This window comes from Artemia sp. Qi Xiang Cuo, chromosome 19 (assembly GCF_049724085.1).
Source record: "Artemia sp. Qi Xiang Cuo chromosome 19, ASM4972408v1, whole genome shotgun sequence".
Classification (NCBI taxonomy): domain Eukaryota; kingdom Metazoa; phylum Arthropoda; class Branchiopoda; order Anostraca; family Artemiidae; genus Artemia; species Artemia sp. Qi Xiang Cuo.
In genome coordinates, this window is record NC_142812.1 from 55,537,887 (window position 1) to 55,602,215 (window position 64,329).

At 34.3% G+C, this 64,329-nt stretch overlaps 1 protein-coding gene across 1 annotated transcript; it reads right to left on the reverse strand.

The window, feature by feature from the left end:
• Nucleotides 1-13,109: 13,109 nt before the first annotated feature.
• On the reverse strand, nucleotides 13,110-58,668 carry LOC148941019 (uncharacterized). The gene is made up of 4 exons (XM_089104848.1): nucleotides 58,596-58,668; nucleotides 45,751-46,016; nucleotides 19,181-19,262; nucleotides 13,110-15,182 (listed from the first exon to the last, which is right to left on the reverse strand). Exons 1-4 carry the CDS (start codon nucleotides 58,609-58,611, stop codon nucleotides 15,097-15,099), a joined length of 450 nt encoding a protein of 149 aa, XP_088960974.1. The 5' UTR covers nucleotides 58,612-58,668; the 3' UTR covers nucleotides 13,110-15,096.
• Nucleotides 58,669-64,329: the final 5,661 nt, after the last annotated feature.

A 64,329-nucleotide genomic window follows, 5' to 3' on the forward strand; every position in this document is an offset into this window, starting at 1 on the left:
AAAGGAGCCATAGACGGGAAGGAGCCATAACGTTTAACCTTCAGGAGCGCTAACGTCAGGACATTGACAAAATCTGTCATATCATTGACAAGAAATCCGTCAGACCCACTAACCGTCATAACATCTAAAATTTTAAAACTTTAGTTTTTGGGGTTTAGGAGGGAAAGGTACCTAGGTTAGGTTAGGTTACGTATTTAATATACGCTATGCTTTACTCCCCCCCCCCGGATGTGCAAACATATAACCAAACTTTGTTTCTAAGCTATTATATACTTATTACTATTATATAAACTTATAAAAAAAATTGGATGTTATGACGGTTAGTGGTTCTGACAGAATTTTAATTTGAGATGTTATGACGTTTAGTGCTTGTGACGGTTAGTCAAAATGGTAGCACCCCGCCATAGACAAGTCCCCTCTACCCTTTCTCTACAGGATTGGTGAAAAAGTAACACGGGGAATGGATTAGATTCAGCTAATGTGCGTTTGAAAGTTTGTGGATAATGCTAAACAGGAATTGGCACAAGCAGATTAATCAGTGCCATCTTTTTTTGTCAAAATGAGAACGGGTTTTCTGATGATGGCATATAATTCAATTATAATCAAAGTTTTCATTTTGATCAATTCAATAGTGCCTCATTCATATGAATGGGGAAAACCAATAGTTTTCACAAAAATCGTTGGTTTTCCGTTTGGTTTTCCCTTTATTTACGACGGGCTTGCTAGCTTGACTTTTGTTTTAGAACAACCTAAGGTTTTTGGTTCTCCGATGGCCTGCAAAAGAATACCCTGACTACTTTTAAGGAAGAATGCACATAATTATACGGTTTTGAACTACAGGAAATATGTGGAACTAAAGAGGCACTATGGAGAAATAGATAGTTTTTGAACTAAGGGAAACTTATTCAGGTTATATTTATCAGAGGTGAATGTAAAAATTTTCCGTATGAACAAGTCTTAGGCTTTACCTTTTGGTTTTCCGGTGGGAAATTCCATGCGTGTGAATCTTGCATAAGTATTCCTGTTATTTGTATGATAAATCCCCTACTGCTCAAGTTGCTCATTCATTGACACATTATAGAACCGTTTTTTTGTTAGTTTCTTTCAGCTTAGCGTGGGACAAGGCAAACAGAAGTGACACAATAGATGCAAAATTTATAATTTGGGCTATATATTTGCAAATTTGGATGGGGGGGGGGTAAAGTATTTGGACAGCGTGAAGCTAGAAAACAATTCTTACTACATAATATGCAGAATAATTTTACCTAACACATTCAGCATGGAGACCTGCTATACTTTACCCCAATCCCCCCCCCTAATGTGCAAATATATAGCCCAAATTTGTTTCTAAAGTATCATATTTTTATCCTACTTTGGTATATTTAATTAGGGTTGAGCGCGAGAGAAACATATTAGAAGAATATTAGGTAGGGGGTATATCATAAAAGTACCGTACTACTAAAACTTTTCCTTAACCTGAAAGATTAACGCAGTATTTGTACAAATCGAAATCTAACTGAATCCCAAGCAGAATTGGAGACTTTTTGGTGCACTAAACTTGAATCGAAATAGTGACTTTTGACTAGCTTGCAAGACCTTTCAAGTTCACAGAACACTTGGCTTCAGGATTCAGGTATCTATTACATAATGTCCCAAGATTATCAACAATGCCTAAGATTAGGGAATGAGTGAAAGCTACCGATGTAACCAATTACATAGGCTAGAATTTTGGCTAAAATTTACTGAAAGAAAAAACAAACAAATGACAGTGGATTGTCAGTTTGATTAACATATACTGATATTTGTTCCTTAAAGGTTGGATAATTTTTTATTTATGAAAGTAAGAAAGTTGAAAACATTTCAAACGTGTTTTGTTTTCAGTAAAGCGCAAATTGTGTTCTGGTCTTGAGAAGGCACGGGGGTTATCAGCCCTACTCATGTTAATTTTTGCTCGTTTCGAGTTTGACTCGGCTATTTATTGTAATTTCTGTTCGTTCTGAGTTTCATTTATTTATTTATAGTGATTTGTGGTAGTTTTACGCTCTGAAGATTATTTGACTTTATTTTGCTCATTCGACTTGCATATTTGACTTTATAATGGATCTATTTATTTTCTTTGAAAAACTTGTCTTGTGGAAAAGGTTAGTTAAGTTAATTTCTGTTCGTTTTTTATTGACATTGTTTTTTTCATGGGAAAAATAATATTGTACATCTTTTAAGGTTTTTCTATAAGAATCCATGGTATGGGTTGCTATTTGTAGGTTGGGGAAACTTTTTGAACAATTTTTAATCCTGACACAAACAGTATTTTTTAATTTCATTTTATAGCTTCTGAAGTCGACCTGAAAAATAGAACTTAATATCATTCCCAAATGATTTAATCTATGCTCTTTGACAACCTGGATACTTTTATACTCTTTTTATTTATTTAAATTGTAAGTGTAGAAGAAGTAACAGAAGTATCCCAAAAAGTGTCAACTCAATACCCCCCAGTCGTTCTTGATATATTCCTGAGGTGTATTATTGGCAACCATGAACACAATGCCTTTTGATTTATTTTAAAGCAACATTTAGTTTCAACGTATAATGAAAAAATCATATAATTGTGGGGGGTTGACATATCCAATATCTCTAAGTGCAAAGTTGTTGAAACGTTCTCCTATGCTGAACAAAATGGCTGTCTCAAAAAATGGCTGTCTAAAATTTTTCACGATAAAATAAAAGTTCAAAATAGGAATAAAATCCTTTTTAATAGAAAGTGTATAGAAAATTCACAAAAAATACCAGATATTTCGGTCACATATACAGTGACCGTCATCAGAAGTAAAACTATATGTGACCGAAATATCTGGCATTTTTTGTACTCTGTCTATTAAAAAGGATTTTATCCCTATTTTGAACTTATATTTTATCGTCATGGAAAGACAGTGTGGTCTTTGAAATTATCTACGTAAAATTTTTCACTGTATGCGTTTGGAAAATGAATGGGCTTAATAGAAGGGCTGATTGCCCTCCAATCTCTTGTTACTCTTAAAAAGGGATCCAGACAATCGTGCTATAGTTGGAATGAAAGGGGTAGGACTTACCCTTCATGTATCTAGTGAAAACATTTTAAACAAGTAAAAACAAAGAGAAAACATTCTAATGTATTTTGTTTTCAGTAAGGTACAAATTATGTTTTGCTCCTGAAAAGGCATGGGGGTTGTCAGCCTTACTCATGTTAATTTTTGCTCGTTTTAAGTTTGACTCGGTTTTTTAATGTATGATTTAAATAAACAAAATACTTTTAAAATGTTTTAACACCATAAATAAATAAAAAATTATTAAAATTTTAAGGAATATATATCGGTATGTGTATACTAAACTGACAATCCGCAGCCATTTTTTTTCAGTAAATTGCAAATTATGTTCGGGCCTTGAGAAGGTATGGGGGTAGTCAAAGACACGATTTAAATACTTTCTAAGACTACACTGGCTATACCTGACGTAAGAAGCTAAGAGAGGAAAAATAAATGAAAAATAAAACAAAAAAAGGGTGAGAAAACGAGGATTTTGTCAGCCAGTGGTAAAATATGATAACGAAAAACAAGCCAATATTTCGACAAGGACCCCCGCCAAGTTGTCCTCATTGCTAAACAAAATAGAAAAAGAAAAAAATAACAACAACAAGAATCTAACCTTTTGGAGTTTACTGTACAAGATCGAACAGACACTTGTATCTGTTCCATGTCTTTGGGGTAATGATGGGCGTGAGAGGGGGCTTAGTTGCCCTCCAATCATTTTTGACTATTAAAGAGGGCAGTAGCCCTTTCAATTTCCCATCGAATGAGCTCATTCCGAAGTTTATACGACAACAAATAGCCGTCTAAAAATTTTGGGAAAATACGAGGTGTGTGAGAGGGGGGTATCGACCCTCCTTTTATTCTAAGTCTCATAGAGGGCACTACAACTTCAATTCAATGACCCTCCTGCGTAGTTTATACGATCACACTTTCTATATAAACCTTATATGCTATCAGGGAATAACTTATCCACAAATACACAATTTCAGGACCTTGTAATTACGTTGAACAAAATGGCTATCCCAAAATGTTGATTGGATATGTTTGGGGAAATCGTAGGCATGGAAGGGTGGTTAGTTGCCCTTCAATCACTTTTGACTATTAAAAAAGCCACCACCTTTTCAATTTCCAACTGAATGAGCTCTTTTCGAAGTTTTTACGAAAACAAATGGCCATCTCAAAATTTCTACCAGATACATTTCGGGAAAATATGCAGTGTGGGGGGTATCAACCCCCTGATCACTCTGAATCTTAAATAGGACACTAGAGCAGCTGATTTTCAATCAAATGAGCCCATTCCAGAATTTTTATGATCACCCTTTCTATCTTCGTAAGATAGTGAATCTTCGTAAGAAACGCAACCGTTAACACGCAACCGTGATTTTTCTCTACCTTAAGAGGGCTGGTGCCCTCTCCTGACCCCCCCTTAATGGCGCCCATGCCAGGCGAGTAGCTTTGACACAAAAGGTTAACTGACTTGGAAGAATACATTTTTAGGGGGGGGGGTGCTCACATTCGGTTTAACATGCATAAGAAACGCAACCGGAAACATGCAAACGTGATCCGTCTCTACCTTAATGCGGACAAGATATGCCCGCGAGACATATTTTGCAACCCATACCCAGAGGGCTATGGGGGCGGGCGTCATGCTCAAAGACTTTCTGGACCTTTCAATTATGTTGAACAAAATGGCAATCTTAAAAATTTGATTGGATGTGTTTGGGAAATAGTGGGCGTGCGAGGGGGGTTAGTTGCCCTCCAATCACTTTTGACTACTAAAAAGGGCACTAGCCCTTACATTTATAATCAAATGAGTTCTTTTTAAAGTTTCTACGAAAACAAATGACCATCTCGAAATTTCTATCAGATGCATTTCAGGAAAATACGAGGTGTGGGGGTGGGGGAGATCAATCATATCAATCTGAATCTCAAAAAAGGCGCTAAACTTCTGATTTCCAGTCCAATGATCCCCCTCAGGGGTTTATACGATCACCCATTTTATAAACACCTCATATGCCTCCAGGTCATAACTTACAACCCTTGCCCTGAGGGCTTTAGGGGGCTTGTCATTCTCAAAAACACCTTTCAATTACGTTGAACAAAATAGCTATCTCAAAATTTTGATTTGATCTGTTTGGAGAAATGGTGGGCGTGAGAGGGGGCTTAGTGATAGCTTAGTCGAAACTCATCGCTGATTCACATTTTTTCGTACCAATCATGGGGTAGGAACCAGGGTTCGAATTTCATGATGATATTCATGATATCATGTTATGTTTCAGTCAATTTACTCACGGTTTGCTACCACCAACTCTTTGATAACGATCTTGGTTTACTAAGCAGGGTAGTTGAAGCGTTCATAGCCCAGTTTGATCGATTTTATAATACAAATGTATATAATACAATTATATAATATAATACATATACATGTATATACAATGTATACAATGTATATAATATAATACAATTATATACAAATGTAATTCATTGCTCCTTTTCATTTTAATGCCCCAACCTTTTAAAATCCAATCATTTTCGACAATAAAAAAGAGCACTGGCCCTTTGAATTTCCAATCAAATGAGTATTTTCCGAAGTTTCTACGACAACTTTTATCTGTACGAAATGCCCTGGTCTAAAAAAACAAAACAAAAAAAGTAAAAATAATACATTGGGCCCACATCGCTCTTTACTTTGGCAGCGCCATTGCGCTGCCTCTGATAAATTAAGGGGTTTAATGGTTAAATTGGGAGGGAGTGACATAAGCTAAACAGAGGAATTTTGGAATAAAGAATTTTTTTTTAATTTAAAAATAAATTTGTTGCCACTATGGGAGTGGTGCCCTCCGACGGAAAAACAGCATATGAAAGGGCTAAGCATATGATTCATTTGGACAACTGGTTGTTGCCCAAACAACCGGTTTTCTTCGAGAGTAAAGAGGTTAGTACCACTGAGAGGAAAGGAGATGGTATTACAACACAGAAGAAACTCAATGTTCAAGCACCTCAAAAAATTACTCAAAATACAATATTGCCAAAATACAAGTCTGGCAATATTGCCAAATGTTTTTGTTATTCCGTTTACTTTTCACCGAATAGGATAATTATGGATTTCGGCAGCCAATTTGTGCTCCTTGTTTTCAAATTTTGCCAGAGAAGAAATTCAATGTAGGACTTCAACTATCTTGTGTCTGAACTAGTCATACTAAAATGATGTCAAACTATTTTGCTATGCACTTATTTTGAATATTTCAAGTAGTTTTTACCTATAATAAAAGTATTTGTACTTTTCTAAAAGATTATATCAATTTTCATTCATGGCGTTATTCTTGTTTCGCAAGGCGAATCAAGAATACTTTGAGGTGGTGCATTCGTTCTTAAAATGTCACATAGTCTATCAGAGGCAACGCTATAGCGTTGCCTATGCGATTCCAAGGTTTTATTATTATTATTATCATTATTTTTTCACTTCATATGGAAGGGGTCGTCGCAAAAACTTCAAAGGGGGCTCTTTCGATTGGAAATCGAGAGTTCTAGTACCCTTTTTATGGGTCAAAAATGATTAGAAGGCAACAAACACCCCTTCCATGCCCACCATTTTCCCAAACGCATCCAATGAGAATTTTTAAATAGCCATTTTGTTCTAAGTTGATTTCCAAATAGAAATTATGTTTTTGAGGATGACACTTCTGCCACAGCCCTCAGGGTAAGGGTTGTAAGTTATGCCCTGGGGGTATATAAGCTTTTTATAGGAAGCTTTGTCGTAGAAACTTCAAAAAGGTCCCATTCGATTGGAAAATCAAAGGGCTAGTGCACTTTTTACTAGACGAAAGTGATTGGAGGGCAACTAACCCCTGTCTCACGCCCACCTTTTCCCCGAATACATCCAATCAAAATTTTGAGATAGCCATTTTGTTCAACGTGGTTGATAACTCTGGAAATTAGGTCTTAGAATATGACAACCCCCCCCCCCCCACAACCCTCAGGGCATGGGTTGTAAGTTACGCCCTGGGGGCACATAAGGTCTTTATAGAAAGCCTTGTCGTAGAAACTTCAAAAAGGGCTCATTCGATTGGAAATTTAAATGGCTACTGCCCTTTTTAATAGTCAAAAATGAATGGAAGGCAACTAGCACATCTTCCACACCCACCATTTCCCCAAACCCATCCAATCAAAATTTTTAGATAGCCATCTTTTTAAAGTAGTTGAAAGTTCTGAAAATTATATCTTTGAGCATGACACTCCCCCCCCCCCAAGGTCTTCAGGACAAGGGTTATAAGTTATGCTCATGGGGGCAAATATGGTTCTTATGGAAGGAATGCTCGTATAAACTTCAGAGAGGGCTCATTTGATTGGAAATTGAAAGTTCTAGTTCACTTTTTAAGCTTCAAAAGATATTGGAGGGTAACCATCCCCCCTCGCCACGCCCTTTTTCCCCAAATGCATCCGATAAAATTTTAAGATAAATATTTTGTTTAAAATGTTTCAAAGATCATATAACAAAAACTCCGGTGTCGACAAGACCCCCAGGGCCCGGGGGCAGGTGTTTTAAGTTATGCGCTAGGGGCATATATGGTTCTTATGGAAAAAACGCTCGTATAAGCTTCAAAGAGGGCTTATTTGATTGGAAATTGAAATTTCAAGTTCACTTTTTAAGAGTCAAAAGAGATTGGAGGGCATCTAGCCCCTCCCCCCGCCTTCTTTTTCCAAACCCATCTAATTAAAATTTTGAGATAGATATTTTGTTAAAAAGATATTTTGTTTCGGATAAGAAAAACTCCTAGCCACCCTCCCCTCCACGCCCTTTTTTTCAAATCCATCTGATAAGAACTTTGATGTAGCCATTTTTTTTTAAAATAGTTCAGAGACTATATAACGAAAACTCCGGGGTCGACACAGTCCCCCAGTGCCCGGAAACAGGTGTTTTAAGTTATATCCTGGGGGAATATAATGTTCTTATGGATGGGATGCTCGTAAAAACTTCACAGAGGGCTAATTTGATTGGAATCTAGTTCAGTTTTGAGAGGCAAAAGAGATTGGAGGGCAACTAGCTCCCCCACGCCCTTTTTTCCCGAATGCATCCGATAAAATTTTGAGATAGAGATTACATTAAAAATTGTTCAAAAGTCAAATAACAAAAACTCAGGCGTCAACACAGCCCCCCAGGGCCCGGGGGCAGGCGTTTTAAGTTATACCCCTGGGCATATATGGTTCTAATGAAAGGGATACTCGTATAAACTTCAGAGAGGGCTCATTTGATTGGAAATTGAAATTTCGAGTTTACTTTTTAATAATCAAAAGCGATCCGAGGGCAACTAGCCCCCCCCCCCACATGCCTTCTTTTTCCAAACCCATCTGATGGAAATTTTAAGATTGACATTTTGTTAAAAAAAATAGTTCAAAGGTCAGATAAGAAAACTCCGGTGTCAATACACCCCCCCCCCCAGGGCCCGGAAAAAGGCGTTCTAAGTTCTGCCCTAAGGCCATGTATAGTTCTTATGAAAGGGATGCTCGTTTAAACTTCATAGAGGGCAGACTTGATTGAAAATTGAAAGTTCTAGTTCACTTTTTAAGAGTCAAGAGAGTTAAGGGCAACTAGCCTCCCCCACGCCCTTTTTCCCCAAACCCATCCGCTACAAATTTTGAGACAGCCAGTTTTTTATAAATTGTCCAAAAATTATATAAAAAAAACTTCAGTGTCAACACAACCCCCCAGAGCCCGGGGGTAGGCGTTGTAAGTGTTGTCCTTTGGGCGTGTATGGTTCTTATGAAAGGGATGCTCGTATTAACTTCGGAGAGGGCTCATTTGATTTGAAATTGAAAGTTCTAGTACAATTTTCAAGAGTCCAAAGATATCCAACGGCACCTAGCCCCCCACTCCGCACACCCTTTTTCCCCAAGCCTATCCAATAAAAATTTTAAAATAGCCATTTCATTAGAAATAATTCAAAGGTCAGATACGAAAAAGTCCTTTGTCAACGCAACCCCCAGGGCCCGGAAACAGGCGTTGTAAGTAATGCTCTGATGGCTTATATCGTTTTTATAGAGAGGATGCTCGTATAAACTTCGGAGAGGGTTCATTTGATTGGAAATTGAAATTTCTTGTCCACTTTTTAAGAGTCAAAAGAGACCACCCCCCCCCCCTCCACGCCCTAAATGCATCAGATAAAAATTTTGAGACAGACATTCTGTTAAAAATAGCTTAAAGTTCAAATAACAAAACTCCGGTGTCAACACAGCCCCCCAGGGCCCGAGGGTAGGCATTGTAAGTTATGCCCTGGGGGTATATATGGTTGTTATGGAAGGGATAGGTTCGTATAAACTTCATAGAGGGCTCATTTGATTGGAAATTGAAAGTTGTAATTCACATTTTAAGAGTAGGGGATCGTCGTATAAACTTCAAAGGGGGCAATTTTTTTCACTTTGATATTGTTACTTTGATACCAGTTCTGATACTTTGATGAACATTTCATTTTTTCTTAAAGTTTGATTTTGAAAAAAGGAATTTTTAAACTTTTTGCAATAAAAGGGGGCTCATTTCAAAGGGGGCAAACTTTTTTCACTTTGATATTGTTACTTTGATACCAGTTTTGATACTTTGATGAACATGTGACTTTTTTTTAAGTTTGATTTTGAAATAAGGAATTTTTAAAAACTTTAAACTTTTTGTGATCAAAATTTACCAAAAACTCATTAAAAAAAAACTTCCAAAAATAAGTTTTTCAAATAAAAGTAAACTTCATTTTAAACTTAAGCTCAGTAGATACAAATACCTGTTAAAATTTAAACTCAAAACGACCAGAAATTACTATTAAAGAATAAATGAAACCCAAAACGAGCAGAAACTAAATAAACAATCATTGGAAAAAAAACACAACAAGTAATAATATAAATGAATAAATAGATCTTAAAGTGAGTAATGCTTAGATTGAATATGAAAATCAAACTTCAAACGAAAAACAAATATTTTTCTATTGAAGTATAAATAAAACTTAAAACCAACAGAAATCAAATAAACAATCAATGCAAACAAACATACAATAGATATTAATGTTAATGAATAAATAAATCTTAAAATGAGTGAAACTTAAATTGAATATGCAAATCAAGCTCGAAACGAACGAAAATCACTCCAAACAAGAGTTTGGGTTTCGCCTCTTTCTCCCACTGTAAAAGTCTAGAACCTACTGCGTCATTGGCGCTTTACTGAAAACTATATGCGTCTTGAACAGTCATGCAAAGTATGAAGAGCATCAAATTGAATATTTGATATATAATGATATTAGTTGTTGAAAGATCCATCAGTTCAATAATTTATTTCACTTTAATTTTATTTATATTTTCAATGCTGTAAGAAATGGAAAAGAACATATTTGTAATATAATTCGTTTTCAGTGAAGCGCCAATGACGCAGTAGGCTTTTGGTTTTTATTTATTGTTAAGGAAGGGGGCAGTATCCGAACTCTTGTTTGTAGTGAAACTATATTCATCTTGAACAACTTTATAAAGAACTAATAGATTAAACTGCATATTTGATTTATTATGATATTAATTGCTGAAAACTCATCAGTTCAAAGTTTTACTATAATTGTAATGTTTATTCTCAATATTAAGTACAAAGGGAAATATTTGTAATATAATTGGTTTTCAGTAAAGCGGCAATGACGCAGTATGTTTTAGATTTTTACAGTGAGAGAAGGAGGCGATAACCAAACTCTTGTTTGTAGTGATTTTTGTTCGTTTCAGGCTTGAATTGCATATTCAATTTAAGTTTCACTCGTTTTAAGATTGATTTATTCATTTACAATAATATCTATTGTATGTTTGTTTTTATTTATTGTTTATTTAATTTCTGTTCGTTTTAAGTTTCATTTATACTTCAATAGTAAAATATTTTTTTTTTCGTTTTAAGCTTGATTTTCATATTCTATCTATTTATTCATTTATATCATTACTTGTTGTATGTTTTTACCTATGATTGTTTATTTAATTTCTGTTAGTTTTGGGTTTCATTTATTATTTAATAGTAATTTCTGTTTGTTTTAAGTTTGAATTTTAACAGGTATTTGTATCTGCTGAGCTTAAGTTTCAAATGGCCTATACTTTTCTTTAAAAAACTTATTTTTCGGAAGGTTTTTTCTTATTAATACAAAATAAACGGTTAAGACAGACACTTATTTTAAAAGTGCATACAAGCCACATCGTTCTCTACTAATTTTGCCTTGCAGGGGGTATTGATGTAAGCACCCCCGTGTTCAACGTTGGTCAATTGTAAATTAGTTGTAATAAATGAAAAAAAACATTATACTTAATTTGAATTACTTATTGAATAAGCCCTATTATTCTGCTATAGTCAATACAGTCTCAATAACAAAGTTAATTTTAGGCAAGTAATTTGAAGATCGAAAGAAATTTCTAGAAGCCCTAAAATTTCTAGAAATTTCTAGAAACTATAAATAGTTTAGTAGTTCAAATTCCCTTGTCTATACACCTATATTGCTCAGCCTCATAGCAGCTTCTTCTAACAGGAAATATTTTTGGCTTATCCAAATAGATAAATACACCAAGAATTTTCTATCTACAAATATGAAAACTATTACTTACCTAGTTTGTGACTGTTTAATAATTACTGTTAAAATTTCAGAACATTAAAAAGAACATTAAAAAGAACATTAAAAAGAATTTCAGAACATCTTGTTACTGTTTATTGGTGTAATTAAAATAACTTCAAATGCTCACTGTATTTAATTCTTAGATCATACTCTCTTTGAGGGGCTTTTTTGACGGGGGGGGGGGGGGTAAGGGGGTAGTTTATTCCCCCAATAATGCGGGAAAAAAAGAAATCATATAGCCCATGCCCCTTCACTATCAAGATATGGACCTCTCTTGCCCGCCCCCCCCCCAATAAAAATGCTGGAGATTCGTCCTTGCTCAATTTCATTTTTTGAATTTAAACAAATTAAAATATAGAAAAACGTGTATAATATTTCAAACAAAGCAGTAGACAAAAACACAACTTTTATAATAGCAGAGATTCTGGTATTGTGCTTTGTGTCGTGTTTTTTTATTTTTATTTAAATTTGAGTTTTCTTTTCATCGTTTTCTTCTAGCGTTGTTATTATTGTTTTTTTAATGTTTTGTTTAGGCTAATTTCTTTTATTTTAATTTTGTTTTTACTGTTGATAAGGCTTCCAGATGTAAAGCCAAATATTCGGATTTTATTATTTAAAATCAGCTTTTTTTGTCCTCTGTCTTGTTTAAAATATTATGCCTCAGTTTATAATGTCTTCACCCAACAAACACAGGTTTGATCGTTGTTTAGGGAATGCATTCTGAACATTCCTAAGGATTCGAAAATCTTTTGGGGATTCATTGTCCCTCCATACCATCCACTGCACAATTAACCAGGCCTGAACCTAATCTTGTCTTTTCAGGCTCCAATCTTACCTTTGGTCCTCCCTCTACTCCGTTGTATTTCCTGTGTACACTAAATGACCAAGGCAGAAACCCATTCATCAATAGATTTTGTTTCAATTAAAATACCCAAAAAACGCTTTTTCAAGACTCGGGAGACAGGGCAACAGGATCGGGGGGTGGGGGGGCCAACCCTTTTTGATTAATGAAAGGTGACAACACTTTCAGAAATCGATTGTTCATTAAAGTTAATAGCTCTTCCACTTTCTCTTAAAGATTCACTTTTTTTTCATAAGAATATTGCTGTATTTTATTGTCAGATTTTATTGCATAAACTAGACTGTTGCTAAAAAGAAATTTTCGTTGTTTATTTGGTTGATTTACTTCTTGTAAAACGCGAAATGAAAATATGGGTTATGTAAAAAAAAAAATAGTTTTTGGCTATATTATCTTCATTCTGTCCCTTTTATAAGAGTTATTATTAGGCGTTTGAAACAAATACGTACATAGGAAAAGAAAAAACTTCAGGGTTCGTTCAGACGCGAAACTACCATAGATTCCTACTCTATATATCATGCTGCTAAATTAAGTTGTTCTTTGCTGAAGTAAACAGCTAAACATTGTAAACATTTTTTTTTAACTTGAGTTTAATGTGACTAGAATAATAGTATAAGAAACAGGATTGAAACAAAAACACACTCAGAAAATCACAAAAAACACAAAAATTGATAAGAAACACAAAAACAACACAAGAATATCAGACAACTCTTATTATAATCAGAGAGAGGTTCAAATGAAGGTGATTGCTACCCATCTCCCTATACACAGAGTTTCTTACACTTAATTTTGATTCATATAAGATTTAGACAAATTATAATTTTGAAAATAGTGGATGGGTGGCAGCTGAAAAAATGAAGGAGGGAAACCACACCCTCACCTCTATGAAAGGGGAAAAACTGTGTAATACATTTTAGGACACATTTGTAACACTTTTTAGGCAAAAAAACCACTTTAATGAGGTTTTGAAGGATTTGTTCATTTTTTAGTAATAATTTAAATATTTGGTAATGAAATTTGACCCTTGATAATCAATTACATTTTTGAAAGTTTTAATAGGTTGAGATTTATATTGGACGTTGGGAAGAAAGTAACTTTATCCCTTTCCCCCCAGAAAGCAAAATAATTACAAAAAAAAGAAAAATTGTTGAGTGTTTTGGAAAATATAATGTTCTTCTAGCAAAATTGTTGCTTTTAAACTTTAGTCCCACGAAACATTTTGTATAAGCTCCCCCTCTTGTGTCCACCTTACCCGTCCTATAAGAAAAACTTATAAGGAAGCCTTGAAACCAACCCATTCAAAAGACAAACGAAAACTATGAGAGCACAGCAATTGTAACACAAACAGAGAATAGAAAATAATTAAAACAAATATATTAAAATCAGAAAAAAGATCAATAAATTAAGTTCGATTTGATGATTACATTGTCAAGATTTACTGATTCCGAAATGAACAACTTTAAATAAATTCTAAAAACTACAATACTTTAATTTATCTTTTCCAGTCCTTGGCCATAATCTTTGTAAAAAGTTATTTAAGGAAAAAGGGTATGGTAACGGCATAAATAATAGAGTATTTGAAAACACAGAATAAATTTTAAAATCAATAGTAAATATCAAATAAAATAGGATATTAAAATCAAAAAATTTCTTATTTCATAAGTTTACCCAGCATATCCATATAATTCAAAAATGAAGATAAAAATCATTGATGCTACAAAAGAAGAAAAAAATTTACAAAAGCGCAAGTTACAATAAAAGGCTTTCATTTTTTTTAGAATACTTTCTAATTTGACCCTACAAACTGGCCGATCAACAATAACATTTTCAAAATACTTAAAGTTATTTATGTTAATACTACAAAATGATGACTTAAGGGCTCAGAATTTGATTTTCTATTTAACTGTGTAGCCCTTTGCAATATCCCAAACCCCAATTGCCCTTTCTGGTTGAAGGGTCATGAAACGGAAATTAGCACCGCTGGTAGGAACTGTAAAGTCTAATGCTGTATTCTTTACTTCTTTACCTTTGCAATATCAGAGAGACATTTTGATAGGAAAAAAACATAGATAAATTATAGCTGCAAAAAATTATTAGATTAAGTTATTAGAAGAAAATTCAGGAACTCATGTAAATTTGAGTAAAAAACATAATAAGGAAAACTACGGAAAATCTTGAAACTTTGAAGTAAAGGGCATGGGCTAAAATCTTCACCCGGATTTGTGCTTTATTTAAAGTCTCGCCCTGAAGTTCCCCAAAATTGTGTATTCGAAAAATAGCAAATATAATCTACTTGTTCAATTATATAAATTTTACAATCGAAAGGCAAAAAAAAAAATGAATTTAAGATTTGTTTTAACGTTAAATAGGTCTCTTTTACATGTTATGGATATGCTGAGTAGAATTTGGGTTGATGATATGTAAAGTTTGTAGCAAAAATAGGGTGTACAAAAATTATCTCCTATATAAAAAGTAAAAGAGGTACATGGTGATAATAAAATAAAAAATATGCATAATATGTATGGATAATATGGCTACGAAGGACGTTGGAACTCTTCAGGAACATTTGTCACATTTCAATTTCATTTATTTCATTTTGTCTTCTTCTTTTTAGCCATATTTCGTAGTATCTGGACAGTAGTTCGTTCAACGGATCTAAAATGGAGAAAAGACTTTTATTATAAAATACTCTATACTCAGTTCATTACTATATTAAATAACGAAACAATTTTTTTTTAACTGAGAGTAAGGAGCAACATTAAAACTTAAAATGAACAGAAATTATTACATATATGAAAAGGGCTGTCCCATCCTCAACGCCTCGCTCTTTACACTAAACTTTGACTCTTTCTCACAACTCTGCTTTATAAAACAATAAAAAAAACTTTAGCGTAAAGAGCAGGCCGTTGAGGAGGGGATAGCCCCTTTCATGAAGGTTTTGAATTTGACTCACCGTATATGAATAATTAAAACGAAATTTACATATTAATTATAAGTTTTTTTTAACTAATAATAACCTTATGATAACCTAAGTTTGATTTTTGTTCTAGTTATTTAAGAATGACTTCTGAATCCCAAAGGTTGTTTAATTAGAATAATAATCTCTTTTAAAAGCTAAAAAAAAAAAAAAAAACTTGAGCTTAAGAGCGAGCTATTGAGGAGAGGCAACCCATCTCATGTATGGAATATTTTCTGGTCGTTTTAAATTTTAATGTTGCTTCTTACTTTCAGTTGAAACAGCTTGTTTTTTTATTTAATTGCTGATCGTTTTTTTTAAAATTCCGGAAAATCCAGCTCCCTCTCCATGGAAAATTCCCTTCCCCCACGAGAAATTTCTCCATGGAAAGATTCTCCCAAGTAACAAATTAGCGATACTTATAGAACTAATTTTGTAAGGTATAGTACCAAAACGGCCAAAGTGGTCGAAACTATTCTTATGAAAATGAAATTTAAAAGTTGAGGAATTCTCAAATGACTGATATCAATGAAAGAAAAGATCTTTAAAAAATATACGTAATAATTTATGTTCTGTTTAAGTTTTAATGTTATTCCTTACTTTCAGTTGGAAAAATCTTGTTTTTTTTTCTTTAATTTTAACCACAAGCCGAAGACATACACTATCTTTGGTTTATTATCACATAAAAATGATACTTATGGAGCTGCTTAAGATAAAATTAAATGCTAAGATCGGCTGGAAAATAGCACAAACAAATTATTGCTTATATTGGCCATTATTTAACAAAATTTGAACTTTAACATATAGAACGAGATATTGAAGAAGGAGGTAAACTTCCTCATATATGCCCCCTCATCAATACCTCGCTCTTTACACTAAAATTTGAATTTTGTTCCAATTCTTTAAGAATGACTCCTGAATCACAAAGGCCGTTTAATTAGAAGAAATAGCTCTTTTGATATTACTAAGAATACTTTAGCGTAAAGAGTGAGGTATTGACGAGGGGATGAATTTTCTCATATATGTAATAATTTCTGCTCGTTTTAAGTTTTAATGTTACTCCTTACTTTCAGTTGAAATAACTTGTATTTTTTTAAATTTGATTTCTTATTATTATTTAAATAATGCTAGAAAATCCAGCACCCCTTTCATGAAAATTCTCTTCCCCCATGAAAAATCCCTGCATGGAAAGATCCTCCCAAGCAACCCAATCTCCCTGACCCCTCTCCCACCAGAAATAATCAGCCAGAGATTTGATAACAAAGACAAACATCCGGCTGAGTTTTATAACACAGAACTCATCAAGGAGACCCAGAGGTAGCAAAGTGGATTGATGATCTGCCTAGAAATACAGGGCCCGGGGATCGATTCCTGCTACTGCTAGGCTGGGTAGCAGGCTTGCCACTCGTTTCTGTAGAACACCCATCAAGTGAAACTTCCTTTCGACGTACCATCAGTGGCTCTGGAGGATATTTATCCCATCCCTTTAATGGAGGATTCACATATAAATGAGGGCTCAGTTAAAAATACTTGTCTCTTTTTCAAATAACCAAATGATAACACCATATTCAATCTACTTCAGAGGAACTATGCCAGTATGGTGCAATGAGGAAATTATGCTGATGCATCTAGTGGACCTTAATTTTTACTATAGTTAGCTATAGGTAACTGATTATCTGGTTACCTTTCGATAGTTACATTTAAGTGCATAAAGCACCGATGAGCAAGGAACCATCGGGCCAAAACCTATCCTTGACTGCTTTACCAGTTACTCTTATTTCTAAGCCTTAACTTTTTTTATTTGGTGTTTAGTAGATGCCATAAAAGGACGTGGATAGATAATGCTGGGTAGATTATGTTTTTTTGTTGAGACAGGGCCGAACAGTTACTCTTAGGATTAGGTGTAGCATTGATTTCAAAGACAAAAAACTGTTTTTGGAATATTACATACAATACAACGTAGTAAAAAAAACATGCACACAGGAAGTATTGGGAGCAGGGGGTTAGAACCAGAAACAAACAGGAAAAGGGTAAAATATATGAAGATTCATGATCGAGCCAGACCATAGTCACTTATGTCGATGAAAAAGTGTCATGAATGATATGGATTTTTTTTTATTTTAACGTTAACAAAAACTTAAATCAGCTTAAATTGGAAGAAACCGGTTTTGAAAGGCTAGTACCAACACTAATCTGTACCCAACTATTTTTTACTAACGCAATATCTTCTTATCTTTATCAGATTCGTATTAAAGGTAGATAAACTATTGTTTTAAGCTTTCATCTTTTCTAGTTTCAAAATATTATCCGTTAACTCTTGACTCTCAAGGGCTGGGCACACGTAGCTGATTTCGGGAACTGATTTCAGCATCAGTTGACAAACGTTAGCGGTAAGAAAAATTTGTTGAAAGAAAAATTTATTGCGCAAAATTTTCAAAACAAAAAATCATGGACATAAATAGTCAACTGGAGTTTATTAAAGGTTGTATGATCGATCTCAGCTTAATTTTTAGTTTATTTTTTATCTTAATAGCGGGGGGTCTTTCATCACATACATCTAAGGCTGACTATTTATTTGTATCCCTATATTTTTTTGTGATTATCATGATAAAAATCGGCGCCGAAAACGAGAAAATTTTTCAAGCTTAAATCGACGCCGATTTCTTTTAAAATCGGCGTTGATTTGGAAATCAGTTTCCGAAATCAGCTACATGTGCCAAGCCCTTTAGCAGCCAATCAAGAATTATATGGATTAAGAATTGAATAATGTTCAACTCGAGAAATTATGGATGGTGTGCACAACGCTATAGTCGTGCATAATTTTGGTTTAATGATAATTGTGACTAATGAAAAGGGGTCTGGGCATTAGGCACGTAAAGCTGTCATGATCTTTAAGAAAAAGTTAGTGGTGTCAATTCATTAATGTGCGAGGAGAGGGGATTAAATGTATTTTCAAAATCTAGGGTGGGGGCGATTTGGTAGCTCTTTCATATTCTTAATGAAAATTCAGAAAAGTAATTTTCTAATCCAGTGGAGGGAGACAAAAATAACTTGGGAAGAGTGGTAAAAAATGCTCCTCGTCAATCTATTTCACGCCACCGGGAGATGTTTGCACTAAAAGACTCGACAAACACACCCACCTGACTCCCTTTAAACGCTGATTTTGATTAGCAAAAAATTCATAATAATAGCAGTAGTAGTAGTAATAATAATTTATTATCAAAACACCACAGACGAAATCAATCGGTAGCACACCAAAAGCGCTGCTTGAGAGGGTGTGCTACTAACAAGAAGAAAGTAAAAAAACATAAAAGGAAAAAAACATAAAAAACAAAACAACAGGTATATTTTATAATTAATAAAAATGTCGAACCGTGTACCCCCCCCCCAAAAAAAAAAAATTTTTTTTTTAATATTTCTATCACAATGAAACTCCACAGTACAATGATCCCGAAGCAAAACAAAAATTCATAAAATTATTATGGTTTTTAAATCCGTCAAGCTCAATCTGTTTCGAAAGTATACTTACCAAGCAACCCAACACATAACGTATTAGTTTCTAATAAAGAATACAATAAAATAATAGAGAATAACCCTTTTTAAACTAGGTTTAACTTCCCATGGTTAGGGAGCTCCTTATCCCCAACCCCCCATTATTTATCAACACCCGCAATTTTATAAATTTCTTCGACCTTACCTTCTAGAACAGTACTGTCCTCAAATGCTTTTAGGTCTTCAGAGGAATCCTCGTTTGCAATTTCCGATAGTTCACGAATCAACTAGAGGATAAACACCTTTACTATTAAAGTAGATGTAAAAAAGTAAATAAAGTTAATATTAAAATAAATACAAAAAAGTAAATAAAGTAAATATAAATAGTAAAATGTTTACTATTAAATTTGAAGCATTTCAAACAGTTCGTGGTAACGAACTGTAAGTAAGGAGCGACCCGGCTCAATGGTAACTGAAACTCTAGAAAACGGGTTTTTGATACCAATAGATATATCAAAAGAATTAGATTTCAATGCTAATTTCAGATATATAACTTTAATCAAGTTTAATTCTACCCATCAAAAGTTACGCGCCTGAGAAAATTTGCCTGATTTTAAAAAAAAGGGGGAAACACCCACTAAAAGTTATAGAACCTTAAGGAAAATCACACCATCAGATTTAGCATACCAGAGAACACTACTGTAGAGGTTTCAAGCTCCTATATGCAAAAATATGGAATTTGTATTTTTAGCCAAAACAAAGATCACGGATGCGTGTTTATTTGTTTTTTTTTCCCCAGGGGTGATCGTCTCGACCCAGTGGTCCTAGAATATCGTAGGAGGACTCATTGGATCAGAAATTAAAAGTTCTAGTTCCCTTTTTAAGTGACCAAAAAAAAATGGAGGGCAACTAGGCCCCCTCCCATGCTCATTTTTTCCCAAAGTCACCCAATCAAAACTTTGAGATAGCCATTTTGTTCAGCAGGGTCGAAAATATGATAAATATGTCTATTAGGATTACTTAATCCCCCGAAGTCCCCAGGGGAGGGCTAAAAGTTATGAACTTTACCCAATGTTAACATATAGTATTGGTTACTGGGAAGTATACAGAAGTTTTCAGGAGGTTTTTTTCTGGTAGTGGGAGGGAAGGGTGGGTCGGGGGTTATATTGGAGGATCTATCCATGAAGGAAGTTTTCATGGGGGAAGGGAAATTGCCATGAAGGGGGCGCCGGACTTGCCAGCATTATTTATTGGTTATTGGGAAGTATACAGACATTTTCAGGAAGGATTTTTTCTGGAGGGGGGGGGGATCGAGGCGGGGGTTACTCTGGAGAATCTTTCCGTGGAGGATGTTTCTTTGGGGTAAGGGACATTTCTATGAAGGGGGCGCCGGATTTCCAAGCATTATTTAAAAAACGATCAGAAATTAAATAAAAAAAAACAAGTTTTTTCAACTGAAAGTAAGAAGGAACACTAGAACTTAAAACGAACAGAAATTATAACGTATGTGAGGGGGTTCTCCCCCAAGTCAATACCTCGCTCTTTACGCTACAGTTGTTTTTAGTGCTTTCAAAGAGCTATCTATTCTAATTAAACGGCCTTTGTGATTCAGGGGTTTGTGAATTAAAATTTATTTAACTTTTAACGTAAAGAGCGTGGTATTGACTAGGGGGAGAACCCCCTTATATACGTAATAACTTACACGTATTAAAAAAAAACAATAAAAAAATATGTGATACGGCTCAATAGTAATTGAAACTTTAAAAAACGGAATTTTGATGTCAATAAATGTATCAAAAGAATGTGTTTATGATGCTGATTCTAAATATATAAATTTTATTAAGTTTAGTATTACTCATCAAAGGCTACGAGCCTGAGAAAATTTACTTTATTTTTTACAAAGGGGGGAAACATCCCCTACAAGTAAAATAATTTTATTGAAAATCACACCGTTAGATTCAGCGTATCAGAAAAACCTATTACAAAGGTTTCAAGCTCATATCTACAAAAATCTGCAACTTTGTATTTTTTGCCAGAAGAAAAATAGACGAATATAGCAGTTAGTTACGAAGGTTAATTTGTAAAGACATCCATTTAGCAAAAGAAAAGTAAATTTTTATGCAAATAAAAGCTGTATTAACTAAAAAACGATCATAAATTAAAAAAAAAAAAACAAGTTTTTTAAACTGAAAGTATGGAGTGACAATAAAACTTAAAACGACCAGAAATTATTTCGTATACGAAAGGGACTGTCCCCTCCTCAACGCCTAGCTCTTTACGCTAAGGTTTGACTCTTTTTCACCACTCTAATTTTTAAAACAATGAAAAAACTTTAGTGTAAATAGCGAGGCGCTGAGGAGGGGTCATCCCCTTTCATATACGGAATCATTTCTGTTCGTTTTAAGTTTTAACGTCGCTCCTTACTTTCAGTTTAAAAAACTTGTTTTTTTTTTATTTTATACTATTAAGAACAAGAAGCAGCTCATGTGAAGAATTTACTGTTAAAATTTCACAATTCCGGTGTCCATACTCCAAAAACAAACGAGACTCAGAAAGCAATAATTTTTATATTAAAAAATGAAATTAATTCGTAGGTATATATATATATATATATATATATATATATATATATATATATATATATATATATATATATATATATATATATATATATATATATATATATATATATATATATATATATATATATATATATATATATATATATATATATATATATATATATATATATATATATATATATATATAAATATATATAAATATAAATATATATATATATATATATATATATATATATATATATATATATATATATATATATATATATATATATATATATATATATATATATATATATATATATATATATATATATACACTTCATATAAACTATTAAAAAAACTATTTTAAACTTCATATAAACTGAAAACTTCAAAACTAAACTACTTATAAAAACTTCATATAAACTATCATATAAACTATTTGAAGTATACTTCAAATATTTTATGGTGCTTTCGATATAATTTGTGTTAATGAGCATATGCTTAATGAAGATAATAGCGCAAGACTTATAGTCAGTTTTGTGTGCGCCCAGCTAAAAGTACTGGGGGTTGATCCTCGGGGGGCTTAATGATAGCTGTTAGAAATAATTATAAATGTAATCTGTTTGAGTCTAATGATGTCTTGCGGTAGTATTTAGTGGTTTTATTGCTTTTTGTGTTTATACACCTACAAATTATAGAAATGATCGATCGAGTCCGAAGTTTGCGTCTGCTTGCTCGTCATTGTCCAAACTACTTGAAAGAATAGATCGAACCCGTAAAGCTTGAGTTATTACAGACATTGATTGGTGATATTGTTGACATTGGTGATTTTAATACAGGCATTAATGATAATACCATTGGTCACTCACAAATGTTAAATGCTACATTGCCGCAAAGTTTCTTTTGTCTACAGAAAAATAGATCGTTTACCTATGTACATAATAGTGGTAGCACTTCTGATCTAGATTTAGTGTTTACTGATATGGGGGATCTCCAGCCGCAGATAGTTGAAGTTTCTGACGACTTTCTTTTAAGTGACTATTCGTATCTTGAGTTTCATCTACCACTCAGTTCTATTGAGACATATGCTCCTTCTAGACCCAAGTGGTTCACTGAACAGAAAGATGCAACTTGATTCGTACTTAGATGAGATAAGGGCTGCGTTTCATTTGCTTTCGACGGTAAAGTCTGACCGGCTTCTGCATTTGAATTGTTATTTACTAGAATTGGTGCATAGTATGAAAACGGCTGCATCCGTTGCAGTTCCGTCGAAAAAAAAATAAAGCTAAATACCCGTAAGAGAGGCTGGTTGAATTTTTCTGTTTTGAAGGTTGAAAAGTCTTGCCAAGTGTTTTGGAGACAAATCTGGGTTGACTGTGAAAGACCCCGATCAGGATGGGTTTTCAAAATTATGAAGTCGAGTAAACACCAATATCAAAAGAAGGTGAAATCTTGGAACAGAAGTCGGGTTAAGGAGCTATCGCGGGAAATAAAAAATAATCCTCATCAACTATGGCGAGAAGTGTCTCAACTTATCCGTTGTTTTTCGTCACCGCCCGATAGCATTGGAATAACTAGATGGTTTGAACAATTTTCTTCATTTGCGGCTGATCCTTCATCATTAGAAAATAATTTCCGGGACATTCTATTGCAGCATTTTGATCGACTAAACTAATGCAGTAACTGGCTTACTATTACCCCGTCGTTGTTGTATCTTTTGCTCGTCGTCTTCCTCTAGGAAAATCACCTGGGGCAGAGGGTATTCAGCCGGAACATCAGAGATATGGTACCCCTAAACTGTAGCTTTATTGTTCCAAGCGATAGTACCACAACAGTCTGTCCCACAAGGTTTGTGTCAGGGGGTTGTTATTTGTATGCATAAGAAGGGGAAAGGCCCTAAAGATCGTACAGGCCCATCACTATTTTTTCAGTTCAAGCAAAGTTACTGGAGAAGATACTGTGCCATACTGTGCGATAGAAGATACTGTGCCATAGAAGATACTGTGCGCGAGCGGATGTGGGTGACAATCAGTTCGGTTTCCGGTCCAGTTTTGGTGTTCAGAATGCACATGCGATTTCTATTTCAATTGTTGAAAAGTTTAAGAAACGAAAAACTCTGTTATTAGTCTGCGCAATAGACATATCTAAGGCGTTTGGTTTTGTCCTACATTCACAAGTAGTCCAATCACTACTAAGGGCAGGAGTTTATCTCTTTGTCTGTAAACGTCTGTGGCAATGGTATCCAAAATCTCAAGTAAGAATTCGGTCTGCAGGACAGCTTTTTGGACCTATAGAGATACGTAGATGTGTTAAATAAGGCTCAGTAATCAATTCTGTGATATTTAACAATGCAGCACGTTCTACGACAAAATCGATAGAAGAGTTTTTGATAGAAGATGGAATTGAGGCTAGTCATCAATTTTGCGCACATGATCTACATTTGATAAGTGATAATCTAGAATCTCTACCGAAAGCTATTAATGCCATGTCGTCTGCACTTGGTTAGCAGCTAATGATTTCTCTGGTGTCCGGCCGATCACAGTTACGTCAGTTTTTAGCAGAATATACGAGCTCTGTTGCCACATGGCTGAAAAAATATCTTTTGAAAGTAACTGATCGAAAGCAATTTGGTAACATCCCTAAGTGTTCGACACTTCATTACCTCGTTAATTTAATTGATTTTGTTTTAAAACACCGGGATGAACCTGGAAAATGGATAAATTTAATTGCAATTGGTTTCAGAAAAGCATTTGACCTTGTTGATAACAAATTCCTTTTAGAGAAAATGGCGAACTAAAAATATACCCAGCTTTATTATTAAAACCATCAAGAGCTTCTTAATAAATAGAGAACAAACTGTAAAGTATAAAGACCAATTTTCCACTTCTTTGACAGTTTTTTGTGGAATTCCACAAGGAACTGTGATCGGGCCGCTGGGCTTCCTCCTCATGATAAATGAAATTGCTGCTGAGCTGGAGGACAGATGGAAATACGTTGACGACTTGTCCTTAACGGAAGTCGTATCTGAGGATTCGAAAAGCAATGGATCTGGTTTCATCAACCAAGTTACCTCAGAAGCGGCTGAACTAAACATGGTCGTGAATAAAGACAAATGCTCGGTCACGACATTTTCTTTTCTTCGGAATACTCAACCTTCTTTAGAACCTCCTATCGCTTCCGAGCTAATAAGTCATAAAAGAACTTTACTTGGTGTGGTGATCTCTTCTGACCTCTCATCGCGGGAGAATACAAAGACAATTGTAAAAAAAAGCTAACGGCGCACTCCAAATGCTAAAAACACTGAAAAAATTTCGAGTTCCTAAGGACAAGCTGAAACTAATATTTTGCACTTTCATCCGACCCTTAGTTGAATAGGCTTGTCCGGTTTGGCACTTTGCCCTTACCCAGGATTAAACTGATAAAATAGAACGCGTCCAGAAGAGATCACTGCAAATCATTTATGGCGGTTCCCTTCTACCTTACTCCTTTTACCTCAGAGAATTTAAACTGGAATCCCTTTCTTCCCGCCGAGAAAAATTGTGCCAAAGATTTGGCTCCTCCCTCCAATATCCCATCTACCGATCATTCCTTCCCCCACCTTATGTCCCTATAAGATCTCGTCACCCCAGGGAAGTGGCTAAGAAGGTTCCGAAACTGACCCCAGTCTACACTAACACCATGCGCTACAGTAAAAGCTTTGTGTCAAGCTTTGTGAATTATTACAATGATCTCTAGTGCTTTTATTCTTTAGTTTATTTTATCCTGACGAAGTTTTATCAGACAATTTTATTCTCAATCTCAAGTGTTTTTATCCTTTAGTTTATTTATCCTAACGAAGTTTAATCAGACAGCTTTATTTTGCTATTTATGACTAAGAGACATCATATTTGGGCTTTGCCCACGAGATCTATGTCTTGTTTTTGAATTAAATGAATTTGAATTTGAACTTGGAGATATTGAGCTAGCAATAGAGCCGTCTAAGACTGAATTCGTCGTTTTGAACGACGAAACATTGCCAAATCGTGTTGTTGATATTTGCGGAAAGACAGTTGTCCAAAAGAATTAGTTTGAGCATCTCGGACTCCGATATGGGAATTCCATGAAAGCTACTAAAAATCTAGTTATTGCGGCACTTAAAGAAAAACTGCGGAAAACTTACGGTATGCTAGCACGAACTAAGTGCCAATTTGACAAAATTACTTTTGGTCGGCTCTGTAACGCCATGTTCAGGCCACATGTCTTGTTTTAGCCCCTTTATGGAATTGCTTTAGTAAAACCAAACATAAACAATTTCGTTCAAATTTTCCTGGGTAGCCTATTGCAAATATTTGTTGGGAATTCCCGTATGGTTCAGAAACTCTATTGTTTCGCAGAGGTACCATATTTTTGAGATAAGTAAGAAAATGGATGAGTTGTCTACCCGTTTCAAAAGTCGAAACAGAACAGTCCACGACTTTCCATTGGCTAGTCTTGTGCAGTAAAATCGTGATTTTGATTTCGTTTGTTTTTCACTCTTCCATAGTTATCACAGTTTGATTTTGTTTTGTAGTATTTTGTGATTTTTTTTGTTGTGTTTTCTTTCATTTTTATTGCTCCTTCGAGCATTTACACTGTATTTGTATGAAGGGTTGAAATAAAATTGTTATTATTATGTATATATATATATATATGTATATATATATATATATATATATATATATATATATATATATATATATATATATATATATATATATATATATATATATATATATATATATATATATATATATATATATATATATATATATATATATATATATATATATATATATATATATATATATATATATATATATATTTATTTATATATATATACATTGGATATTTGTTTTTTATTTCAAAATTTTCCACCGTTTAGGACACAAACATAAGAACGTAATGTGAAAAAAAAATCCATCTTGATATTTTGCAGTCTTTGATAGGAACTAAAACAATACCAACAACTAAATATATTGATTTAGCTTGAATATGCAACCTTGAAGAATATTAGTTTAAAGGTCACTTATGCTTGTGACTAGACCCCGAAGCCGCGCAGAAAATCAGCGGCGCGCCGCCGAAAAAAAAAAAGACGGCGCGCCGCCGCTGATTCTACCGGCGGCGGCGTCACTATTACGCCGCCGTTTTTTTCTCGTTTTTTCTCTCTTTTTCTTACCGATATCGACCTTCGGGCTTCAACCTTTATCCCGGCTGATCTGTTTCTTAAAGATAAAAACTGTCATCTTGGGCTCGTCATCTGTGATTCCACTTCTACTGATTTTGGCAGTAGAATATTTATTTTTGAACTTTTCTACTTTCAAATATTAAATCTACTTACTCTCTACTTATTTTTGAAGGCATCTACTCAAGGTTGCTACGGAAGTACCAAAGTACTATTTTAATACTATTTTTTTTTATAAAAGATGTACTTTCTGAGAAAACAGTACTTGTTAAATACTTTTCAAAAAGTACTCTTTCCCCGTAAAAAATAAACGATTTCCGGTAATTTCGTTTGATAGACATTCGTACAACAGGATGTAACGCATAACATATTAAGCTAATAATAGCATCTTTATTTCTCTTGTCTTGTGATGCTGAAAACGCTTTTAAATGCTGAAGACATTAATACATTACAGGACAGGTTAGAGACAAACAGGCAGTGCTTCCACTTTGTCGGATTTTTCCGACATTGTCGGATTTTCGGCCCTCTTGTCGGACAAAAAAACATCGTGTCGGACTTCGGAATTTTGTCAGATTTTCAGTAAAAAACGGATATTTTTCAGATTTGTGTATTTTTCTAGACTACTGGAGTCTCCAACTCCAATAAAAAAGGATTTTCAAACTAGTAAAATTAGAAGGCCAATTCTGTTAGGGATTTTCAGAAAGTCATTAGCGTTAGCGGCGAAAGTTTGACAAGGCACAATTTTTGAAAATTTACACATGCTGTGCTTCAATCTGATCTGATATTTCAGTTAATTCCAAGATCTGAGGAAAGTTGAGGTGAGAATTTTTTCCAATGGCAGTATAAGATTAGAAAGTCTATTGCCAACATAGTAGCCTACAGGAGAGCTAGGCCAACATGGTTTAGTGACACCATGTGCTTCACAGGTTCAGAATGTTTTAAAATCTTAAAATAGCCTACTCAAAAGAAGAATGCAAGTTGGGTCTGGGTCTATGTATGTAGATCGGTAAAAGACTGGCAATTTTGGCAATCTTCTTGAAGTCAAGTTTAATTCTAACAGAGAAATTACCCAGAATTTGTCCAGAACTGATCTGCAAAGCACACTTGAACCATCGTAGCAATCCTGAGCAGCACTATGGCCACTCAGGACAGAATAAATGGATTCTGCATCAAGCAGGATAGCCTACATGTACCCTACATGTACCCTGCATGGGCTGCATTTGTCTGGAACTGGGGTATGGAAGGAGAAAAAAAAAAAGAGTTTCTCTGAGCAGTAGGCTATAGCTAACCGGTCAGGAACTCTACTATTTTGCGATCACCACCCAACCTAGGAAACTTCCTCTAATGAGAAAATCTGTCTCTTGTCAGTAATGCCCAAAGTGAAATTATTCCCAAGCACAGCTAACTTCCACTTAGGACAAAAATTGGTAGATCTTCTCCTGAGTTGAAATTAGCTCTCTGAAACTGTATCTCGTTTTGGGCATTCACTAAGTAGTAGCATATCCACTTATCAGGCAGAGTTGACTCTATTGCGCAATAGTCTCAAAAGAGTAGAGTTCCTGACTGACCATAACTAGGATATCCTACATGGAAGGTTTAAAAGGTCAAGATGGTTTCAATTTCCTTTAAAGCTCCTCTCACTATTGTATTGTTGTAATATATCAAAAAGCGTCATAGGCTATTTAATTCATATTCGTTTTTCTTTTCTTTTTTTTAATATTGAGATTAAGAAAGCTACAATTATTCAGTCAAACTGTATTGAAAACAGCAAACCTATCATCTACATGATTAATTCAATATCATCTACACAATTATTCAATGTGCTTCACAGGTTCATCTTTTGCTAATTTCTCTGTTAAAATGAAATTCTGATTTAAGAAGACCAGCTTTCAACAGTGAAGAGACAGTGAATTTCTTTCTTTTTGAAGTTAAGCATACTTTATAGATCCTTTGCTCTAATACAATTATTACGTTTTACTTATCAAGTCTGCTTGCAGGAAGTACCATCATGTCGGACAGCTCGTCATCTTCTGATACTGACATTGAATATCTTAGTGGAGAAGAAAGGCGGAATAGAAAAGGAGAAGAAAAAACCCTTCCCAAGAAAGAAGGCTAAGAAGAAAAAAGCCAAATTCAGACACAGCTGGCTGAACGTCCCTGAATATAAAGGGTGGCTTGCAAAGGACAAGTCTTCTGATGAAAAGGCTTTCTGTTTGCACTGCAGTCAGTCCTTGTGTTGTGGTAAATCCGAACTCCGAAAATATGCAAAGAGTGCAAAGCACAGTGAAAGTGTAAGGAAATTAGAGGCTCCAAGAAAGCTCACTACAAGGATTGATCATGTCCTTACCACAGACAAAAACGAAGAAGAAAGCCTAAAGGCCAAGTTGGCTGCTTTCATTGTCGAAAACAATCTGCCTTTATGATTTGTAGAAACTCTTGTACCTTTTCTGAAAAGTTTGCCACACAAGGCTGTTGTTGAAAAAATTAGGCTGGGCAAGCAAAATGTGACAAATATGATCAGACGGGCATTAGGACCGCACTACAATTAAGTACTGTGTGACCATTTGAGATTGACACCTTTTTCTATCAGTATTGATGAAACAACTGATGTGGCAGTAAAAAAACAACTTGCAATTGCAGTTTTGTTCTGCAATAAGGATTTCGAAGTACAAGTTGAACTTCTAGATATGGTTGAGTGTTCCGACGGGAAGGCAGAAACTATTTTCAATCAGCTATGCAAAGTTGTTGAAGATAAAAAGATACCTACGGAGAACTGGGTTGGGTTCTGTGTAGACACTTGCAATACTATGTTTGGGTGTGAGAACTCCGTTGTCAGCAGAATCAAAGAAAAATTCCCATCTGTGATGTTGTGTCAAGTGCAGCAGCCATTCCATTCATTTGGTTGCTTCTTATGCTTGCAAACAATTGCCAAAGCAACTGGAAGATCTACATCGGGATCTACATCGGACTGTATACAATCACTTCAACATGAGTGACAACAGGCGCTCTGAGTTTGAACTACATCAGCTATTTACTAATACCCCAGTCCTGAATGTGCTTGCCCCAGGTCAGACACGTTGGCTATCACTTCGGTTGTGCGTTCAGCGACTATTGCAAATTTGGGATGCACTTTGTAGCTAATTTTCGTTAGTTGTAGCTGAAGATCCCACTCACGCAAACGACTGGGCATGGCAAGCCCTAAAGAATCCACTGCTTCGGATTCAGCTTGAGTTCCAGCTCTATGTACTGGAACTGTTTACAGATTTCAATCTTCTTTTTCAAAGTGAAAAACCTTTGTTCCATTAATAAAATTAGAGGTGGAGATACTCTTGAGAAAACTGGCCATGAATTTCATGAAGACCAGCTACGTCAGATCAACCTCGCCTTTGAATCTTGACCCTGACAGCGCAATTGAATACCGTGCAGTGGAAAATGTGTACTTGGGAGTCGCAGCTCACGAGTCTCTTCAGACCTTGCACTCAGACCTGAGTAAAAAAGCAGATGAACGTGAAGTGAAAGTCATCTGTGAATATGCTCAGAAGTTGTATGTAGAGGCGGTGAAGCAAATCAAGCTGCGATTTTCATTTGAAAATGAACTGTTTACATTGTGCGAAATACTTGACCCTGTGAAAGCTGTATATATAAGTGCTGTCACTTTTCTCCAAAAGAGCCTTCAGCGGTGTAAGGCACCATCGTGGGTTGCACGAAAAATTACGAAGAATGGCGGAGTCTACTGATCTTTGATCTTCCAGATGTGACAGACGTCTGCGATTTCTGGCTCCATGTGGCTTCTTTGAAAACTCCAAATGGTACGCAGAGAGTCCCCAACATAGTTGGGGTTGTGCAGTATCTTTTGACCTTGCCGTTTTCGAACGCAGTTGTAGAGCGGTTCTTTTCTACGTTGAAAGACGTGTAAACAGATCATAGTAATTCGCTAAAATGTGTTACCCTTACCTCTAGCATGCAGGACAAGTCTGGAATGAATGTAAAGATACATGTGTCCCAAGACTTAGATATCGATGACCCCCTATTAACACGACTCAAGTGTGTTAGAGCAAACGCGACGGCAGACGAGTGCGTTCAGTCGAGTGGAACTGCTGCTTTAGTTTAAGTTAGGTGCAGATGAACAACGTAAGAGGGTAATGAGCATATGTGAATGTTTAAGCTGCAAGTTTCTCTCCTAAAAGAAAACAGAAATCAAAAACCCTGTTTTGCATTACCTTTCCACTGTTTTGGATGTCTTGTACACAGTGAAAATCGCCGGGCTGATCTTGAGAGCAGAAAACAGAGACATTTTCTTATGCTTCTACAATCAGGCTTACATCGCTCGTTTGGGCATAGTCCTATGAACTTGTGTAATCTACAAGGCAGCAGCAACAGCATTTTTTGTTCTGTTTTTTGTTCTTCTTTTGAATATGCAAAACTATGGCCAAAGACTGCCATTTTTGTTTACATTAATAGTCTGATTTGTGATGCCAGTTTTCCAATAAATGAATACTCATGAGTAGCTAAGCATTTTTGAAATCGTCACTGCGTTTGTCACCTTCGTAGAGAGCCTTTACTGGACTGGACCATTAGGCCCATAAGGTATAACACTGTCTAAAACGTGGTCAATATCGCTACACAGCAGCCCAAGAAGAAGTAGAAGTTGCTCTTGGCCATTTGATCCGATGGAAAAATAGGTATAGCAGAAGGTAAAATAGTATGGAATACAAAATAAACAGGCTTTTTTTTACGCCCAGAAGAAGAATTTTGGTTCACAATTTCGGTTTTTCGTCTTCTTCTTCTTCTATTTACCAGCAAAGCGGGCTTTTCAGTAAAACTATTTAGCCCATTTCCTTTTGCTTCACTCTGTGGGCTACAGAGCTACAGGCTTGGTTGCCTCATATTTATTATATATATTCAGATATCTTTCAGCAGATGTTTCGACTCTAGGAGTTCAAATATAAAATGATAGATGTCGATTTCTATGCTCTGTGTGCAGGTATAGTTGGCTAGGTTCTTGGCTGATAGTGGGATTTTTTGGTGTTTGAAGTATTTTAACAGTTTAGAAAGCAAGGTATGTTGTGCAGACATCAGCATATTACATTCAAATAGGCAATGGTCAATTGTTTCATTATTCATATTACAATGCCTGCAAAGAGGGGACAGGGGAATTGAACCACTTGAATTAGAAAGCTTATATGAGAATGCAAGGAAATTTAGTCCATTTGTTCCAGAACGAATTCTATGATAAATTTTAGAAAGATACTTATTGGGAAAGGGGGAAAGGATAGGATTAATCTTATTAAAATTAATATCTGATAGCCTCCATCGGTAAATATCTCTAATTGGGATTGGTCTCCCACTTGGCTGGTCAATATTTATAGCATTTTTTGCTATTTCATCAACCTGATGATTACCACTTATGCCAGAGTGGCTAGGAATGTACTGAAAGTAAGTTTTTATGCCACTTGAAGCAAGATTATCAATAATACTGAGACAATGATAAGTGTCAATGTCCAACTTATATTGAGGAGCTGAGGCCAAGAACTCAAGGCTTGATAAAGAGTCGAAATAGATGATAATATTATTTGAATTTTCAATCAAAGGCTGGTTTTGCTTAAGGTGGTCTAATGCCATAATTATGGCATTTAACTCAGTAGACATTACAGATAAATTATTAAATAATCTCTCTCCCAGTGCAATGTTCAGGTGAGGAAGGAAAACACCACTTGCAACTTTCTCATCCATTTTTGACCCATCAACAAATATTTGGAAGTGATTTTTATAGGTAATTGTATTAAGTTCTGCAAATTTTTTCTGGACAAAAGCAATGGGGGTTAAATCTTTATTCCATTTTGAAAATTCAGTATTTATTATGGGAAATGACCAATTCCATGGAGGGGATTGGGGGAAAGTAGGTGCAATAGACTTTGCTGGTACAGGGAACTTCTTTTGAATATTGGCATACTCATCTGCAATACCTCTATACATGGCTGGATTTCTTAACCAATTATGTAATGTGTGGGAGCTATTTGATTCAATTTTTGTAAGATGTTTTATCAAGAGAAAGCTACGTCTCTCCCTTATTGTTGTTAATCCACTCTCCATAAGCAGAAACTTGGTGCTTGTGTGTCTCCTAAGACCAAATATGAGACGTATTATATCATTTTGTATTGTTTCAATTTTTTGCATCTGGGTCTTTGCACATGCACCATAGACAATTAGCCCATAGTCAATATGGGGTCTTATATGTGATTTATAAAACTGGAGTAAGGTTTTCTCCTTACAACCCCAGGGTGTGGAAAGAAGTCTTTTTAGTATATTTGCTTTTCTATAGCATTTTTTTATTGTTTTTGAAATGTGGAGGTGGAAATTAAGTTTTTGGTCAAGCATAAGACCTAGGTAATTAATATTATTATCTTCTGGAATAGTTGTTTTATTTAGAGTTAGTTTTGCATTAACATGGTTTCGCTTCCGGTGAAATTGGATTATTTTTGACTTGGTGGGTGCAATGGGTAAATCTGAATGTTGAGAGAATTTTTCAAACTGGAAAAGTGACTTTTGCAGATTTGACTGTGCTATCTGAAAGGTGTTGCCAGATGACCTTAGCACCAGATCATCAGCATATTGTAGATTCGTGTGGGGTAGGTTCACGTCCCAGAGATATAGGGCGAAAAGGAGGCAACTGAGGACTGCTCCCTGAGGTAGGCCTTTGGAAATTGTCTTTTGGGGTGAAGAGGCTGAACCAACACAAACAATGAAACTTCGCACTTCTATGAAGGATTTAATAAAGGATACTAGCTTAGGAGGTACTCCAAGGTTTGCAAGTTTATTTAAAAGGATTTGGTGGTTCACATTGTCATAAGCTCCTTGAAAATCTAGGAAAGCTGCCACTAGGATATTATTCTTTGAGAAAGATTCATTTATTGCATTTGTTAGCAAAATGAAAGCATCTGTTGAGGAGTGGTATTTCCTGAATCCAGTTTGAGTGTGTGGGATCATGTTATTTTTCTCAACAAACCAGAGGAGTCTGTGATAAATCATTTTCTCCATTATTTTCCCCATCACAGGAGTAATCATTATGGGCCTATAAGACTCAGGGTTATCTTTTGGTTTATTTTTCTTTAGGATTGGCAGGAGGGACGAACATTTCCAAATATTGGGGAACCTAGAAGATGCCCAAGCGTGATTATAACAATTTAGCAGTTCTTGTTTGTATGAAGGTGTGAGATTCTTTATCCATGTAGGGTGTATATTGTCATAGCTACTGCTAGTTTTGGACCTAATATGATGTATTGCATTATTCAATTCCTGGATTGAAAATGGATTAGTTATGTAATCGGATCCTGGGCATGGTTGGTAACTAGGGTTCATAGGAATTGTGGACAGTTTGCTTTGATTATTTGATGTTAGCTTATTAACAAAAAGAGTTGCAAATAGGTTAGCCTTTTCATTATCATTGTCATAATGGGTATTATTATGTATAAGCTCATACAGGAGTGGGTTGGGAGAAGTCTTTTTCCCACATATGTGGCTTATGACTTTATGTATAATTGGCTCATGTGTTTCTCTGGTGAGATTATTTGCAAAATTATTCAAGTATTTATATTTAGCATCTATTATAGTACATTTTAGATTAAATTCTACTTGTAATTATTTTTAAATATGTTGTAGGTGTCGGTTTTTTTGTGAATTCTGTCCTAGCTGCCTTGTTTATCCTCCATTTATTTAGACATTCATTTCTCCACCATGTTTTAGGAATTTGTTTAGGGAATGTTTTCTTAGGTGTTGTCCTGGGGATAGCATGATTAGCTGTATTTATTAGTAAAGATGTCAAGGCTTCAGCATGTGTGTCAACTGTTGTGTTAGAAATGCAGGAACTTTGGGTGAAACTTGTAATTTAATCATTTAGCTTATTTTGGAAAATAGACCAATTTGCTTTAGTGTTGATATATTTGGATGTATGAGATAAAGTTTCAGCAGGTTCATTTAGGGAGCAAACTATAGCAAAGTGGTCTGTACATAGAGTATCAATTTTATTTATGTAAATTTTGTTCAAAAAATTTAAAGACACAATTTGTAGGTCAATTGTGGAGAAATTGCCACTTTTGGGGTTGAAATAAGTATTCAGGTTTGGAGGGGTAGCAACAACTAATTCATTATTATTTGAAGTCATATGCTCAATAAATTTACCAGCTTTATTTGCTGGTTTATTCCCCCACAAAAGGCTGTGGGCATTGAAATCACCACAAATAATGATATTTTTTAACATATTAGAATTATTTATATAATTAAAGAAATCCTTGGCATCTGTAGTTTGGCCATTAGGGTTATAAAAGCTTATTATGTAGGTTTTTAAATTATTCAGCAAAACACTTATACCAATTACATCAACATCATTTTCAAAATCTGGAAAATTTATGCAACAAAATTTTATATTATTATTAAATAATAAAGATACACAACATCCTTTTATCTCTGAAGATATATCATTTCTCAGGATATTATATCCCAGAGACTTAATTTGTTGATTTTGGGTTAAATGAGTTTCATGGAGGCAAGCAATATTAATTGAATTATTATTCATAAATGATATTAGTTCATTTAGCTTATTTTCTGTGAGTGATCTTACATTCCATTGGAGTATTGGTAAATGTTGTGTTATTGATTTATTCTTCATATGACTGTGTATCAATGTTCAGCTTTGTTAACAGTAAAGCAAGATCTTTTTTTGCTTGAATGAGCATATCATCTGGGATGTAGATTTTTGCCAATTCTGCAATAATTTTTGTTTTCTGTAGTGGATGTATGTTCATGGCCTGAACTGCATTACAGTTTAGAATGAATAAGTATATATTTGGGGATTGCATTTTTGGTTTTGCATACTGTTTGTTTGTTAAGGGATTGATTCCTGGTAGTGTTTCTGGTTTGTTTCTTCTTGGGAGGGAGGGCCAGGCTGGCCTCATCTCACTAGACAAGGAGGCTTGTTGGCTTGGTGATTCCTTCTGATAGGGATTTGAGCTAGGGGCTTAGAAGATGGTGTTTTATATGGGGTGCTTGATGCATTGGGGGCATTTGACTTGGGGGTTTTGGTTGGTTTCATTACAGGATTTATTTGGTACTGTTGGGCAGCATTTGCTTCCATTGCTGCAAAGGGGTATGGGATGGCCTTCTCTGTTGATATTTGGAGTGTTAGAGCTCTTGTCTTGTATGCAGGGCATAATGATTTATTTGTAGATTCATGTGGGCCTTTGCAATTGATGCATGTAGGCTGGGTGTTGTTGCAAGTTGTCAGCTCTTTAGGATGGAAAGATTTACAATTACTACACTCTTGGAGAATTTCATTGCATTTGTTTGTTGTGTGTCCCAGTTTGAAACACTTCTGACACTGAATAGGCTTAGGTTTGTATTCCTTGTGTGGTTTGATTTGCCCAAATAGGAATAATTTTTCTGGGATATCAATTTTATCCTTCAGTGTGAATAAGAAGGATCTACTAGTTTTTAGGCCATTAGAGTTGGGTTTTCCAAGTTGGGTAACATCCTCAACTGGGATTGTGTTTCCAACCCTATCTGAAAGGCCTTCTTTTAACTCCTGAGTAGATATCTCTGGGGGAACATTATAAACTACTATTTTTGTTGGTGATTGTTTTGGGTTCCAATTAGATGCAATAATTTGGGTTATTCAGAAGGGATTTAAGGTTAATTATTGTATCTGCTGATTTCTGATCTTCTACAGCTATTAGCAGAGATCCATCACGGTTAATGTTAAGAGAGAACATTGATTTTAGCAGTTTAAAAATTGCAACTCTTATTGCAGTGATCATTTTTATTTCAAAGTGGGTAGTGGGATTAATTTTAAGGTAAATTCCTAAGTTTTTGGAGGGCGGATCTTGGGCAGGGAGAGGGGAAATGCTTTTAATTGGGGAGATTTTTTCCTTTTTTTATAACTTCTAGAGAGGACCTCTTGAAACCCATTATCATCGTTTATGGTTACATTAGCCCCTACACTTATCATTGTCCTATTCTCCGAATTGGAGCTATCATTAGAACTTTGAGATAGGGTGCTTGACCAGCCAGGATGGGTAACTTTCACTATGACACTTTCACTGGAATTTGATTTGGGATCTGGGGGGACTTTTTTTTTGGAGGACTTCTAATCATTGCCTATTGGAAAAAGCTTTAAACACAGAAATAAAACTAAAACAAGAAGGGAAAATAGATGATATCAAACCGTCTGTACTATACTATGGGGGAGGATAAACACCACAATATAGCCCTGAGGATGTCTTGAGCAGAATTGGTTTGGTACAACTGCTGATTAGAAGAGATAATAATCACAAGAAATATATTTCGATTTTCTTATAAGGCGTTGAGCTCGGCGCCTTCGTCGAAATTCCGAATTCGGTGCAAATTCATTTTCTTCTTGAAGCGGTTGACGGCGTTTTGAAGACATAGTGTCTTGGCTAATGGTCCACGACGTCTGAACCGCAAATAGCCGCGTCGTCAGCGTAAGGAATTTCTAGCGCGGCTGCGTGCTAAAAGAAGGGCCAAAAGGATGAAAGCGGGAGTAGTGGGATCGGATCGGGGAACTAAAAGGCAACTCACTGCATCCTTTTCAGCCTAACACAACAGCAAGTTGAAATTGCCAAAATCATTTGCAGAAGAAGACGTTTGAGAAACCATTTTGAGCCGTTCTGAAGGTCTATAAATAGTGTAGAAAATGAGAAGCTTCATTCTTGAAGTCGGACTTTTGTCAGATTTTTCGGTTCGAGTCAAACATTTGTCGGATTTCGGACTTCCACAGTGTCGGAAAAATTGTCAGATTTTCTGTGGTCGGGTGTCGGAATTTTCAGGATTTTCAAAAAGACGGAGCAGAAATCTAGTAGGAACAAAGTGGAAGCACTGCAAACAGGCCAGACGGCAGACAACATCTGTATAGTATATATTCAGTTTTAGTCATAAGAAGAATAATCGATCAGATAGACCAAACATAGGTAAATATTATTAGTCTAATAAGATATTATAACATAGGTAATTCATTATTTAAATACTAGGTCGGGGGGGGGGGTACTCTAAATACACGGTCGTACAATCAAAGATATTAAAACCAGTAAAAATATAGGATAAAGCTTTTTGCTTTGTTGATGAATGTCTTGAAAAATATTTTGAACATTATTTAACCAGATAAGTCTGATAAAATTATTACTGCTCTATATTCTGGAAGTGTTCTCGGTCTTATCTAATATACCAAAATCAGTCGAGAATTTTTGACACAAAAAAACTAGTCAAGCAGCTTCTATAACCTGAGAATTGCTATTGTGCGCCAAGTTTCTAACTCTATGAAACAATATTCCTTTAGGGTATAATGGCAAACACAGGTCCCGAGGTTAGGTTAGGTTATGTCTTTAATATCGGCTCTGCTTCCCTCATCTCTCTCCAATGTTCACATACATAGCCCAAAATTGTTTCTAAACTATTGAATTTTCATCATATTGTTTAATTTAATTAGCAATATTCAAACTTCACTTCTCGAGTGGTTGTTTTTTAACAGTCAAGTACCTTGTTGTTCTCGAACTTTTCCTTTTCTATGAGTTATTAAAAATCGATTCTTTTATAACATTTGAAAATAATAATTCATTTACTGAATCACTGAATATAATGCATCAGTGGCGTAAATTTGATTACCGGCTACCCCCCTCCCCCTTTGTTTCTTTGCCTCTATACACATTGAAAAAAATGCTTTGAGGGTTTGTTTTATTTAAAAATGCGGTACTTATAGATTATACGAGAAACACTCGAGAAGTGAAGTTTGGTGGTACTGGTGCACATGGCCGCCCATATGGGGGGGCAGGGGGGGCTCTTCCCCCCCCCTGGCTGGATGATGCTGCCTTATTTTTATATTTTTGTTCTGAGATTTCTATTATATAGCATTAAAAGTAGCAATTAGACGAAGTTTGCCCCCCCCTGGAATTCAGCTTATGGGCGCCCATGCTGGTGCATTATACGTCATCCACCGCTATAGACTGTACAAGGATATACTACACGAAAACCAGACAAATGGGTATTTGCTAGATAAATTGATCGCAAAGCGTGGTTTCTCTTTGAGTTTACAAGATTTAAACTATTGTTTTTTGGGGTTTAGGGGGGGGGGGAGGTACCTAGGTTAGGTTACGTATTTAATATATGCTATGCTTTACCCCATCCCCTCCTAATGTGCAAATATATAGCCCAAATTTATTTCTAAACTATTTTATATTCATCCTATTTTATTTCATTAGCATTAACCAAACTTGACTTCTTTCGTGGGTACCGTATAATGCACAAGTACCAGTTTGGTTAATACTAATGAAATAAAATAAATATGATGAAAATACCATAATTTATTAGCAAAAATGGGAAAACCACTACTACTTAAAATTATGTGCCCAGAACGCAGGTCAGAAATGTTGGTTAGGTTAGGTTTTACAATTCCAAAGATATTCCTTCTCGTACGAGTAAAAAGTAATGGTGTCTCCGTTGATCCACTGTTTTGTTTTGGGCTGCAACCCCTTATCCTGTAAAAACATAATTGCTTGTTCTTCGGTCCTTGGCAAATCTCAAATATTAATTTGAACAACCATGGTGACAGACTTTATTCTATCACCATCAAGGCTGTACCCAAAGGGGGGGGGGTTAAGGGGGTTTGACCCCCGCCCCGAACATTTTTTGTTGTCTCGTAAAAACGTAACAAAAATGGATATGAATAAATTTTGTATGCGTTTTTTGTTTTTTTCTAACCCCCACCCCCAAAAAAATCTTTTAGTAAAACCCCCTCCAAGAAAAAATCTTGGGTATGGCCTTGATCACTATGCATTGTGAACTAACATATCATTGCCTTATCTGATCTTCGCGATACAAATTTGTGTCTCGTATAATACATAATTGCAGAAAATTCTTTTGAATATTCATTGAAAAAAATGCTACCCCCCCCCACCGCCTAGAGCTTGAAAAGTACCTTGCGTGTCCCCTGTCATCTATAATTTTGTTATTTTAACACCACTTCCAGACACTATTAAGGGTGGGGCTCTTGGGGCTAATTAAACCAGAGGTGACTTCGAAAACCAATAGGTACCAATTTATTGTTTAAAAGGTTAGAATTTGTATTTTTTAAAGAATTTCCAAGTTTTTCACCCCCCCCCCCAACACTCCATAATATGCAAATAAATATGACAAATCATATATTTTATCTGCATTTTTCCCTGCGACACTCTTGTTTAAACCTTGTTAGCAATAAATTAAAAAAACGCCCACGAATTCAAGACACAAAACAAAAAATTAGACTATATATTTTCGTACGTTACTTGGGTGGGTAAAATGTAGTTCAATCGTATTTAAAATCAGTAAACCAAAATTTTTCTGCATATAATAAACTAAAACAAAACTTTCTTAACACATGACCTTTCTCAATGAACCTAATTCAAGGATTACGATATTTTTTGAATTTAAAGGAATTATAATTTTTTGAAATTGTCTTTAGTTCAGAAAGACACATGAAAACAGACTAGTAGCCCACCCTTTAACAAAAAAATAAAAGATAAAGGATTTTGGATTTGTTTAGGAACAAACAAAGGAGGATGGGAGGTCTGGGCTCTAGAGTCCTTTTAGCTTTTTGAACATCTTAATAAACTTTATGGGCCTTTTTTTTACAATTAATCCACCCCCCTCTCGACCGCAAATGAAGGTCAAAGTGACTTCAGAATTATTACTTCATTATAACTAAGAGCTTATGATCTTAAACAAAATTTCAGAAGAATAGCCGGTATTTGGGACCAATCCATTTAGCTTTCCGTAGTGTTTTGTTTTGAGTAAAACAAGTTTGTCAATAAAATATTAATGGGCTCTGAGAAATGAGCCACCTCAATCTCATTTCTCTTTGGAAATTTCCCTCAGTTTGAGACTTGGCCCGTATGTTAATCTTAATTATGCCCTCTGTAGGTTTAATGGTATATGCTTCTTGTTTCACCTAAGAATTGGTTCTATCTGACTGTTTATTATTTTATATTTGTTTTAGACTTCATTTATTAATTGTCAGTAGTTTCTCTTTTTTTTAACTTATAATCATTAATTGACTCTTTTTTACTCGTTTTAGATTTTTACTTTTACTTTACCAGCACTGCCTTTTACTTTTTTTTCGAAAAGATTATTTTTACGCTTTTTTTCAAAATAATTACCTTCAGTATTTTCACTTAGCGTATCTTTATAATATATAAAATAAAGAAATATAAGTTACATTTTTTATATCAGTTTTTTTATAATAAACAAAATAGACTACAGAATTCAGTTTACGATTTATAAGTTCTACAATGATTACCAACAGAATCTGTTCAGTTTTTAAAAGTGTCAGAATTGGCTGGGATATCTACTATGTTAGGCACATACCTTTAAGTTCACCTTGATATTACACTGCAAAAAGGGCTCATCGTCATAGTAGAAATAATTTAGACCTATATTCAAATGGAAATTGACATGGCTTTTGTATGATCATCTTGTATGTATAATTCCTAGTATATCAGTAAGTGTTTCAGCTTTCAGTAGGGGCTGTGCTGCAGCCCCTTCGTGAGATAAATTCTACTTAATTCTATTTGTATAACCCTTTCCTATTTTTTTTCATTTGAAAATTTTCGCTTTTATAGGATGCTGAACTAAGCGTTCCTCAGGTTTCTAAAACTTGTCAAAAAATCGAGTTTTTGTGAGCTGTCATATACATTAGGTTATTTCTGATTCTTAATATAGCTTGTTTGACTGGATTTTATGGCCAAAATGTTTTTATCCTGGATGAAAAGGGCTCCATTCTTGTTATAGCATTTGTGAAGGTGTTTCTAATGGAACTTAAGAGTATTGATGCTGTTTGCATCGTTACTTGGTCTGGAGCCCCAGGAAGTGGTAGTCAAAACTGACCAAACTTGATTGATTTTTTTTTTCTGTTCTTATGTTTTTTCTTGATACTAATAACTGAAACATCTTTTTGAGCCGGTAGCATGAACATAAATAATACTTTTTGCCTTAAATATAAAATTTCCAAATTAATTTTTTAGATGATCGTCTATCTCGATTTCGTCCCATATTAAAAAAAATTTGGACAATAATGGTAAAGTGGAATGTTTTTCTAGAAAAAGTGCAGAAAAGAATACAATAATCAATAAATTTAAAAAGTTTTTTTTACTGTGGTTTCAACGGAAAAAGGGTCAATTGTCTAAATGAGGCATTGTTAATTATTTACTTGCATGTTTTGGGTTAAAAAAAAATTAACAGCTTTGTTAAAAATAACAGATAATCTTGTAAATATGCCCTTTGAAAAACTGCACATCTGCTCACTCATGAGCCGCTAAAACTGAACATCCAGAGATAATATTTTCATCTCATATAAGTTGCTCTTTTCTTTCACATAAGAAACCAGTTGAGAACTAGCCATTGAGAATAGGCTGTGAAGTTATAATTTTTGTCCGTTTTAAGTTTCAACTTCGCTCTTTACTTCGTTCAGAAAAAGTTGTTTAAAAAAAATTAATTCCATATAGAAGCGTGTCTGAACGCACTTTAACTCCTATAGACTCTACAAATTTTCTTTTAGTTCATATACAGGACAAAGGCCATATGTAGGGGACGGGTGAGTTAGCAGGTTCAAACCCCCATATATTTTCTCTAATTTTTAAGCCTTTTTGAAAAATCTCCTAATATTTTTACTCTAAGTCTTTAGATAAAACTCACGAAAGGAATTTTTTTTAGGTCACCCCCCCCCCCCTTAAACATAAGTTCTGGGTATGACACTTTTGAGGACTGATTAACTGTTTAAAAATTTTATTGACTGATTACATATTTAAAATTTTAAGTCTTTCCCCAACACCGATAGCTAAAAAAAAAGATATAAAGTTCTTGCACGTTAGTCGAATGCAAATCAGGAGACGAGGCGTTCCCTACTCCCTGGCACTGACTGGAGCTCAACGGTGCCGGCAGAATTTCATGAAAAAATTGCTATATCACAGATTTTCATGTATCACCAGCTGTAAACCCCGGCCCAGTACTGGCCATCACCGGGCACTCATTTTACACCAAGATATCAATTGGGTAACCCCTCGTCAAGATATTGTTTCTATGTTATGCATCTTTTCTAGGTGAAAAATGGAGACCCAGTCACTGAAACAGTTTGCCAGTGAGCCTGCATTACTCTTTTCAATTTCCCTGGACAAATCCAAAAAGTCAGCAGCTTGGAACTTTTTTGGTGGCCTACTTCTGAAGAAAAACGGGATTACTAAGGAGGTGGATAAAGACCATTTTTATTGCAAGCTGTGTTTACAAAAGGCTGAGAAGGATGCCCTGTTCAAAGACATTTACCGAGGTTTGGCAAAGTACAAGAGGACAGTAAGCACGGGAAACTTGATCACACATCTCAAGGTGAACCACGAAGGAGAGGAAGAGACAAAGCGAGCCTTCAAGCTTGAGATGAAAAAAGACCTACTAACACAAAAAAGAAGCCTATTTGCAGCATTATAGGGGACCCCAAGGTCCAATGCTCGTATGAATTCAGATTCAAAGTATGTTCTTGACAGGGATATTGCTTTGCTGTGTGCACATTATAACCGTCCCTTCAATCGTGGATAGGGAAGAGGTTTTTCACAGTTTTGTGTACAGTATGATATTGTTGAAGGTGCAGAAGACTTGACACGTGAAAGAAAAGTTGCCATTTCCTGCTTAATGGACATATATGATGCAACGTTCACAACAGTGAAAAAGATCATTGGCAACAGGGCAGAGTTTAGAAGTGGAGCTATGGCTATGAATATCTGAATGGATAACCACTGTCATCTTAACTATTAGTGTCACATACTCATGAACGTCATTTCAAATTTTTAGATGAAGAATATAACTCTTTCAACCAACTGCTTTGGTGATGAGCGACATACAGCTGACAACATTAGAAAAGAATATCGTGCCTGTATTAAGCTTTTTGACATTGGAGGAAGGGACATAACTGTAGTGCGTGATAGAGGTGCAAATGTCGTAAGAGCCTGTACAATTCTGGATGTGAAGTCAAGAAATTGTATTGCACATGGGCTTCACAATCTGATTACAGTTGATGGAGTGTCAAAAGTTGCAAAAGTTTGTTCTTTGGTGAAAAAAGCTCGACTTAGTGTCAAAGCCTTGACTTACAGAGGCTCTGATTTAAGCTGCAAATTCGAAAAACAGAAATCCGAAGCCTATTTTGCAATCGAAGAACTGAGCGTGCTTGATCAGGTTTTAGATGCAGATTCAGAGCTGCCCATTGTTCATGTGGCCGAGAAGATATCCTGCAGTGGAAGAAGTGACAATTACAGGATGCTCAAAAGAGATCTTCCCACGCGGTGGAACGCCACTTATACAATGTTGGAAAGTATTTTAAACCATAAACCTGTTGTATCGACTCTCCTTTGTCAAATTGGCAAACCTGACTTAGTTCTGGACGAAGATGATCTCGAGCTCATGACTGCCCTTTGTAAGCTGCTTTCTGCTTTTCTTAGTACAGTTCAAGCACTTAAATGTGAGATCTTTCCGACACTGAACGTTGCTTTGTTATGTAGAGGAATGTTAAAGGCACAGATGGAAGGAAAGGGGGATGAAATATCCCCAATAGTAGAGCTCAAGCAAAAATCGAGGGCCAAGTTTGATCAGCGTTTCCCTCGAGACGATTTGATGGTGTCAGCAGCGCTATTGGATTTTGAGACCTTTAGACTAAAGTAAATTGATGATCATCTCCTTTAATCGTCTCAGAACCGACGAGATTTCCTCTTGGACATGATCAAAAAAAAGTGTGACGGAAAATGAGCTCAAAGAATTCGTTGAAGAGATTGGTGATGGGAAAAATGTAGGTGCTGCTGGTTCTAGTACCGCTAATGCACAAGAGACAGAAAATGAAAACTTGAGTGATGTGGAAATTCCGAGTGATACTGAGGCACCATCAGAACCAATTGTGAAAAGACTCTGTTCATCTGATGGCACTGAGAAAATGTCAATTAAAAAAAAATTACTGCAACAGATGAACGGTCAGAATGTTAATTCACTTGCAGAACAGGAAGAGATCAACTTGACGATCCGGCGTCAGGTTGATCTTTATTTCTCGTTGGCTGCTGATGCCAACCAGATGAATTTATTTGAAAATGAAAACCAGACGTTAACCTTCTGGAAAAGATACAAACATCAGATCCCGTGGGTGGCAGCTTATGCTCGTAAAGTTTTGGCTTTACCAGCCACGAGTGCACCAGCTGAAAGGCTTTTTAGCACGACAGGACTAATAGTCAGTGAAAAAAGATCAATGCTGGCTCCAAGTAGAGTGAACAAACTCACTTTTATCCATGACAACAATAAACTTGTTCAGAGATTCATCTCTAAATTAACCTTTTGAATTTAAACCTACAGTGTTACACTTGCATACAGTGTTTTTTTTTTGCTGCTGTTACTTATTTTTTTTACTTCTTTTTTGTATGTATTTGCTGAATAGAAGGTGTTTGAACTTCAAACTTCAAAAGTTATACAAACATTAGCCTGATTCATTAACAAGAATTAAATGACTAAACACGGGATTTTATAGCAACAATGCGATGTTAAACATAAACACAATATAGGTTTCCCTGAGTCTAGCGGGTAAAAAGAATAATTCCACTTGGTCTTATTGACGGTGAACATAAACACTTTTAGCACGGCCCAACAAATTCCTGTTTTGTCATATTGTTCTTGTATGTTTTTAGCCAACCATTTAAAAATCCTTCCTAAAATCGAGGTTGAACGTGCTTGGTGAAGTGGAATTTTTATTATTATTTTTAATTAGAAAAATCGGCGCGCCGCCAAAAAAATTTCGCGCCGCCGCCGATACTGAATCACACATTCGCCGCCGTCATTTCGGCGTGGCGCGGCTTCGGGGACTACTTGTGACATTCATAATTTTGAGCCTGACTAAAAACTTCTTACAAAATGAAATCTTAATATGAATCTTGCAAAAATTTGTATAAAGATGCTAACCTCATCTCGTGGAGAAACATCCCATCTCCTTCCCAATCTAGGGATGGCCTTTGCTGCTTTTAGGAAATACTGTGAATGATAACCACTATATGGTGATAGTTGGCTATCCTCAAAAGGCCACTCTGACATGAGTGCATTTGGTTTTCGTCCAATTCGTCTTGGGCCAGCTCTCTTTTGTGGAATACTGATTTCAATTGCGTCACTATCTTGGGCCTCTGCGATTGCTGCAGAAAGAACAGATGGGGCAACTGCGACGAGCAGGACTGCTACAAAATATTGAAAAATGTTGAATGTATTTCCAAAAATGGTTTTTTAACAGATTTTAATTTTCCACTTTAAACCACAAGAATGCACTCGAAAAAAGCACAATTTCATTTAAACGTTACCAAAATTTTTTCGAATTTGATGCAGGTCCTACAAAAAAAAAATTTCATTTTTAGACCAAATGGAAGAACTATTTGGCCCTATCCACAAGAATAGAAACGCAAGGAGAGTTAAAGGGAAAATAAAGTCATCAAGACATAGAGGTCAGTTGTGAGGTCAACACAGATCAGTTGATTACATCTTGCACGGCAAGTAAATCCATATTTCTGAAGCCTATTTCACATTGGATCAAGCAATATGGTTTGCTTAAGACCCGTAAGAATGCCAACTTGCTTGTGATTATTGGATTAGTTTTAGCCGATCAATCATGGACCGATATATGTTCTTGTGTCTCGGCACACATTTTGCTGATGATACGGCAGTTGTAATTTCTGAAAGGAATGACGAGGAGTTGGGAGGCAAAACTTGATACTGCATTCTCTAATGTTCTCGATTGGTGTTCTTCAAATTTTATTGCTTTGAATTTCTCAAAAACTAATTTTATAATTTTCGGCAGGAAGTCAAATATATGCCCTCGTATTACGCGAGTTACTTCTTCAAAGTATCTATTATCAATATCTCGGGTGAATGTGATAAAGTACCTTGGACTTATGATTGATGAAAGATTATCTTTTAAAAGACACATTCAAAATATAAGCTTAAAGATTTCAAGGTATGTTGGTTTAATGCGGAGGTTGAAGCATTATTTGCCCTACTCTGCTTTAAGAAGCGTATACTTTGATCAGATTCAGCCTTATATTGATTATTGTTCTTTAGTATACTTGTATACATATAAAAGCCATATTGGACCACTACAGATTTTACAAAATAAAGCCCTGAGAATCCTGAAACTTTTTATTCCATTGCCTATTGCACTTTCAAATAAGTCTTCTACAGCATCTTTATAAACTTATTTAGATATACTTCCAGTTTCTCAACAATTTACTTTTGGAGCAATTATTTTCAAATTTAATTATGACATTAAGAAATTACCGTCATATTACCTCAATCAAAGTTTGTTCTCCCGATCACAAGATTTACATCGTTATAACACGCGACAAAAAAAAGAGTATCTACATTGACAAGTATAGTACTGAGAGATCTAAATTCGCCCCATTTGTGTCAATAGCCCGGTGCTGGGATGCTCACAAGGATTTTATTGATAAATTTTCTTCTATCCATTTACTAAAAAGGAATCTTAAATTTCATTTAGTTCAGGATTATTTTTAATTAAGTGTCTTTTTAATATGATTAAGTTATTTGTTTCGATTGTTGTTCTAAGTGAATGTGGGCCTCTCGGCTATCTTTTAGTATGAATTTATATTTAATAATATTGATCTCTCTTTTTTTATATATTTATATTTATATTTGGATCCTGGACTAGCTGCTACTTTCATATTATTGTTGTATTATTGTATCTTTGCCGTCGTATCTTTGTATCTTTGTGTCGTAATTATCTTTGTATTGTAGCGTACAATTTTTTATTGTATCTTTGTCTAGGCCTAGTTTTTCGAGCTTGTCTCCCCATGGGCCTATATCAATTATATACATGTATATGTTAATAATAAAATGATTGAACTTGAACTTGACTATCTAACATTACATAATGACAATGTAAAACAGTATTGATTGAAAAAGTAACGGGTGAATCGCTTATAGGCTCTATAATACCAGATTTTTTGGTAATTTCCGCAGTAATTTTTTATAGTAAAAAATGCGACCAAAATTCTTGCAACAAAAATTGCTTGCCAAATTTTCTCAAGAAATGAAAAGGTTTATCCGAGGCATTACGTACCAAGGGCAGTGAAAAAGAAATATGAGTGTTTAAATTGTTTAAAAGAAAACTTCAGAACCATATACATCTTTAAGAATTAGGAAAAAATCAAGAATTCAATCATTAATAAAAATGACACTTATATGCACTTCTGCAGTCTTTGAAGCAGTGGCTGTCAAATCATACAAAGGAAAAAACATGGGCGAAAAATCAGCAAAAAATATGCTGAAAAAATATCTCACAAAACAGCTTAAGAAGTTACTAAGTTTCATAGCTAGATAATTTGCTTATCATGAAATCAAAGATCAAGGATAATTCAAAGAATAACTTGTAATATTTACACAATAGTCACAATAGTGCTTACTGAGAAAAGAGCGACCTTTTCTTTACCTGTTTTCTTCTGGACTCATCATATAGAGCAGATGTTTGTAAAAACTCGGGAGGGGGCTCATAAGCTATAATATCAAAAACCTTGCTAATTTTTTTAACTTGTAAACGATACTGGCTGTGTCAATTTGAGAGTTTGAATGCCATTATTAGTTTTATTCCCATACAATAATCCTTGTTCCTACCAACCAAATCCTTGTTCTGTAAACAAAATCTTTGTTCTTCAGGAAACCAGTTTTACTAGTTCTGGTTCTAGATACAAGCTAGATCTAGTTCTACTAGATCCTAGGAAAGCTAGTTCTACTAGTTCTTAGAGAAACTAGATTTACTAGTTCTAATTTTAGTTCTAAAATAGTTTTACTTCAACTAGTTCTTAGGGAAAGTCCTTGAATTTTAATAGCTCTCAAAGCAGGAATTACTGCCAAATTTCTCGAAGCGAAAAATTGCGTGCCAAAATTTCTGCAAGAAAAATTGTCTGCCGAAGTTTCTCCGCCAAATAAAAGCCTCGCTCAATATTAATAGGTTTGAGGGCTTATAAGGCTTCTACTCTCATTGTTACATCAGTTTCTTATCGTAGGAAAGAATATTTTAAAGCTTAATTTTACTCGTTATTAAAGGAAAAGGCAATAGTATTGACTTAGTAAAGAGTGACACTCCCCTCTTTTTTCTGGTTTCATCAGAACACATGGTAGTAGAAACGTAGCAGGGAGATCAATTAGATCACGAATACAAATTTTGTATCCTATTACAAGCTTAGAAGTAAGTTTGAATACCAGTTCTTAGAAAACCCTCCATAAATTTCAGTAGATCTCTTCAAAAAAATAGTTAGAGGCAATTTTTGCAGTAAAAATACTGCCAAATTTCCAACAGCAAAATTGCTTGTCAAAATTTCCACAGCATTTAGCAGAAATCGGTGGATGCATTCACCACTAGGTATGTGATAAGATCGAGTTGATCAAGTTTACCAAGATGATTAGTTTACCAAGTCAAAATTACAAGAAATTTGATACTACATCTAAGAAATAAAACAAGACCCGCTAAGCTTAAGGAAATTTCCCAAAAATTAATAATAATCCAACGGTTGAAACATTAACATTAACAAAAAATTAAAATCCACTCTTGGTTTTAACCCTTTTTTATTCGATATACTTTTTAAGAATTAAAAATATCATTAATTGTCAATATTGTATTTTAGAAATAGCCATAGAGCCTTTCAAATCCGAGGCATAAGAATACTCTCTGATGAGTATTGTATAGCTACTGCACTGATTGTGCAGTCACTCTAGCCCCAGTTTAAGATTTCAGGGCCAGTTTCAGGGCCTTCGTAAAATGTCTGGTAGTTTGTTATCAGGTTATTAATTTAATGAATCTGCGGACATTTATAAATTACATAAAGTAATATACTTTCTTAAAGATATGTAGTTTCTTTATTTTTGTGTATTTGAAGATGATATATTTGGATGACAGTCATATATTTGAACGACAGGATGATAAATATAAAAAAAAATGCTTTCCGATAATATATGGCTTTTTTTTATTAATTTTTACTTTTAGTGATTTCTTAAATGCTTCTCTTCCTAACCTCCAGTTGGAAATCCTGCATGTGTTACCTGTTTCTTAATCAAAAAGTCTAAATTATTTTGTCTTTATGAGCTGGCAGAGCTCAGGCAAATATGAAGGGGGTTTCTTAATGAGGGGGTAAATAATATTCAAAATAAATGGTGTTCTATAATTTGAGTAGGTGGTGTCGTTGGGCCTCTGGCTTTGATTTTAATATAAATGTCTTTTTGTCCTTTTTTTCATTTCTCTCTTAACTCATTTTTCGTTCTGTACTGAGGATATTTTTCGTCTTTCAATACTTGCTAATTAGTTAATATCTGAAAATTCAAATCTACTGATGACTCACCTGGTTGGCTAGATAGTGGATTTTACCGTTTTATACTATGGGGTCAGACAGGTGGATACTCTTTTATTGGATTGGCGGGGTGGTTTCATGCATGGTTTCATGTATGACAACTGGCATCCCTAATTGGTCAGAAAACCATAGGGCACACACCCCTTGTACATACAAGAAGAAGTCTCTCACCTTATATTTTAGTCCCTTTTTTGTAGTTGAGATGGAATAGCATGTTTTTTACAGTTTACTGCGTCTATATATACTTTTTTTTCCCTACATATGCTTAGGTTTTTGAAGTTTCGCCACAATTTTTGCTCTAAAAAAGTTATTAATCCTATGTTGGTGTTAGAATGTCCCTCAAGGGAAGATATTCAGGATACGGATCTAGCAACCAAGTCGAATTTTGGAGTATAGATAAGACATACCCTTTCTCTCGTACCTGTGGGATAACCCTTTCCCAGCTAAGCACCGAGCATGGTGGCCTGAGTTGGCGATTAAGTAATATCGTCTCAGAGATATTCCAAGTGTGAGGTCTTCTCTGGGACGATCTTCAGTTGGTAAGCAGAATAACTGTGTACTTTATAATCCTAATAGTTTGTTTAACACAGGGAGTTGAGTGTAAGCCACAGTATTTCAGTGGCCCCTACAAATACCCAGAAATCGGGAAGAATTTAAGACTTCATGATAGGGCTGGGTCCCAATCCCTTCTCTTTATTTTCGTCCCTGGTAGCTTTTACCAAAAAGGGTTTAAGTTACACCTATATCATAGTCCATGAAAATAAAGCTGTTAGTAAATGCAATAAACCTTGACATAATAGTGCTTGAATGACGTAAAAAAGTATTGCTACTTTCAGTTTCATATATAGACATCATGACTTGTGTGGTGTGTTTTATGCCATATAAATAGTAAAATTACAGTACCTAAAAGTAGATGATCAAGTCTTATTTGAACTTTGTATCGCTGAATTTATAGCCAAATAAAGAAAAGACGGAAAACCGTTATAAATGACAAATTACCAAAAAATTATGATTCACAGCATTCATTGCTATATTTGGTAAAAAGAGAAAAAAAAGTGGTTTCAGATGCTAAAATACTTTACACAAGTTGTAAATTTTAAGATTAACAAATGAATTAATTTAAAAGTGAAATAAGTTTTAAAATTGTATTTGTCTTATTAAAATGTCTGAAGTCTTGAATGATAGCTATGAGCAAATAAAATCTTAGTGGAATTTTATGTCGTTGACTTTCTAGCAAACACGATGGAAAATTGTTGCCAAAAATTTATAATTCAAAGTTTATAATTTATAATAGTTTTTAAAAGTTTATAATAGTTTCTGTTTGTCTTAGGTTTTAATGTTTCTCCTGACTTTCAGTTGAAAGAACTGATTTTTCTTATTTAATCACTGAATAAAATCACTCATCAGTCAGTCATGTAGTGGAATATGGTATAAACCACGAGTTCTTCAAGTGTAAAGAAAACAAAGGAACTTTTACGAAGTTTGAAATTTAAGTGAATTTAGGCTCAATTATGGAATTTAGGTATGAATTTAGGAATTCAGAAACTATGAAATTTAGGTGTTGAATTTAGGATCAAAGTAACGAGGAAGAGAAGAAGCTGGTAAAATTTAATACGAAATTAAATTTACTACTACTACTACTACTACTAACAACTCACCGCAGCACCAAGCCGTCACCGCAGCACCAAGCCGTAATTGAATTTAGAGGTGAAAAAGAGAACTTTCCTATATGATATTGTTCGAAACATATGTCATTAAGCGTGGAGCAGAAAAAAAGTGGTCTATTTGGAAAATTTAAAGAATTTATTGGAAAGTAAAATTGAATTACTGAAAGCAAGTGAAGAGCTTTGTGAAGAGTGAAGAGCAGTGAAGAGCAAGGAAATATTTTTACTAATTTTGGTTTGCATATATAAATAGTGTGTGTGAAAAAGGCAGTGAGAGAGTTCGAGTTTTTCCAGTGTAGAGAGATAGTCTAGAATGAATTGTGTCTATGAGCGCGATCAGTGTTGCCAGTCAGGTAAAGGCAAATAAAATAAATATAAATTTTAAATTAAAATAAATAATTGAAATGAAATTAGATTAAAAAAGATTGAGTAGTTAAATGTCGTTACGTGAAATAAATGAATTAAACGTTTAAAAATAGAAATGAACAAAAATTGTCAAACTGTTAACTATATATTTTTTTTGTATACAATGATTACAAGATAAGGTTCCTTATTTGGTGCATTTTAGTATTTTAAATTTGTGGAATTTATGAAGATGAAGGGAATTTACGGTAAAAAGAAGGATCTTGGGGCTATTCAAAAGTGTTTTATTAGTTTTATTGTAGCTTTAGTTCCACTGTTGAATGACTGCCCTATAACGAAAGGATACCTTAAAGAAGACGGCTGGACAGTTTACGACAAAGCTAATCTTGACTACAGTTGGTAAAAAGAAAAAAAAAGTTTGTTTTAGATGCTAAGACTCCGAATATCACTTATCAATGAGAAAAAAGCATGGTCTAAGAGCATATAAAAGGTAATTACAGGCAGGGTTGTCTTCATCGGACGCTTTCTCCTAAAATATGGTGAATAACGGAATAATTTTTGTCGAAATTGATTTTTCAATAGTCTTAGTAAAATGACAGTTCCCAAAAGTAGGCGATCTAGTCTTGTTTGAACTTTGAGTCGCTGACTTTTCAGCCAAATACAGACAATACAGGAAACCGTTGTAAGTGATGGATTACCTGAATTTATGATTCAATGCAGCGTTGCCAACGCAATACAATTGTAACGTTTTTGCTACAAGTTAGAGGTTTTGGTTCATTTGAAAAAAAATTTGTTACAAGACAAATTTTGGTTTTATTTGCTCCTTTCTGACTGAAATATTTGTTAAAGTTTTGGTTTATCAAACATTTTCTTTTTTTATGGCAAATATTTAACCTACTGTTCAGATGGTAAAAATAATTTTTTTTTTTTTTGTGCTACAATTTTAGTCGGAAATCTGGTACAGTTAATTTTAAAGTATTCGCAACGCTGATGCAATGCTCATCATTGAAACATTTGGTAAAAAGAAAAAAAATAATCGTTTTAGATACAAATACACCAAATACCGATTACCATCGCGAAAAATACATGGCTTAGGATTCTCACTTTATTGTAGTAATTTTGTTTCAACCTCAGATAATGTTCTCCTTAAACTATTCTACAAAAACCAGTATAGCATCCGTTTAACAAAGCTTTCTAGCAGAAAGATAGCGGAACTGCCATAGCAATATTGCTTTGTATTTGAAGGTGCAAAGACTTGAAAGGCAACTATATAAAAATCAGTTAAAAGTTTAGCACTAGCTTAGCAAGCATTTTTGGAATAAGATATTGAATATAGAAGATTAGAAGATTTGAAGATTAGAAGATTTCAAAATTTGCAGAGATTAGAAAGTAAGGAATGAAATTAAAAAAGTAGAAATTTTCCTGCCAATACAAATTGATTTTGAAATTACACAAAAATTAAATAGTTTAAACAGCAAAGTGGTTACACTACAATTTTAATTATGTGTAATCAACTGATAATGTTTGGCTTAAACTAATTTACAATAATCGGTATAATACCCGTTTAATTATCTTTCTAACAGCATGATGGCAGAACAATCATAGCAGTGATAGGTAGAACTGCCGTAGTTATAGGCTATGGCAAAACTGCCATAACTTGAAAGAAAATTACCAAAAATAAACAGTTAAAAGCTTTAACACTAGTTTAACAAACATTTTTAGAACCTGATAATGGATAGAGTTAAACATCTCCAGAGAAAAAGTTCCTAGCTATACCTATGTACATGCAATTATAATGGAATATTTTGAAATTTTCCCAGAGAATAGATAGCAAGAATTAAAAGTTAAGAGAAACTGCACATTTTCTTCCCGACGCAAACCAATCTTGAAATTACGAAAAAACCAAACAAATTAAACCGCGAGATGGTTACACTACAATTGTAATTTTGTATAAGCAACTGATAATTCCTGAATAAGTATATCTACTATAGTTGACGAATGCTTAATTAGATTTCTAGCAACATGATAACAGAAATATCAGTGCTACAGGGTATGGCAGAACTGCCATAGCTTGAATAAAAACTGTGGAAAACCAAGGTAAAAAATTTAGCACTAGTTTCATAAATATTTTTGAAACATGGTCTTGAATAGAGAAGAGTATTTCCAGAAGAAAAATTCCTAGCTGTACCTGCATCAATGGGAATAGAATAGAATGTTTTGAAATTTTCCTGAGATTGAGAAATAAGAATTAAAAGTTAAGAAAAAGTAGACATTTTCTTCCCAACGCACCCACTTTGATACTACGCAGAATCCAAAGAAACCAAACCGCTAAGCGGTTACTCTGCAGTTGTAATTCTGTGTCACCAACTGATAATTTCTGAATTAATATACTTCTAACAGCATGATAACAGAACTGCGATGGCTATAGAATATAGCTGGACTGCCATAATTCGAAAGGAAAGTGAAGAAAGATCAAGTGAAGAATTAGAGAGAGAAAATTCATTTTTATTAAAAATCAATATTCACAAAAAAAAAACATATCAAACAGACCTACCACATGAAAATCTATGCAGATTTGTTTGTGGCAAAATTGAAAGTTAAAAAAGTAAACAGTTTCTTCCCAATGCAAACCAATTTTGAAATTAAGCAAAAGCCAAAGAGATTAAACCGCATAGTGGTTAAACTACAATTGAAATTTTGTGTCACCACCTCATAGTGTTCTGCTTAAACTACTCTGTATAAGCGGTAGCTATTGCTAGCTATCAGACACAAAAAAAAAACCCAAAAAGGGAAAATTTTTAAGCTGGAAACCAGTTTAACAAACTTTTTTGGAACAAGACCTTGAAGAGCAAATAATTTCCTGAAAAAAAGTTTTAACCTATACGTACTTCTATGTGAATAGAATAGAATCTATCAAAATTTTGCAGAGAGCAGAAAACAAGAGCTAAAACTTTAAAAAAAACAGTAAATTTTCTCTCCAATGCAGACTGACTTTGAAATTACTCAAAAACCAAAGCAATTAAACCGCAAAGTGGTTACGCTACTATTACGGTTATGTGTCAACACGAGATAAAATTCTTCTTAAACTATTCTTCAGTAACCGGTGTATTGCCAACTCGGTCAGAGCTGCCTTAGCTGTAGTGCTTAGACTACCAAGGAAAAAATGGCTGTTGCAAATTAAAATTATCATTAAATCAAAAATCTATTTAACCAAGAGCCTTTTGTAAAAAAAAAATAAATTAAAACCCTGGATTCTTTGTTCAGAGTTTCTAAAGATTTTGTTTTTGTCAACAGAATAGAAAATTAAATAGTCAAAATATTTGATTAAAAAGCTTTCAAAAGGGTACGATATAGTATGCAACCCGAAAATATAACAAGGACCCGAAACAGGAAAGACTGGGTTTGCAGTTCTTAACTGCGTCTCTTAAAGTTTTTTGCAGTTCTTAACTTCCAAGATCTAGTATTACTGGTATAGCGTGTCATATTCATTTACATTACAATGTAATAAATAATTTTAAAGAGAGCGAATATAGAGAAATTTGTCTCTGGGGCCAGGTCTCAGCTCTCCAAGACCCTAATTTTGTCATAGTTAGCATGTCAGTGTTTTGGTCTGGACTAAAACTTAACTCAAATTCAATAATGATATTTTGAATAATAAGTCTAAAAAATATTAATATGTTTTCAGAATGGACTAAAAAATAGAGAACTAATTTCTTCTGTATACAATCTATGAATAGAAGAGAAAACGAGGGGCGTAAAACGGGCTTTACATAAGATAGATATCAAATTGGTGTAGGTCATATATGCGCAGAATTAAAATTTTGGCTGAATTGGAGGAAAACGGGTCAAAAAGATCAAGTTGTGTAAAACGTAATCAGTTTTACGTCCCTCGTTTTCAATAATATTCATAGATTCTAATGAAAAAAAAAATTATTTTCTTTCTTTCAGTCCATTCTGAAAACGGGTCTCAATAGTTAAAGGTGTTAACGAGTTAAAGGTTAAAAAAAGTTAAAATTTATTATTTTCTGGTTTTTTATCTTCTCTAAGAGAAAAAGTGTCGTATCTAAGATTCGGGTCTAAGTTACCACGGCTGCAGGCAAGTGTTCTCACCGTTGGTTTTATCCCGTCTTGTTTCATAGTGTTTTTTATAATTTCTTATGTGTCCAAGCAACCGTTTGTGTTGTTCGTTTGTAAGAGGAGGAGTTTAGCAGAAAGGGGAATTGTGTTGTTGTGCTATTGCGCTGTCATGGGACACGCGTATACTGATAAAATTCAGAAGTTATTGAACATTCAGATGTTGTTGAAAATGGCTTATAAATTTAACAAGCTTGTATGAGTCGGTGAGTCGAGGAAAATAAGTCTGCAGTTGGGAAAACGGAATTAAAATAAAAAAAACATCAAATCAATAGCACCCAAAAAGAGGAGGGGGAGAGACCGAAAATTTGCCTCCCACTCTCTTTTTATTTTCCTCTAAAAAACAACTTGTTTCCCCAAAATTTCTCATTCGGCAAATACGTTGGAGCCCGTCTCCTTCCGCTATTACCCCTGAAGAATGCTTGGCAACCCTAGACAAAACCTATCTTTCGTGGGAATATATTTAGGGTAAATTAGAGTAAGTTCCCTTATCTCTCCCCACGCCACCGAAAAACTGTTTACATCAAGAAAAAAGCCTTAAATGTTCCCCTTACTTCGAATCTATGTTCTTTTATTTTGTGCATTTAGATTATTAAGTAATCTACACATTCACACAAAGCTTCATAATTAAACACAAAATTATGTTTGCTCTAAGAGCCTATACTAACATTTTAGGGAGTTAAGTTAATATTTTATTCATAGCTATGTGCCTCACTCATTTTAGAATATATAGTACTATCTTCAGTCAGGTCCTTATATTAGAAATAAATATTTAAAAGATAAATAAAGCAGGAGGCTTACTTAGATACGAATTTATATTTCTATCTAAGTTAGTTCAACTCAAGTTATTATATATTTATATTATATATATATATATATATATATATATATATATATATATATATATATATATATATATATATATATATATATATATATATATATATATATATATATATATATATATATATATATATATATACATATATATATATATATATATATATATATATATATATATATATATATATATATATATATATATACATAGTAGTACATGTATATATATATATATGTAATATAACACAATATTTGTGTACTATTACATATTATTTATATAATACAGGGCAATATTTATATAACATAATGAATATATGATCTTGTTTAATATTTTAATATTATACTTTATTCATGGCTATAAACCTCAGTCCATTTAGGAAATAAACTACACAATAGGCTTACATAGACACACATTACATTTCTTTCCATGTTAGTTAAACTAATAAAATGTTTCATTCATTTTATTTTCATAATATGTTTATGTATAGTATACAATACTTATATAACGCAACATAATATTTATTTAACATAAAAATTTTATTCTTTGTTTTACGATAATACTTTATTCATGACTGTGTATATGAGTCAATTTAGAATATAGAATACTTTGTACAGTCATTTGTAGATATTAGAAAATAATATATATATATATATATATATATATATATATATATATATATATATATATATATATATATATATATATATATACATATGTATATATATATATATATATATATATATATGTAATATAACACAATATTTGTGTACTATTACATATTATTTATATAATACAGGGCAATATTTATATAACATAATGAATATATGATCTTGTTTAATATTTTAATATTATACTTTATTCAAGGCTATAAACCTCAGTCCATTTAGGAAATAAACAACACAATAGGCTTACATAGACACACATTACATTTCTTTCCATGTTAGTTAAACTAATAAAATGTTTCATTCATTTTATTTTCATAATATGTTTATGTATAGTATACAATACTTATATAACGCAACATAATATTTATTTAACATAAAAATTTTATTCTTTGTTTTACGATAATACTTTATTCATGACTGTGTATATGAGTCAATTTAGAATATAGAATACTTTATACAGTCATTTGTAGATATTAGAAAATAATATATATATATATATATATATATATATATATATATATATATATATATATATATATATATATATATATATATATATATATATATATATATATATATATATATATATATATATATATATATATATATATATCGGGGGAAGCTCCCCTTCGTAAGTACCTGCAACTGTATCTGACGTTATTTGTACGTTCTCACGCCAAAAAATGCCATAGGATAATACTTAAGAGTCTTACTAACTATAGAGAGATAACAGTCTTACTTAAATAAGCATTCATATTTCTATCCAAGTTAGTTCAACTAGTGCTATCACTGTCGATATGTTTTGATGACTGATCATTGATTAACAACGACTTCAATATAAACTAACCAAGCACCTGCAACGGTATTTGAGGTTATTTACATGTACCCACGCTAAAAAAAAAACATACGGGTACCTATCAATGATAATTTGTATCTTTAAAGAACTTCCGTATAAGTAGCAGGGTTCTGAACTTGAAGTTCTAATACTATTACCATATTCAGGCACGGCTTAACTTTCGGCATGCTAATGCCTTTTTTTCATGTTCTTTCACACGTCTTTAGATAATCAAAACGTACAATTCTGAAGACTGGGAGGTTAAACCCCTTTTAATACCTTCGGCAAGTGAATTTGTGTGGTTATCCATCCTCCCTGTAATTTTAAGTTCTGATATTATTCTTATTTTACACATAGAATGAAATACTTTTTTTTACTGCTTGTATAAAACCTACTCGTATAAGGATACAACTTTGTTATTGTACCAATGACATCAAAAGAAAAACATTTTTCGACCTTGGGACTTATCTTAGGTCTATTCATACCAGAAAAACTGTGATTTTCTAAGATTTGTCTTTTGGCTGATAAGTAATTATGACTTTTCTGGGCTCTTCCCCAGGCCGTATCCAGAGGGGGGATTGACCCCCCCCCCCCGCCTACAAAAAAAAAGTTTGTTTGACTCGTAAAAACGTAACAAAAATGCATATAAACAAACTTTAAAGCCTTTCTTTGAAGATTTTTGGATAGCCCCCCTCCCCCCGAATAATATCCCCTTTCGAAAAAAAACTCCTATATACGGCTGCGTCTCTTCCACTTCCACGTTTTCATCATTTTTGCTACTTTAAACCGTCAAAATACATAAAACAAGAGTTAAATTAGTTAACTTTGACAATATTTTTCATCCGTAAAAATTCCAACATTAAGAATGACACGCAACAGGTTCGCAACAGGAAAAAATATTGAAATATTAAATGTTAAATAAATGAAAATTGTCTTTTTAAAGGAAAGCAGCAGGTTCTGAAGCTGCTTGGTGAAGCTGCTGAAGCTGCAGGTTCTGAAGCTGCTTGGTGTTTTTAGTTTAATTTTGCTGGTTATTCACCTAAGCTCTTTTTTTGATTTTGTCCCCGCTACTATAAAATATGTTTAACAACATATGGAGGTATTTTTCATTAAACAACGAGTTAAAAACTTGTCCTATTCTAAAACACCTACAATCACCTCTCGATTATCCGCGGAATTGGGTGACGGGAGTGCCGCGAATACGGATAATCGAACCACGGATAATCGGGAGTTAACTGTACATGGTTGTGTAGGTCTCCACTTACCCACTTAGAAAGTTAGAAAGTTTACACTAAAGTTTGACTTTCTCACAACTCTTATTTTTTTAAACAATAAAAAACTTTAGCGTAAAGAGCGAGGCATTGAGGAGGGGACAGCCCCTTTCATATACGGAATAATTTCTGTTCGTTTTAAGTTTTAACGTCGTTCCTTACTTTCAGTTAAAAAAAACTTGTTTTTTTTTATTTAATATCAAAAGGATTAGATTTTTAGGCTGATTTCCCTGACAAGGACAGGATTTCACTATAAAATATAGCTTCACATCTATTCAGCCATCTGTCGGAAGATTTTTGGCCTTTACCGGGATGAGCAGCCTCACGAGGAGCTTCAAGAGGAGGGATGAGGAGCTTCAAATCTCTACAAATTTAGGCTTTATGTGGCATGCCAATGACAAAGAGAAGAAAAGAAGTATTGGCCCTTTCTTTTCCCCCTTTTTACTGCACTGGATCTCATTAGTTTCCTTGCTCACAAATGTTTTACCAATCTCTATACAGGATTGCCTTTGGCTCAGTAGTTAAAAAATTATTTTATAACTTTATTAAGGGGCGCCCAGAAAATTCTGAATTTTCTGAAAAGAGCTGAATTTTCTAATAAGTTTAGAGCGATATTCTAATAAGCTTAGGCAAACAATTAGAACGCTCACTAATAAGCCAATATGAAATTGTATTGGGAAGCAAGGATTTTTTTCAGTCATAAAGAAAGATGCAAACAAAAACATATTTTCTTAGCCTAGGGGGCGGTGAATTTTGTTAGGCTTAGATATTAAACAGTTAAAATACCCACAAAAAGGCTTTTCCTCAAAATCTAAGGGATGGACACAAAAAATTTAGCGGGCCCTCCTGCTCTCTCCCCAGTTGGCTCTTTAGAATTAGTCCTGTTATCTGATTATATAAGATTTATTCTTTGTAATAAATAGCTCTTATATAAGCCTGATCTATAGTTAACACGTTTCAAAAATCCGGTGATTGCTGATTACTCTCGGGGTTTTGCTATAGGCTAAGTCATTTGTTTTGACAAATTTTGCAAACAGAACCTGCACAACTTCTGCAATGAACAATTTTTAATTTGCTAGTGAATTATCTAATTAATGTGTAGGGTAGATTCATTTTTGGCTGAAAAAAGTTTCTGCGGGAGCATCTGACAACTCCGTGGAAGAGGGAGTAGGTGATTAATTAGAAGGCACTGATCTCCAAAATGGCTCTATGGCTTGTGAAGGATAGGGGAGGAAAGCATAATTATTAAAAACTAACTAAAAACAAAATTTTTTAAAAAATAATCTACCTACATGTTGTTTTAAATATATGCTTATTGATATTTTAGATATAACGTAAAAATTTTCAGTTTTCATTTTTGTTGCCAGTCTGTCTTGATGAGATTCCGACTGCAAAGTCACCGCATAGCCAGAGCGAAAAATACGACAGTTTATTTTTTTGGCCTAAAATTATAAAGATGGTGGGTGCAAGGATTATCTTAAAAGTAGAATAGCCAAGGCACAGAGTATTTTTTTTTATCACATTTGAAAAAAGTTTGTAAGAATAGGAAGATAAGTATACGAACCAAGGTTAGAATATTGGAAGCCACAGTAATGACAATGGCCAAGTATAGTTCTGAGTGGGCACTCCGAAAGACGGAGGGGGATTTATTATATCTTTTCCAAAGGAATTGTCTACGAATTGTTCTGGGCAAGCGTTTGAGTAACCGTATTTCGAACAGTAAGCTGTACGAAAATTGTGGTTTTATTCCGCTTTCTGGGGCTATAATGAGAGAAAGGGTGAGATAATTAGGACACGTTCTGTGGATTGTTCTTTTCAGTAATCAAAAGATCGTTCTTTTCAGCCATTAAAAAAAAAAACAAGTTTTTTTTAACTGAAAATAAGGAGCAACATTAAAACTTAAAATGAGCAGAAATTATTCCGTATATGAAAGGGGCTGTCCCCTCCTCAATGCCTCGCTCTTTACGCTAAAGTTTTTTATTGTTTAAAAAAATAAGAGTTGTGAGAAAGTCAAACTTTAACGTAAAGAGCGAGGCGTTGAGGAGGGGACAGCTCTTTCATATACGGAATAATTTTTGTTCGTTTTAATTTTTAATGTCGCTCCTTACTTTCAGTTTAAAAAACTTGTTTTTTTTATTTAATTTCTGAACGTTTTTGAATTAATGCAGGTTTGTATTTTGGCTCACCGTACCTGAATAATTAAAACAAAATTTGCTTATTAATTTTACATTTATTTGGTTAAATGGCTTTCTCGAAACTTGTTTAATTTTATTTATGAACGTTTTTATTAGCAATAAATTTACGTAATATACGAATTAACTTACGTAACGAACTTCTATATTCATATATTTTTAATATGTATATTAGGGGGCTCAGCCCCTAGTCAATACCTTGCTCTTTAAGCTAAAGTTAGAATTTTGTTCCAATTCTTTAAAAATGACCTCTTAATCACAAAAGCCGTTACGTAGAATAAATAGCTCTCAAGAAAGTACTAAAAAATCTTTGGCTTAAAGAGCGAGGTATTGACTAGGGGATGAACCCAATCATACACGTAATATTTTCTGTTAATTTTAAGTTTTGATGTTACTCCTTATTTTCAGTTGGAAAACTTGTTTTTTTTATATTTAATTTCTGATCTTATTTTTAAATAATGCTGGGAAATCCGGCACCCCCTTCATAGCAATGTTCCTTCCCCCATGAAAACTTCCTTCATGGAAAGATCTTCCCAAATAACCCCCGACCAACTCACCTCCCTACAACCACAAAAAATCCCCCCTGAAAACGTCTGTATACTTCCAAATAACCAATACTATATGATAACAGTGGGTAAAGTTCATAACTTTCAGCCCCCCCCCCCCGGGGACTTTGGGGGATTAAGTAATCCTAAAGGAAATATTTATCGTATTTTCAACCCTGTTGAACAAAATGGCTATCTCAAAATTTTGATCAGGTGACTTTGGGAAAAAAATGAGCGTGGGAGGGGACCTAGTTGCCCTCCATTTTTTCGGTCACTTAAAAAGGGCACCAGAACTTTTAATTTCAGTTCCAATGAGTACTCCCATGATATTCCAGGACCACTGGGTCGATACAATCACCCCTGGAAAAAAAAACAAAAAAAACAACAAATAAACACGCATCCGTGATCCTCTTCTGGCAAAAAATGCAAAATTACACATTTTTGTAGATAGGAGCTTGAAAGCTCTACAGTAGGGTTCTCGGATACGCTGAATATGATGGTGTGATTTTCATTAAGGTTCTATAATTTTTAGGCGGTCTTTCCCCCTTTTTTCGAAAATCAGCCAAATATTCTCAGGCCCTTAACTTTTGATGGATAGGACTAAACTTGATGAAAGTTATATATTTGAATTCAGCATTAAAATTTGATTCTTTTGATGTATCTATTGGTATCAAAAACTCGTTTTCTAGAGTTTCGGTTACCATTGAGCCGGGTCGCTCCTTACTTACAGTTCGTTACCACAAACTGTTTGATTAAAAAAAACAAATTTTTTTTAAGTGAAAGTAAGGAGCGACATTAAAACTTAAAACGAACTGAAATCATTCCGTGTATGAAAGGGAATGAAAGGGCCCGTGTATGAAAGGGCCCCCTCCTCCTCAATCCCTTGCTCTTTAAGCTAAAGTTTTTTTATCCTTCTAAAAAACAAAGTTGTGAGACAGAGTCAAACTTTAGCGTAAAGAGCGACGGGTTGAGGAGGGGGCAGTCCCTTTCATATACGGAATAATTTCTGTTCGTTTTAAGTTTTAATGTCGCTCCTTACATGAGCTCACCGTACATGAATAACCATGACTCACCGTACATGAATAATCAAAACGAAATTTGCATATTAATTTTACTTCTTTTTGGCTAAATGGCTTTCTTGAAATTTTGTTCTGACGTAACTTACAAATTAACTTACCTAACGAATTCCTATATTCGCATATTTCTGTTACGTTTATTAGGGTGTTTGCAACCTAGTCAATACCTCGCTCTTTACGCTAAATTCAAATTTTGTTCCAATTCTTTAAGAATGACCCCTTAATCCCAAAGACCGTTAATTAGAATAAATAGCTCTGATGAAAGTAAAAAAAACAACTTTAGCATAAAAACCGAGGTAATGAATAGGGGGCGAACCCAATCATGCGTAAATTTTGATGTTGCTCCTTACTTTCAGTAGAAAAAATTGTTTTATTTTATTATTTAATTTCTGATCTTTTTTTTTAAATAATGCTGGGAAATCTGGCAACCCCTTCATAGCAATATCGCTCCCCCCATGAAAACTTCCCCCCATGGAAAGATCCTCCCACGTAACACCCATAACCTCCCACTTAAAAAGGACACTAGAACTTTCAATTTCCGTTCGAGTGAGCCC

Bases quoted from the DNA above. Each gene is read 5' to 3' on its own strand.
- LOC148941019 (XM_089104848.1), bottom strand. The intron at 19,263-45,750 runs GTTAGCATCTTT...TTTATCCTCTAG, and splicing joins ATGTTTCTCCACGAGATGAG to TTGATTCGTGAACTATCGGA. The intron at 15,183-19,180 runs GTAAGGTCGAAG...TCTCCATTTTAG, and splicing joins GGACAGTACTGTTCTAGAAG to ATCCGTTGAACGAACTACTG.